Source organism: Ziziphus jujuba, chromosome 11 (assembly GCF_031755915.1).
Source record: "Ziziphus jujuba cultivar Dongzao chromosome 11, ASM3175591v1".
Lineage (NCBI taxonomy): Eukaryota > Viridiplantae > Streptophyta > Magnoliopsida > Rosales > Rhamnaceae > Ziziphus > Ziziphus jujuba.
Window position 1 is genome coordinate 3,405,125 of NC_083389.1, and position 72,089 is coordinate 3,477,213.

General features: G+C 33.0%; 1 non-coding gene and 7 pseudogenes across 1 annotated transcript; 6 read left to right on the forward strand and 2 right to left on the reverse strand.

Moving 5' to 3' along the window:
• Window positions 1-1,360: 1,360 nt before the first annotated feature.
• Window positions 1,361-2,801, reverse strand: LOC125419251 (large ribosomal subunit protein uL2c-like; annotated as a pseudogene).
• Window positions 2,802-2,858: 57 nt separating this feature from the next.
• On the forward strand, window positions 2,859-4,943 carry LOC132799929 (protein Ycf2-like; annotated as a pseudogene).
• A 1,997-nt stretch (window positions 4,944-6,940) lies between these two features.
• LOC125419291 (small ribosomal subunit protein uS4c-like) lies at window positions 6,941-7,525 on the forward strand (annotated as a pseudogene).
• Window positions 7,526-16,278: 8,753 nt separating this feature from the next.
• Window positions 16,279-20,884, forward strand: LOC132799289 (DNA-directed RNA polymerase subunit beta''-like; annotated as a pseudogene).
• A 1,791-nt stretch (window positions 20,885-22,675) lies between these two features.
• LOC125419378 (small ribosomal subunit protein uS2c-like) lies at window positions 22,676-23,220 on the forward strand (annotated as a pseudogene).
• A 16,301-nt stretch (window positions 23,221-39,521) lies between these two features.
• On the forward strand, window positions 39,522-39,593 carry TRNAR-UCU (transfer RNA arginine (anticodon UCU)). Its single transcript has one exon. It is a non-coding gene; the product is annotated as a tRNA-Arg (tRNA).
• A 14,772-nt stretch (window positions 39,594-54,365) lies between these two features.
• LOC125419377 (large ribosomal subunit protein uL2cz/uL2cy-like) lies at window positions 54,366-55,828 on the forward strand (annotated as a pseudogene).
• A 690-nt stretch (window positions 55,829-56,518) lies between these two features.
• LOC132799930 (photosystem II protein D1-like) lies at window positions 56,519-57,578 on the reverse strand (annotated as a pseudogene).
• Between the last annotated feature and the right edge of the window lie 14,511 nt (window positions 57,579-72,089).

Consider the following 72,089-nt stretch of genomic DNA (forward strand, 5'->3'; position numbering starts at 1 on the left):
TTTTAACTCACAGATCATAAAACAACTTCAGTATCAAGAATCAATCAAAAATTACAATTCCAACACCAAATAATCACCAAACCCATGACCTCTAACAAAATACAAAAGTGCAGTTTTTTTTTTTTTTATTCTGTTCGGTTGTTCTTTTTTTTTTCCTCAAACATGAAAAACATATATGATGATAGAAGCAACCTTAACCTAATGATAAAATTGCAGATTATCATAAAAACAAATAGAGCAAATAAGATAGATCAAACTTGAACAAAATTCGGTTCTGATACCAAATGATACGAACCTATGACGACTTGCTCCTAAACCCGTATTATATTAGCTCGGATCTAATTTTGTTCAAGTTCTAATGGTCACCTTCACCCCTAACCAACCTATGATTAGAAACCTTGGTATATAATGAAGATGCTACAATAGGTGATGGATATCCTATTGATAAGTCAAACTAAAATACTCATTCACTAATGGTGTTTTAGGTGTTCAAAAGAACAAAGAGAAATTCAATCTCACAAAATAAATTCTGAATATTATTAATGATGTATTCTTCCTCAAAAACGAGCCCTTTTATAGGCTAAAAAAAAAAACAAAATGAAACCCTAAAAACAAAAGGTAAAACCGGCCATGAGTTGTAGATTCCTATTATGGCCGAAAGTCTCCTCCTTTCCTAATGTAATCTGGATTAATTAATTTGTTTTTTTTTTTTTTTTTGAATTGGGAATTAATTAATTTACTATGAAAATAATAAAATAATAGCTTTCCTAAACTTATTTTTCCAGCAAATAAATAAATAAAAACCCAAAAAGTAATGGTAATTTCCTAAAACAAAAAGTAGAATCAAATTAGAAAACTTAAAATACTAGCTTTTTTACTAAGTTAACTTTAACCAATTTTTGACGAATTTAAGCTCCAAGTCAGCTTCAATATGGTTTGCACAATGTAGTCAAGTGGATCAAGGCAGTGGATTGGGAATCCACCATGCGCAGGTTCAATTCCCGTCATTCCCCCATATATATATATATATATATTTAAATTAGAAACAAAAAAATATTAAAAATAATAAAATAGTTAGCTATATATACTATATATATTAACTAAATATACTATAGATATTAACTAAATAAAGACTAAATAAAGAAAAAATTTAAAATTTAAATTGAAGTATCAACTAAACGAGACCAAGTGACTATTATTTCTTTTTCTGCATTTGTGTTAAGCGTATTTATTTTTCTTCATAAATATTTACTACAAAAGCATTTCTTTTTTGTGAACGTGTCACAATTAATTACTTCTATTTATTTATTTTTTTTGTAAAGACCAAGAAACAAATTCTATTTACTATGGTGACGAAGAATCAAACTATCACTATATTTATTCCTTTTTCTACTTGTTCTTCCAAGTGCAGGATAACCCCAAGGGGTTGCGGGTTTTTCTCAACCAATTGGGGCCCTCCCTTCATCACCCCCATGGAGATGGTCTACAGGGTTCATAACTACTCCTTTTACTACAGGTTGCTTACCTAGCCAATATTTCGATCTAGCTCTACCCAAACTCTTCTGGTTCACGCCCACATTCCCCACTTGTTTGACTGTTGCTGAGTAGTTTTTGGGTATCAAACGGACCTCCCCAGAAGGTAATTTTAATGTGGCCAATTTCCCCTCTTTTGTAATCAGTTTCGCTACAGCACCTGCTGCTCTAGCTAATTGTCCACCTTTCCAAGTGTGATTTTTATGTTATGTATAGCCGTGCCTAAGGGCATATCAGTTGAAGTAGATTCTTCTTTTTGATCAATCAAATTCCTTCCCCAAACTGTACAAGCTTCTTCCAAAGCATACAACTTTATGGATGTAGATGATGATATCTATACAGATGGATCTTATATATATCGTATAATTCTTGTAAGCACCACATGAATGGATATATAGGAATCAAAATCTGCCGAATCACTCATGTTATGGTCTTCTACATCCTAGGTCTTCTCGTTCCTTCATCTCACTTATGTTCTTCATGTAACATTCATACCGAATGACTCTATGAAATTGAGTCAATACTTCCACATATTACAGGTAATGTAGGAGACATCTCTATTTTTCTTAGCTTTCAATTCACCTCTGACCATTAAATGAAATGTGAATAACCTGTCCTCCTCTCTTGAAACAAAGGGTGCTTCCAATTCTATTGGTGCTTGAAACAATTTTGTCTTCTCCATATTACTATATCTCTAGAATCAATAATTTTATATGAGGAACTACTGAACTCAATGACTTGCTGCTGTTACTCTTTAGTTTTCTATTGAACTCTGTCCTATAAAGGTACTCCAATTGGATTAGTGATCGATTTCTAGGTTTCATCGTAAACCTAATTGGTTACTTCCAATTACGTAAATCAATAGTTCAAACTGCACTCAAAGGTAGGGGATTTCCCATTTTTATAGGAACTTCTGTACCAGAAACAATGGTATCTCCAATTATAGCCCCTTTGGAATGTAAAATATATCTTTTCTCACTATCCCCATAGTGTATGAGATAAATGTATGCATTTCAATTAGGATCGTATTGTAAAGTTATGATTCTCCCATATATGTCTTTTTCATTCCGTCGAAAATTGATTTTACAGTATAGACGCTTATGACCTCCCCCTCTATGCCCGGTTGTAATGATTCCTCTAGCATTACGACCTTTACCACAACGGTGTTGCCCATAGATCAAATTATTTCATGGATTGGATTTCACTTGACTGCTTACGGCTCCTTTGCATGTGCTCGGGGTAAAAGTTTTTTATAAATGTATCGGCATGCTATTAAGTATTTTGATTTAAATTCTTTTCTTTCTAACAGGTCTAATAGAATAACCATGTTGAAGGGTAATGACATTACATCTGTAATGCATTGTATGTCGATGACTATTCATAGCTATTACCTTGACACCAAAGAAGAGTTCAGCCCAATGCTTTATTTCTGTCCTAGTTGATCCTGATTCGACATTAAAAGTATATTGATTTTTCAACAATAACTGAATACTTTTGTCTGTAAATACTGTATATTAGATTCCATCCATAAATCTATTTTCTTCCCTATGAGTTATAGTCTCAATAAGAATGCTAGTTCTTACTGTTCATATGTTATGATATGAATTTACCACACCAATTTGTTATGTATGGATGATGAGATTCCATTGATACAGAGCCATTTCCAATAGACTTATTTTATTGGAGGGTCCCATTGGCATGCATCCAGTAGGAATTGAACCTACGAATTAGCCAATTATGATTTGGGCACTTTGACCATTCAGGCATGGTTGCTTAGCGGGGATCCTCGTACATGGTGAAAAACCAAATTCCAATTCAAATGAAATCTTTAGGAAAAATCAATGCAATTTAGGAGGACTCAATGAAAGAACATCAATTCAAATCCTAGATTTTTGAAGTAAGAGACACACTGAGAGAGATTAAGAATTCTCAATATTTCTTAGATTCATGGACCCAATTCAATTCTGTGGGATCTTTCATTCACATTTTTTTCCATCAAGAACATTTTATAAAACTCTTGGACTCCAAAATTTGGAGTATCCTACTTTCATGCAATTCACATTTACATGGTTCAACAAGTAATTGATATTTCACAATCAAGGGTGTAGTACTATTTGTAGCAGCCGTCCTTATATATCATATTAACAATTGAAAGATGGTCAAAAGAAAAAATCTTTATTTGGCGAGGCTTCTTCCTATACATATGAATTTCATTGGACCCATAAATGGTACATTGGAAGAATCTTTTGGGTCTTCCAATATCAATAGATTGATTGTTTCGCTCCTGTATCTTCCAAAAGTAAAAAAAGATCTCTGAGAGCTGTTTCCTGGATCCAAAAGAGAGTACTTGGCTTCTCCTAATAACTAAAAAGTGTATCATGCCTGAATCTAACGGGAGTTCGGGGTGGTGGAGGAACTGGATCAGAAAAAAGAAGGATTCTAGTTGTAAGATATTTAATGAAACTGTCGTTGGAATTAAGATCTCATTCAAAGAGAAAGATATCAAATATCTAGAGTTTCTTTTTGTATATTCTATGGATGATCTGATCTGCAAGGACCATGATTTGGAATTGTTTTATCGTCTTCCTCCGAGGAAGAGGCGAAACATAATCAACTTGAATTCGGGACAGCTATTCAAAATCTTAGTGAAAGACTAGATTTGTTATCTCATGGTTGCTTTTCGTGAGAAAATAACAATTAAAGCGGAGGGTTTCTTCAAACAACAAGGAGCTGGGTCAACTATTCAATGAAATGATATTGAGCATGATTCCCATCTCTTCTAGAGAAACAAGTGGGCTATTTCTTTGTAAAATTGTGCTCAATTTCATATGTGGCAATTCCGCCAAGATCTCTTCCTTAGTTGGGGGAAGAATCCGTACAAATCTGATTTTTTAAGGAACATATCGAGAAAGAATTGGATTTGGTTAGACAATATATGGTTGGTAAACAAGGACCAGTTTTTTAGCAAGGTACGGAATGTATCATCCAATATTCAATATGTTTCCACAAAATCCAGTTTTGTTCAAGTAACAGATTCTAGCCAATTGAAAGGATCTTCTGATCGATCTAGAGATCATTTTGATTCCATTAGTAATGAGGATTCAGAATATCACACATTGATCAATCAAAGAGAGATTCAACAACTAAAAGAAATATCAATTCTTTGGGACCCTTCCTTTCTTCAAACGGAACGAACAAAGATCAAATCAAACTGATTCCCTAAACGCCTCTTTGGATATTCCTCAATGTCTTGGATTTTCACGAAATGTAATCATCTGTTTCTGGAAGAAATCGAAGAATTTCTTAGGAATCCTACAAGATCCATTTGTTCTTTTTCTCTAATAGATGGTCAAAACATCATTTGGGTTCGAATCCTACTAAGAGGTCTACTAGAGATCAAAAATTGTTGAAGAAAGAACAAGATGCTCCTTTTATCCTTTCCAGGCGATTGGAAAATAAAGAAATAGTTAATATATTCAAGATAATTACATATTTATAAAATACCTTATCAATTCATCATATCGCAGATGTGATATGGTTCCGAAGGATGAACTGGATAGTTTTAATAAGATTTAATTCTTAAACAAAAATCCATTTTTCGATTTATTTCATCTATTCCGTGACCAGAATGGGGGGGATACATGTTACACCATGATTTTGAATCAAAAGTTTAAGATCCCCATAGTTTACTAAATTCCTATGCATGTATGATTTGTGTTATGTAAACCCACTTAGCTCAGAGGTTAGAGCATCACATTTGTAATGCGATGGTCATCAGTTCGATTCCGACATGATGTGATTCTGCCCGAGCCCGTACAACCCACAATCCGCTGGGGTGCTGATTCGATACGGATGAAGACCGGGCCAATCACTGGGGCTCAAGCTAAGATGTTTAGGGAAAAACTTGCCACTTTTATCCAAGGGTAATTCATTCTCAAGAACACTTGTCCATACCCGAAGATCCAAGACCTGTTTTGGGCAAACAAGTGGTGCAAGCCGATATGGACCCTGGTAGCGGTTTTGGTGCATTTATGGAGTCCGAGTAGCAAGGAATGGTTCTAACACTTTATGAACTCAAATAATATCACTAAAAGGACATGGAATCCAGCCAAGTTAGAATCAAAAGCATCTAAAAAGGACTTGTATGGACAACATATCAATTTGGCCGAAAATGTGCTGTTTTGGCTCTGACTTTGACTTTTCTTTTTGTTTGACTTATTCCAATCAAGGGGTAATGTGTGAGAATCATTATTAATCATATTTGGCATCCTAAATGATATTTGGAAGCTGATTTGGAGCCCAAAAAAGCTGGAGATTGGTCAAAGATACCTTAGTAGTCAAACTATTCAACTAGTTTCCTAATTTGATTTTGACTTTTTGTTTTAGGAAATTAGTCTTTTATTTTGATATTTATTTATTTATTTATTTTCTGGACAAATAAGTTTAGGAAATTGATTATTTTAGTATTTCAATTGTAAATTAATTAATTCCTAATTCAAAATAAAGAAATTAATTAATCCAAATTAGTTTAAGAAACTAGGAAAAATTAGGCACTTTCCTTTTCTCTACTTTCTTTTTCTCCACACTTTGAGTCCGGTTTTGAATTAATTTTTTTAGGGTTTTTGCTTGTAATCTTAGCCTATTTAAAAGCTTATTTTCAATGAGAAATCAAGCTTGAATTTTATACAGAAAATTATTTGTGAGATTGAATTCTCTTTGTTCTTTTGAACACCTAAAACACCATTAGTGAATGAGTGTTTTAGTTTGACTTATCAATAGGCCTTCCATCACCTATTGTGGCATCTTCATTATATACCAAGGTTTCGAATCACAGGTTGGTTAAGGGTCAAGGTGACCATTAGAACTTGAACATAATTAGATCCAGGCTTATATAATACGGGTTTAGGAGCAGGTCCTCCTAGGTTCGTATCACGATAGCTGGCTTTTCTCCATCTATTTGATTTTTTTTTTTAAATTGATAATAAAAATGTTGAGATAATAAGAATATTGAAAAGGCTTCTTACCATTTTACCTTACCAAGGGTCGCCGATCTATTATCTCTCTATTATCCCATAGAAACTCCCAATTATTTAAAAAAAAAAAATAGAAGTTCGATCTCTGTAAAACAAATCAATCAAGAAAATAACCTTTATTATTTATTTATATATTGCTTATTTATATTTTTTTATAAAATATATTATTGTATTGTATAAAAATTATACACAATAATAAATAATATTTATATATAAATATATTATGTATACAATACAATACAGTCTGGATATTGATACAATTCATTTAATATTCTTTGCAGTCCAAGACTTTAGTAAATTTCACTTCATTTATCATTTAGTTTAGTTTTAATTTCATTTAGGCTTATGAAATTTCAATAAAATAAGGAGTCTTTATGTCACATTACAGAGGACCTCGTTTCAAAAAAATACATCATCTGGGGGCTTTGCCGGGACTAATGGCTCAAAAACCTCGAGACGGAAGCCATCTTAGAATCCAATCATGCCTCGGTAAAAAATCCAAATATCGTATTCATTTAGAAGAAAAACAAAAATTTCACTTTATTATGGTCTTACAGAACAAAAATTAGTTAAATACATTCGTATCATGGCAAAAGCCAAAAGGTCAACGGGCCAGGTTTTACTATAGTTACTGGAAATGCATTTGGATAACATACTTTTTCAATTTGGTATGGCTTTGACTATTCCCCAAGCCTGCCAATTGGTTAACCATAGACATATTTTAGTTAATGGTTGTATAGTAGATATACCAAGTTATCGCTGCAAATCCCAAGATATTATTATAGTAAAGGATGAACAAAAGTCTAGAGCTCTGGTTCAAAATTATCTTGATTCAGCCTCCCCTAAGGAATTGCCAAAACATTTAATGCTTCACCCATTTCAATGTAAAGGATTGATCAATCAAATAACAGATAGTAAATGAATTCTTAGTTGTAGAATATTATTCTCGTCAGACTTAAACCGAAATAAAATAACAAGAACAGGGGTTTGGACACCCCCTTATTATGTAAAAAGACCCGAGGTAACGGTTTTGATACGGGGATTTTTCTCCCCTTCATGTATCATAGATTAGTAGGGTGATTTTCATTCTTTGTCCCTCCTTTACATTACAGTATTCTCCATACCATAGAAATTAGTATTAGGAATAGAGAATCTATATCAAAGAGAGGGTTAATTGTTGGAATAATGGTATCCATTGTTATTTGCTACACTGCAATCAGTAACATTGTGATACGAACCCAGGACGACCTGCTCCTAAACTCCTATTATATTAGCCCGGATCTAATTATGTTCAAGTTCTAATGGTCACCTTGACCCCTAACCAACCTGTGATTAGAAACCTTGGTATATAATAAAGACATCATAATAGGTGATAGAAGGCCTTTTGATAAGTCAAACTAAAACACTCATTCATTAATGGTGTTTTAGGTGTTCAAAAGAACAAAGAGAATTCAATCTCACAAATAATTTTCTGTATAAAATTCAAGCTTTATTCTTATTTAAAAATAAGCCTTTAAATAGGCTACAAAGTCATGAAATAAAACCCTAAAAACAAAGGGAAAACCGGCCATATAAAGTGGTTTCCTATGGTGGCCGAAATTCTCACTCCCTTCCTAATCTAATTTGGATTAATTAATTCCTTTATTTTAAATTAGAAATTATTTAATTTACAATGAAAATAATAAAATAATAACTTTCCTAAACTTATTTTCCAGAAAATAAATAAATAGAATCCAAAAAGTAATGATAATTTCCTAAAATAAAAAGTAGAATCAAATTAGGAAACTAAAATACTAGCTTTTTGACTAAGTTAATTTTGACCATTTTTTGACCAATTTAAGCTCCAAATCAGCTTCAATATGATTTTTAGGATGCCAAATAATCCAACCATAAAGTCCCACATGTTGCCCTTGCTTGGAAGAAAGAGAAAAAGCCAACTCAGCAAAATAAAATAAAGCCAGCACAAAATACAGTAAAAACAGGCCAAATTTGAAGCTGTCTGTACAACCCCTTTTTGAATGCCTTTAACTTGATTCCATATCCTATTAGACATACGTATTGACTCCATAAAGAGTTGGAACTATTTCATGCTGCTCGGTGTCCATATTTGCACCATAGTTGCTAACCAGGTCTGTATCGGCTTCCACCACTTGGATGCTTAGAATAGGCTTTGTATCTTCTATTATGGACAAGCTCTGTTGAGAATTGATTACCCCTATATAAATGCTCCCAGGTTGGCCATAAATCTCTTAATTTGAGCTTTTGTGATTGGTCCAGTCTTTATCCGTGTCGGATCAGCACCTCAACAGGTTATTGGTTGAGTGGGCTCGGGAAGAATCACATCATTCCCCTCCTCTTGAAAAGGATTTGTCCTCAAATCTAGATCATCACCTACAGTAAAAGGGAACAAATCAGCAACATTAAATGCAGCACTCATGTTATACTCACCCGGTAAATCAAGCTTGTAGGCATTCTTATTATTCGGCTCCAAAACTTGAAAAGATCCGTCCATATGCGGCATAGGCTTGGAGTTTTTTTTTTTTTTGTTTTTTTGTTCGGGGAACCTCTCCTTTGTTGAGTGCAAGAAAACAAAATCTCTTTGGTTAAACACTATCACAAAAAATACTAGAAATACAAATTCATCACACTTTTTAATATTAGCAAATAATATCTCCCAAATTCTCAATTTTCCACTAAGTAAAGCTTTTAATATTGCAGATAAAGTTCTATACAACAAAAGCATTTTTAAATTATCATCTTTATAATTCATAACCAAAAATGGTTTCTTACCCAAGGTAGCCTTATTAACATCCCCAAAACTCAATTAACAATTTTTACGTTTTCTTTCCTTCCTTTCTTTTCCTTTCTCTATCTCGGCCACCACACATTTTTCCTCCCTCTTGGTTTTCTCATCATTTCTCTCGGGTTTCTCCATTCTTCTCACCCCACTTTAAGCCTTCTCATGGGTTTTCCACTCAATTTGTGTTTTAAAATGCTTACCTTGGACAGCAAGCTCGGACTTACCTTATTGGATGGATGGTGAAGCCGTTAGTGCCATATTAGCCTTCTCCTTGAGTGTTTCGGCCTCCCTCCTTTGTTGGATTTGTAATTGGTTACTGTATACTTCCTTTGGAGTTAATGGCTCCAGCTTGACCTTTTTAGCTTTGAATCTAAAAATAATACAATTCTCTCGACCAAAATGAGTAGCATCTTTATCAAATTGCCATGGTCTACCAAATAGAATATGTCCGGCATGCATAGGCACAACATCACACAAAACAACATCCACATGTTTATCTATGTTAAATTCTACCTTGGCTTGTTTATTCGCTTTTGTATCACCACTATCATTAAGCCATTATAATCTATAAGGTTCTGGATGTTTAATAGTGGTTAAGCCTAATTTATCAACTACAAGATTACTAATTACATTTGTACAACTTCCACTATCAATAATCATACTACAAATCTTACCTTGAATTTCATATCAGGTGTGGAAGATGTTCTCTCTTTAAATTTCATCCTCATCTTTGTATGCAGCAAGGACTCTCCTAGAAACCAAGTTTAATTCGGCATTGGATGCTTGCAAGGTTTCGGGTTCATCCTCCAAGTCCTCCTCCTTTTGCTTGGCTTCATCCTCACTTTCCAATTCTAGATCACCATTGCCTTTCAACACCATGACCCTTGTATTCGGGCGTTGGCTAGCGATATGTCCTTGTCCCTGGCACTTAAAACAAATAATTTCTCTAGATCATGAAGGTTTAGGATCAGATTTTACCTCATGTTTAGGTGCTTGGACAGATTCGGGCTTGGACTCCCTTTTTGGACGAATGGAGCTTTCTTCTCCTAGATTCGGTTTTTGTTTTGCTTCAAATGTGGGATTATTTCTCCAAGCACTTGGATTTAATCTTCCACTGCTAGAAACTCCTCCAAACCATAAGCCTATACCCCTCCTCTTGAATTGATGCTCCAATTTAATAGCCAAATGCAACATCTCCTCCAATTCAACATATTGTTACAATTCTAGTTGATTGGCTATTTCATGATTCAAACCACTAAAAAACCTTGCCATGGTTGCTTCTCTATCCTCATTCATGTTTAACCTCATTATGAGCATCTCCATCTCCTTGTAACAATCCTCCACGGACCTAGTTCCTTGAGATAGGGATTGAAGTCTTTGATGCAGCAACCTATGATAGTGTGATGGTACAAATCGCTTCCATATGGCTCCTTTCATTTGTCGCGATGTCGTAATCAAGTCATCACCAACACTCCTTCGGGTGTTTTGCTCATTGGTCCACCATTGGAGTGCATAATGGCCAAACTCCATTGCTGCCAATTTCACCTTCTTAGCCTCCGAATAATTATGAGAATTAAAGGTCATCTCCATTCTCTCTTCCCATTTCAAATATGCTTCTGGATCACTTTACCCATGAATGGTGGGATGTTTACCTTGATGTTGCCAAGAGCATCATCTACATCCTCTCTCCTATGCCTCCCACGGCCTAGCCTCTCTTGGATAGCAAGTGTTTCATCCATTCCTTCTTCAAAGTCATCTCCAAAATTTTCCTCTTCTAACTCCTCTCTAGGTCACCCTCGGCCTCCTCGCCATCGACCTCGTCCTCCATGAGCATCCAATCTTATATTCGGCCCTCTTTGTGATGTTTCAATCATGTCCATCCCTTGATCTATATTGTCAAATTGGTCATTCATCCGCTCCGATTGCTCCAATATAACTTTCATGTCCATTTGCTCACCACTTCCCGTAGCTCAGGAATCACCTTTAAATCCTACGGACTCTTCTTCATTAATTCTCAAAGGTGGATCTCCTCTTCTCACCCTTGAATCTGCCATGTTAGTATGAATAATACAAAAATAAAATAAATTCTCACCAAATCCACTCCCTCACGTGTTTCACTCAAACAAGATCTCGACACTCATGTTTTCACACTAGTTTCGGCTTTTACCCTCTTTTAAGCTCACTCACTCTTGCCTTTTTCCTCTCTATGAATTATCTCAAAGTTCTAATTAAAAGACCCGCAAAGCAGCAATTAGATCACTAGTATGTCTTAATTAAACTTATCAACAACACAGTAGCAAAAAGTAGGCAATATCGAAATAATTTAACAAGAGCTAGTTTTCAGCTTTTCTAGGCAAAATAAAGCAAATTAAGGAGAAATCTTTGGAATTGTTAAGAATTAGACCAAATGGTAAGAGATTAAGGATTCAAGAATAAAATTTAGGAAACTAAAATACTAGCTTTTTAACTAAGTTGACTTTGATCATTCTTTGACCAATTTGAGCTCCAAATCAGCTTTAATATGCTTTTTAGGATGCCAAATAAGCTGACCATAAAGTCCCAGACATTGCCCTTGCTTGGAAGAAAGAGAAAAAGCTAGCTCAGCAAAATACAGTAAAGCCAGCACAAAATACAGTAAAAATAGGCTAAATTTGAAGCTGTCAGTACAACCCCTTTTTGAATGCCTTTGACTTGATTCCATATCCACTTAGATATATGTATTGACTCCATAAAGAGTTGGAACCATTTCATGCTGCTCGGTGTCCATATTTGCACCAAAATTGCTACCCGGGTCCGTATTGGCTTCCACCACTTGGATGCTTAGAATAGGCTTTGTATCTTCTAGTATGGACAAGCTCTGTTGAGAATTGATTCCCCCCTATATAAATGCTCCAAGGTTGTCCATAAATCTCTTAATTTGAACTCTTACGATTGGCCCGGTCTTTATCTGTGTCGGGTCAGCACCTCAACTGGTTCTTGGTTGAGTGGGCTCGGGCGGAATCACATCACATTGGTGAATTAGGTAAAGGGTACGGAAAGAGAGGTATTTGAACCCTTGGTAAACAAAAGCCTACATATCAGTTCCAATGCTATGCCTTCAACCACTCGGCCATCTCTCCTACATAACGATTATGGTTTAGAAACCAAGTGAATAGTGAGTTATTCATATTCGATTTTTGGATAGGTATGTACACTCTATTTTTTTTTTAATAGAAAATTTTTTATTAAATCAAAGATAAACCCTTCCTTCGATGTTGAGGAAAAATAATTTTTTTTGTGAAAAACAATAGATAAAGATTTATGTTTGCGAAGACAGCACCCAGCCTTTTATAATATTTATACCTGATTAAATCACTCAATTGGAACGAATACACCAAGCAATCTATTTTTTGAGACTATGTTTAAGGGATACTTTTAGATCATTATTATATTTAGGTTAGATTATTTGTCCATTTTCATAAAAATTCTAAAATGACTTTCCAGTTGTAGATGTTTCAACCTCTTATCCTAACTTCGGACCCATAGATTTATTCCAAATTTAGGAAACATCCTGGGGCTTTTATATTTGATTGTAGAGCGTATACCCATTATACACACAATACACACAACACAAAGTGGACGGTTAGTCTATTTTCATTCACCATAGAATGATTATTCGCTTCTTTTTCTTCTCTTTTTGGATCATAGTTCGATCAAAACTTCTCTAATTATCAAAATCTGAAGGAAAAATTCTTTGATTCTTCAACTTCGCTGAAAAAGGAATAGTTCCTTTCATTCTTTTACTACTACTATTATAGTACTACTATATTTTTATTAGTATATTTTACTATATTTACATTTGAATGAAATATAATTGGATTCAAATATTTCTTAGTTTTTATTGACTCTTATCAAAACGAAAAGAAAGAATTTGAGTAGGTCTTCTTTTTTAATGAGTCTGTTTTTATGTTATTTTGTATTGTCCAATTCCATTTGTTTGGGAATTATTTTCTCACAACACGAAGGGTAATTCAAAGATATTATAGAATGGATTCTTGCCTATGTCTAGATCTGGAACAAATGGAAATTTTATTGACAGGATCTTTTCAATTGTAGCCAATATCTTATTGTGAATAATTCTAACAACTTCAGGAGAGAAAATGGCATTCACCTATTATCAAGATGGTGCGATTTGATTCTTTGTTTTTTTTTATTATTTCTTTCTTATTTAGTTATTATATTGGTTATTATATTATAAAATATTATGTTATAATAAATTATAAAAATATATAATAAATTAATTAATTACATTATGATAAATTAGAATTAATAAATAATATATTTATTATATATATTTAATATATTTATTATATATATTTATTATAATTATAAATAATTATATAATTATAGTAAATTACAATTATCAATTATTAAGTTATAAATCAATTATATATATATATATTTTATATATTTTCTAATTTTTTCTTTTTTATACTTATACTTTTTTATTTTACCGTTGTCAATCTTAGGAGAAAGGCACTCAGAATAGAAAAAAAAATTTATTGAAATAAATCTATGCTTGTTAAAAGTGAAGTTTGTAAATAAAACAAGCCCTTCTGTCGTGTATCCCCGATTAATGCAGCTTCAGATGCTTCAATTGTCGATTTTAGTGTATTGAGCGAAAGTTTACCCTTCGGGTTAGGTCTAACCTACTCTACTAGTACCAATATGGGGCATAGGGGAAGAGGCACTACTCCTAGGAATCAACAACATGAAAACTGTGGTAAAAATTATACCTTTCCTTTATTAGGATCAGGAGTAACAAGAATGGTTGGGACAATAAACATCCATCTTGTTCGTATTTTAGGTACCCATATAACCATCGAATACTGTTGAAGTGATTAATTCCTAGAAATTAAGAGGCATTGAAAAACAAAGAAATTGTTGGAGTCACCCTTTTTTATTTTATCTAGTACCAACATGGTTGATGTTAAGGAAATGTTTTTTACAAGAAGGTTGGCTAGATATTTCTTGTAAAAACATTAGCCCCACTCAGTTAATAATGAGACTATTTCATTTCAATCTTGTGGATTCCATATATTATTCTCATTATGCACATAAAGGAGGAGCCGTATGAGATGAAAATCTCATGTACAGTTTTGAAATGGAGATTCTTTGAATCGAATGACGACCGTAATGGATGTCGACTAAATCCGAAGGAAATTATGCAAAACCTTTACAGAATTATTATGAACCTATACGGTTAGAAATCGATCCCTATGATCGAAGTTATATACTTTATAACTTAGGCCTTATCTAGACAAGGAACATAGAACATATGAAAGCTTTGGAATATTATTTTCGAGCACTAGAGCGGAGCCCATTCTTACCATAAGCTTTTAATAATATTGCCACGATCTTCATTACGTGTGACTATCTCCACTATAGAAAGGGAAAGAAAGAGCAAATCCATTAATAAATACTAGAAAAAATAGGCTTTCTATTATGTAGCATCCAAAACAACGATTTTTATCAGCTGTAGTAAAGAAATGCACTTTATAGAAGTGGAAATATGACTAAATTGGTATGCCTAGAGACTTCATGCTATGGATAAAGGGTCTAATTGAAAAGGAAGCACCGTAAAGATAAATTCATGAGATTTTGGGCTGATACAATAACAACTACTTACGTATGTCATGATATGAGATAAAAGTTAGGAATGTACTTATGTAATAGAGTTTATCCCATAATGTATTAAGCAGGGGTGTAGCATCAGATCCCAAAGATAGTAAGTCTTTTCCTTTTTATGAAGAAAGTATTTTTTAAAGATTCTATATAAGTTTATATATGAAACCGAGATAGTTACCCTTCAGAAGATTCTAATGATAGCGGAAATACCTATGCTTTATGAAGGTGGGAGAAAATATAGAACTACTTAAATCATTAAGCAAAATTAAAGTTTAAAACTCATAACCTCTTTTGGTTAACTTGAGAGAAAAAAATGGGATAGATCCATAAGAAATCTTATTCAATTATATATGGTAGATTAAAAAAATGAGATACTAAAAGAATATAACTAATGAGCCGTATGAGGTCAGGAACTCTCAAGTACGGTTCTAAGGGAAGGAATTTGCCCACCTATTCTGACTAGGGAGAACAAGCCATTCGACAAGGAGATTTTGAAATTATGGAGGCTTGGTTTTACCCAGCTGCCGAGTATTGGAAACAGGCTATAGTGCTTACTCTTGGGAATTATATTGAAGCACAAAATTGGTTGAAAATCACAAGGCATTTCGAATAAGAACACTGTTTTATTCCAACTATTTTTTTATTTGTTACAATGAATTGTTTGTTGTCTCTTTCAGTCAAATAAAATGGATCGTTTCTCTGGGAACAACCAATCGAAAAATTCATTACATCCTTTCTCCTTCTAAGATCATTCTATATCGTCTGTTATTTCGTAGGGATAAACGATATACAGATAAGTTAGAAAATATATTTATTTTCTGCAGTTAATAATAATAACTAATAAAAGTAAAAGAGACCCTCGAATGACCAAATAGAAATATTGGTATGTCTTTTAGTAATGACTAATGATTGTTCACACGGTTTGGAATAGAGTAATAGTAATATATTCTATATAAGACATAAAGTCTCTTCATTTAGGAACTTCTAAATGAGATATGAATACATTAGGTTGCACAAAAAAGAATTGAGTCAATTCAAAGCCCCCCAAAAAAATTTTATATGATTAAAAAGATCCGTTAAGCGCCCCCCGACTATGTCATAATAGATCTGAACACTTGCCTCGGATCGACTTCTAAATCATAATTGCTCTAGTGAATAACTAAAGAAAATAGATAGATGGGAGATAGAAGATAAAAAACTAAGTCTAAACATCTCTCATAGATTAACTAAAAAGAGGAGGACTCAATGGTTATTCATTCGTCGGAACCAGAAGTTAAAATTTTGGTAGATAGGGATCCCGTAAAAACTTCATTCGAGGAATGGGCTAGATTATGTCATTTCTCAAAAACAATAGCTAAAGGATCGGATACTACACTTGGATTTGGAACCTACATTGATGCTCACGATTTCGATAGCCATACCAATGATTTGGAGGAGATCTCTCGAAAAGTATTTAGTGCCCATTTTGGCCAACTCTCCATCATTTTTCTTTGGTTGAGTGGTAATATTTCCACGATGCTCGTTTTTCCAATTATGAAGCATGGCTAAGCGATCCTACTCACATTAGGCCTAGTGCCCATGTGGTTTGGCCAATAGTGGGTCAAGAAATATTAAACGGTGATACAGGCGGTGGTTTCCGAGGAATACAAATAACCTCCAGTTTTTTTAAGCTTTGGTGAGCATCTTGAATAACTAGTGAATTACAACTCTATTATACTGCAGTTGGTGCATTGGTTTTTACAGGCTTAATGCTTTTTGCTGGTTGGTACAAAGGTGCTCCAAAATTGGCTTGGTTCCAAGATGTAAAATCTATGTTGAATCATCATTTAACAGGGCTAGTAGGACTTGGGTCTCTTTTTTAAGGAGGGCATCGAGTACATGTATCTTTACCAATTAATCAATCTCTAAATGCTGGAGTAGATCCGAAAGAGAGTCCACTTGGATCTTTTGGCTCAACTTTATCCCAGTTTTTCCAAGGGAGCAACCCCTTTTTCACCATGAATTGGTCAAAAAGTGCGGAATTTCTTACCTTTCGTAGAGGATTAGATCCAGTAACCAGGGGTATATGGCTGACCGATATAGCACACCATCATTTAGCTATTGCAATTCTTTTCCTAATAGCAGGTCACATGTATAGGACCAACTAGGGCATTGGTTATGGCATAAAAGATATTTTAAAGGCTCATAAAGGCCCATTTACCAGCTAGGGTCGTAAAGGTCTCTATGAGATCCTAACAACATCATGGCATGCTCAATTATCTATTAACCTAGCTATGTTGGGCTCTTTAACTGTTGTGTAGCTCACCATATGTATTCGATGCCCCCTTATCCATATCTAGCTACTGACTATGGTATATAACTTTCATTGTTCACACATCACATGTGAATTGGTGGCTTTCTCATAGTTGGTGATGCTATGCACGCAGCCATTTTTATGGTAAGAGACTATGATCCAACTACTTGATACAAGGATCTATTAGATCGTGTGCTTAGATATGAAGAGCACTTCGGGGTATCTTTGCTCAATATTTCAAGTAAGAACACCAAGGAGGAGTGTTGAAATGTGGTGATCTTGCCACAATGTGCAAGGTAGTTCGGTTACACTTGCACTCTTTATTTTGCAACATCAAAGACCAAACACTATTTATGTTTATGCATTTTTATTTTATCTTGTAATGTTTAAGAACAATATCCTTTTTGTAATGCCCTGAGCTCATTAACTAAGCTTAGGGGCTTTTTGCCTAGTTGCTGGAATTGTATTTCCAGCAACATAAGTCCACTTCCTTGGATGCCGTTTGAAGAAGGTTTGGGATTTGGATCTGAATTTTGGATATAATAAACTAGAAACACAGAAGAAGCAGCAAAAAAATAATGGCCCAATTTGAAGCTGGGAAGGCTCAGTTAAGCCCCAAACAATCTGACCCTTGTGCAGTTTTGTTGTCCAGAAATCTGGATAAAACTGCCTCGGGTTTGATTATTTTTGAATGTGTAAATGGACTTTGTTTTATCTAATTTTTGGATAGAACATAGTTCAATATTCAGAAAGGATTCCCTCCAATTTTCAAGTCAAATGAAGCTGGTTTTCAAATTCAAATGCCTTAGACAAGCTAAACTGCCCATTAAAGAAGGTTTCTTGCATGCCCAGCACATTGATTAGAGTTAGTTGAGGTAGTTTGGCTTGGTTGGTTATTTTTAATGCTTTTGTATTTATTGCTCAATATGGTAGCATGTTTTATTGCCTTTTTTGATGTATTTAAGAGTATGAAAATTGTAATGAAAATGTGAGGAAGAAATATTCAAAAAATTTTGAAAAACAACATTTTTGGCTCTCTCTCTCTCTCTCTCAACTACTACATTTGTTTTCTTCTTCTTCCCAAAAGCTAACAACCTTCTCAAGAACCCTAAACCTCCATTAAAACCAGAAACAAAACCTTAACAAACCCAAAAAAAAAAAAAAACAAAATCAAGAACCAACAGCATTCATTATTGACTAACACCTTGAATGATTGTGCTCTAGGGTACAACAACATAAACCTACACCAAATTCCATCAACTTTCATCTCCAAGTTTCACTCAGATGTGGCTCGCTTCTTTTTGGGTGTTTAGATTTTGGAAAAACACCATCATTATGGGAATGTACACGTGGTAGAAAAATTATGACAATCTATTGAGATATGGTATGCTACAAGTGACTATTTGTGACAAGAAATGAATCCTAATTTTAGTATGACTAACCCTTTTAGTCCAGTCCATATCATGTCCTTTTCGAGAGCTAGAGGAAATGCATCTCAAGTACACCAATTAGCAGGTATGAGAGGGTTAATGTTAGATCCACAGGGACAAATGATTGATTTACCTATCAAAAGCAATTTACATGAATGACTGTCTTTAATAGAAATATCATTTCTTGTTACGGAGACCGCAAAGGAGTTATGGATACTGTTGCATGAACATCAACTGCTGGATATCTTACACGCAGACTTGTTAAAGTAGTTCAACACGTTGCTGTACGTATAATAGCGCCCAAGGTATTTCTATGAGTTCTCGCAATGGGATGATGCGGGAAAGAATTTTTATCCAAACATTGATTGGTCATGTATTAGTAGATGATATATGTATAGGCCCATGATGTATTGCCATCCAAAATTAAGATATTGGGATTGGACTTGTCAATCAATTCATTACCTTTCAAACACAACCAATATCTATCCAAACTCCCTTTACTTGTAAGAGCATGTCTTGGATCTGCCAATTACGTTATGGTTGGAGCCCTACTCATGGTGACTTGGTCAAATTGGGAGAAGCTATAGGTATTATTGCGGGTAAATATATTGGGGAACTGGGCACTCAACTAACATTAAGAACTTTTCATACCAGTGGAGTATTCACAGGGAGTACTGCAGAACATGTACGAGCCCCTTCTAATGGAAAAATAAAATTCAATGAGTATTTGGTTCATCCTACATGTACACATCATGGGCATCCCGCTTTGCTATGTTATATAGACGTGTATGTAACCAAAAAGTTCTATTTTAGTTCAAAATGATCAATATGTAGAATCCGAACAAGTTATTGTTAAAATTCACGTTGGAACATACACTTTAAATTTTAAAGAAAAGGTTCGAAAACATATTTATTATGACTCAGAGGGAGAAATGCAATGGAGTATCGATGTATACCATGCACCAAAATTTACATATAGTAATGTCCATTTCTTACCAAAAACAAGTCATTTATGGATATTCTCAAGAGGTTCGTGCCGATCCAGTGTCATCCCCCTTTCACTGCATAAAGATCAAGATCAAACGAATGTTCATTTTATTTCTGCCGAAGGAAAAATGTTTTGTAGCCTTTCAGGAAATCCAATAAATAATGGTCAAGTAAAACACAAATTCTTTAGTTTTGGGTCGTTCTGGTAAAAAAGAAAGTATCATTTTGGATTATTCAACATTTAATCTAATCATATATAAAGTTCATTGTAATTTCATATTTTTTTCTATTCTACATGAGAATTTTGATTTATTTTTATTGACAAAGAGACGATGAAATAGATTCATTATTCCATTCCAGTGGATTAAAAAATGAGAGAAAGAACTAATGCCTCGTCCCACTATTTCGATTGAAACATCGATAAATGGTATTTTTCGTAGAAATATTATTTTTACTTATTTTGATGATCCTCAATATAGAAGAAAAAGTTCAGGAATTACTAAATATGGGACAATAGGGTTGTATTCAATCTAAAAAAAAAAAAATGGATTTGCTTGAGTATCAAGGAGTCAAAGAATTTAAGCCAAAATACCAAATGAAAGTAGATCGAATTTTTTTTTCATTCCCGATAAAGTGCATATTTTACCTGAATCTTCTTCCAGAATGGTACAGAACAATAGTATCATTGGAGTAGATACACGAATCACTTTAAATATAAGAAGTTGAGCAAGCGAATTGGTGCAAGTGGAGAGAAAAAAAAAAGATTGAACTTAAAATCTTTTCTGGAGATATCCATTTTACTATAGAGATGGATAAGATATTTCGAGACAGCAGCATCTTGATACCATTGGGAATGGTAAAAAAAAGAATGTAAGGAATAAAAAAAATTGAAAATTTGGATCTATGTCCAATGGATCACACATACCAAGAAAAAATATTTTGTTTTGGTTCGACCTGTAATCATATATGAAATATCGGACGATATAATTTAGAAACACTTTTTCCCTGGGACCCATTGTAGGAAAGTGATAACCTAGAACTTAGAGTTGTAAATTATATTCTTTATGGAAATGACAAACCAATTCAGGGAATTTTTGGCACTAGGATTCAATTAGTTCGGACTTGTTTAGTTTTGAATTAGGACCAAAACAAAAAAACTTGTTCTATCGAAGAGGCCCACACTTCCTTTGTTGAACTATCGAAGAGACCCTGTCCTAAGAATCAACTTAATGAAATCCCATATTTCATATCTCAGAAAGAGGAACTATCTTTGATAATAGGTAAAACTGTACCAATCCATTTCATTATATTTATTCCAAGGAAAGGATTCAACAATCACTTAGCCAAAATCAAGGAACTATTTGTATGTTGTTGAATAGAAGTAAGGAATCTCAATCTTTGATAATTTTGTCATCGTTTAATTGTTTTCAAATGGGTCCATTTAATGATGTAAAATATTACAATGTAATAAAAGAATCAATTAAAAGAGATCCTCCAATTACGAATTTGTTAGGCCCTTTAGGAACAACCTCTCAAATTGATAATTACCTTTTAAATACTCATAATCAGATCTTGGTAACTAAATATTTAGAACTTGACAATTTAAAATATAGTTTTGAAGTACTTAAATATTGTTTAATGGATGAAAACGGGAGAATTTATAATTCCGCTCCATGCAATAACATCCATTCAACTTAAATTGGCATTTTCTCCATCATAATTATGATCATAATTATTGTGTAGAAATACCTACAATAATTATCCTAGGGCAGTTTATTTGTGAAAATGTATATATAGCTAAAAAAGAGCCATACCTAAAATCAGGCGAAGTTATAATTGTTCAAATTGACTCTGTAATAATAAGATCAGCAAAGCCTTATTTGGCCACTCCAGGAGCAACTGTTCATGGCCATTATGGAGAAATACTTTCCAAAGGAGATACATTAATTACATTTATATATGAAAAATTGAGATTCGGTGATATAACGCAGGGTCTTCCAAAAGGGGAACAAGTTTTAGAAGTGTGTTCGATTGATTCAATATCGATGAACCTAGAAAAGAGGGTTGAGAGCTGGAACGAACATATTACAAGAGTTCTTAGAATTCCTTAAGGATTCTTGATTGGTGCTGAGCTAACTATAGTGCAAACTTGTGTCTCTTTGGTTAGTAAGATCCAAAAGGTTTATCAATCACAGGGGGTGCATATCCATAATAGACGTATAGAAATTATTGTACGTCAAATAACATCAAAAGTGATGATTTCAGAAGATGGAATGTCCAATGTTTTTTCACAGGGAGAACCAATTCAATTGTTTGGAGCGGAATGAACGGGGCGTGCTTTGGAAGAAGCGATTTGTTACAAAGCCATATTATTGGGAATAACGAAAGCATCTTTAAATACTCAACATTTCATATCTGAAGCGAGTTTTCAAGAAACTGCTCGTGTTTTACCAAAGTTGCTCTACGTGGTCGTATCGATTGGTTGAAAAGCTTGAAAGAGAATGTTGTTCTAGGGGGATGATACTCATTAGGATCGGATTCAAAAGATTAGTGCACTGTTCAAGGCAACATCACAACATTCTTTTGGAAATAAAAACGAAGAATTTATTCAAGTGGGAAATGATAGACATTTTGTTAGACCACAAATAACTATTTGATTTTTGCGTTTCAAAGAATTTAAATGATATATCAGAACAATCATTTCTAGGATTTAATGATTCCTAAAAGCAAATTCATCCTTTTTTTATTTGTGTAGTGGTCCTTTAATTTGGTGATAGAAATAAAGATAATAATGAATAGAAATAAATGAATGGTTTGGATCGTGTATCAATGGCCAATCTTCGGTAGAAGAGAAGGTTATGTGGGAATAATTATTTATTTCTATTTTAGCTTCTCTTTTTTCTTTTCAATGAAAAAATAAAAAAGAGAAGAAATGTGGGGAGAAATTACAAGAAGATATTGGACCATCAATTTGGAAGAGATGATGGGAGCAGGAGTTCATTTTGGTCATGGTACTAGGAAATGGAATCTTCAAATGGCACCTTATATCTCTGCAAGGCATAAAGGTATTCATATTATAAATCTTACTAGAACTACTCAGTTTTTGGCATAAGCTTATGATTTAATTTTTGATGCAGCAAGTAGGGGAAAACAATTCTTAATTGTTGGTACCAAAAATAAAGCAGCGGATTGAATAGCACGGGCTACAACAAAGGCTCGGTGCAGTGAAGGCTCGGGCTGCAATATTGGGACTTGAGAATAGAACAAAAGACCGAGAGACTCAGTCGTCTTCCGAAAAGGGATGAGGCTGTGTTGAAAAGACAATTATCTCACTTGCAAACATATGTCTGTGGGATTAAATATATGGCTGGATTGCCCAATATTGTAATAATTGTTGATCAACAAGAATAATCTACAGCTCTTTATGAATGCATGACTTTGGGCATTCCAATGATACAAATTGTGATCCAGATCTAGTAGATATTTTGATTCCAGCAAATGATGAAGCTATAGCTTCAATTCGATTAATTCTTAACAAATTAGTATTTGCTATTTTTTAGGGCCGTTCTAGCTATATACGAAATTCTTGATTAATAACAAGATAAGTAAATTATTTTTGGAACTCCATAGAATAGATTTATTGAATCGGTTACTATTTCTAACTCACAGAAAATAGATAAAAATAACTGAGGATATTATTCGATTAGTAGGTATTTAAAATATCCAATGCAAGTATGCAAATTGAAAATGAGATGGTTGAATCACAATAATTCCTTTCAAAGTTCTATTTCTTTTTTAGGTTAATATGAATGATTTATTATGTTCCATCAACACACTAAAAGAGTTATACGATCTATTCGGTGAGGAAGTAGGCCAACATTTCTATTGGTAAATAGGAAGTTTCCAAGTCCATGGCCAAGTACTTATTACTTCTTGGGTTGTAATTGCTATCTTATTAGGTTCAGCCATTATAGCTGTTTGTAATCCACAAACCATTCCAACTGACAGTCAGATTTTCTTTGAATATGTCCTTGAATTCATTCGAGACGTGAGCAAAACGCAGATTGGAGAAAAATATGGTCCCTGGGTTCCATTTATTGGAACTATGTTTTTATTTATTTTTGTTTAGAAGTGGTCAAGGGCTCTTTTACCCTGGAAAATCATACAGTTACCTCATGGGGAGTTAGCCGCGCCCACAAATGATATAAATACTATTATTGCTTTAGCTTTACTCACGTCAGTAGCATATTGCTCTGCTGGCCTTTCAAAAAAAGGATTAGGTTATTTCAGTAAATACATTCAACCAACCTCAATCCTTTTGCCCATTAACATCTTAGAAGATTTGACAAAACCCTTATCGCTTAGTTTTCGATGTTTTTCAGAAATATATTAGCTGATGAATTAGTAGTTACTGTTCTTGTTTCTTTAGTACCTTTAGTGGTTCCTATACCTGTCATGTTCCTTGGATTATTTACAAGTGGCATTCAAGCTCTTATTTTTGCAACCTTAGCTGCGGCTTACATTGGTGAATCCATGGAAGGTCATCATTGATTAGTTTTTGACATAGTCTTTTTTTTAGCTTAGCCTGCAGCATGTCTACGTGTCTCAAAGTAATCCACTTAGACTTAGGAAGAAAAATATACAAATAAGATTGAAATAAAAATAAAGTATATACGATCTAGAGTAATAGTAAAAAGAATATTATGATATTAAGTAAAGGAATTGTAGAAAAAAAAAAAAGAAAAAGGATAGAGATCTAAAAGATCATTTCCCTTAAATTCCTGTTTGGTTTATTCATACCACCCTCCAATGAATACTCCCTTTCTATTGATATTGTTTTGTTCATTCAATTCACCGATTGTCCCAAAAAAATTAATAAATAATAAATTACATGAACTTCGATCAACTCAATCCTAATATTTCTATGCAATGATTATGTCTAATGAATTTTTCAGTTATATTAATTGTACTCATGGGGGATAATGATAAATAAAAATAGAAGATAAGGGTTTACAAAAAGGATATTTATAAAAAAAGGGGTTTGGTTAGAGGAGGAGGGGAGGGGGTCGAACTAGATGTATGTAATCTAACCGTTATAAGACAATTCTTATGTATGTTTCGAAGAATGATTCTATAATCTGAGTGAATCTAAGATATGAATAGTTGGTTTACATTATGGGGGAAAGACATGCATATGTGATACTCGTTATTAACTAGGTATATATGAATTAAAGATATATTAATTTGCCCTACTATTATGTTATGAATTTCGATAGGGATTCCAATATAAGTCCTTCCATTTTGATTGTCATTTTTTTTTTAATATTGAATGAATTTAAATCACGAAAAAGAACAAAGAATTCAAAGAATGGTTCAGAAGGAAAAAATAAAAAAGAAAGAACTGGCTGAACGAAATTCATACGAATTAACAAAAATTACGTGGATAGGAGAATATCGAAGCAATTCTGCTGCTTCAAGAATATTATTATTTCAATTTAGGGTTTTTAGTGACTTTGAATGGATAAATCTTAGCGATAGAATAAGTAAGCCATAATTCATTGGTTGATTGTATTATTAACTATTTCTTCATTTTCTTTATGTTTTGTGAGGAATTTATCATGAATCCACTAATTTCTGCCGCTTACGTTATTGCTACTGGATTGGCTGTCGGGCTTACTTTTATTGGACCTGGGGTTGGGCAAGGTACTGTCACGGGCCAAGCTATGGAGGGAATCGCCACACAACCAGAAGCAAAGCTAAAAACATGAGATACTTTATTGCTTAGTCTGGCTTTTATGGAAGCCTTAACAATTTATGGACTGGTTGTGGCGTTAGTGCTTTTATTTGTGAATCTCTTCTTTTAAACTTTTACCCTATCCCTATCTAATTTAGAAAAATAATAGAATAAAAAAATATAGATAATTAGTCTATCTATAAGAATAAGAAATAGGAGATCATATGAAAAATGTAACTGAGTCTTTCCTTTCCTTGGGGTATTGGCCATTCGCCAGGAGTTTCGAGTTTTATACTAATATTTTAGCAACAAATCTAGTAAATCTAAGTGCAGTCTTTGGTGTATTGATTTTTTTTGGAAAGGGAGTGTGTGCGAGTTGTTTATTTCAAGAATAGGCTGGATCCAACCAACCGCACTTTTTTTTCATAACTCGAACAGGTGCACGATTCTGTGAATTACTTATGAATAAATTAAGAAATCATATTTAAGAACCATAGCATTTCATGATTCATTGGTTAATCTACTTTGATTCTCTATCAACCAATAATGTGGGATTGTTAACAGGGTTAAAGCTAAATCATTTGAAGTCCAGATGCAGCATGGTACTCTTTCTACTACTATGTTAATATAGAATATGTTAATCCAAAAATGATTTCAAAGAGTTAGAATTTTTTTTTTCGATATAAAACACTCATGTCAATAAAAAAAATTATTTGAACCCGTTATTTGTATTTGATTTTTAAAAATTAGAAAAATGGATATTTCACCCCCCTTTTTTTTAACTTTTTTACCAATGCTGAATCGATGACTTGTGTATAAAGTAAAAAGAATTCTTTGGATTTGAAAAAAAAAAAAAAAAAAACTTTGCTGACAATTATTTGTTTGGTCAGAAGAGTCTTTCGAGTATTACGTTATTGGATTAGTGATTAGTTTCTACATTTCATAAATATGAATAGAGAAAAGAGGATGGACTCATTACATTTAAAAAAGCTAGGGAGCTTCCCCCATATATAAGTAACTAGGCATGAGAGCCAAATGAATCGAAAGATTCATGTTTGGTTCGAGAAGGGATTGTGGAAGTTTTGAAATGAATGGAAAGATAATCTACTTTCATTGAGTAATTTATTAGATAATTGAAAATAGCAAATCTTGAAGACTATTCAAAATTCAGAAGAACTACGCTACGGGGGGGAGTGGGGGGGGCGCCTGGGATGGCTGGAAAAAGCCCGATCCCACTTGAGGAAAGTAGAAATGGAAGCGTAGCAGTTCCGACGAATGGATACTCTGAAATAGAATGAGAAAAAATGAATTTGATTAATTCAACTTATAAAACATTGGAATAATTAGAAAATTACAAAAATGAAACCATTCATTATGAACAACAAAACGCTATTAATCAAGTTCAACAACGGGTTTTCCAAACAAGCCTTCCAAGGAGCTATAGGAACTCTAACTAGTTTTTTAAACACCGAGTTACATTTACGTACCATCAATACTAATATTGGCATGTTTGGAACGATGAAAGAAATAAAGGGTTAGTCTTTCTACTGTAGGCATTATTTTTCTTGCCAAAAAAAAAAAACAAATTAAAGAATTAAGAAATACTCATGGTAACTATTCGAGCATATGAAATTAGTAACATTATTTTTGAACGTATTGAGCAATACAATAGAGAAGTAAAGATTTTAAATATCGGTACTGTACTCCAAGTAGGCGATGGCATTGCTCATATTTATGGTCTTGATGAAGTAGGGTCCAGAGTAAGGTCCGCAGCACAAATTGAAGCCATGAAACAAGTAGCTGGCAAATCAAAATTGGAATTGGCGCAATTCACAGATTTAGAAACCTTTGCACAATTCACTTATGATCTTAATAAAGCTATTCAGAATCAATTGGCAAGTTGATACGAACCTAGGATGACCTGCTCCTAAACCCTTATTATATTAGCCCGGATCTTAATTAGGTTCAAGTTCTAATGGAATTGACCTCAACCCCTAACCAACCTGTGGTTAGAAACCTTGGTATAATGTGGACGCCACAATAGGGGATGGAAAACCTATTGATAAGTCAAGCTAAAACAACCAATTCTCTAATGGTGTTTTAGGTGTTCTCAAAGAACAAAGAGATAATTAATCTCACAAGTATTTTCTTAATCAAATCAAAGTTGTATTCATATTGAAAAATAAGCCTTTAAATAGGCTTTGAAGGAAACAAAGTAAACCCTAAAAACCCTAGGTAAAACAGGCCACACAATAAAGAGTTCTATGGTGGCCAAAATTCTCACTCCTTTCCTAATCTAATTTGGATTAATTAATTCCTTTATTTTGAATTAGGAATTAATTAATTTACAATGAAAATAATAAAATAATAACTTTCCTAAACTTATTTTTCCAGAAAATAAATAAATAAAAACTGAAAAGTAATGGTAATTTCCTAAAACAAAAAGTAGAATCAAATTAGGAAACTATAATACTAGCTTTTTGACTAAGTTGACTTTGACCAATCTTTGACCAAATTGAGCTCCAAATCAGCTTCTAGATGCTTTTTAGGATGCCAAATAAACTGAATATGAAGGCCCACACGTTGCCCATGCTTGGAAAAATAAGAAAAGGCCAATACAGTAAAATACAGTAAAGCCAGCAAGCAATACAGCAAATTCGGCCAAATTGTTGATGCTATCCGTACAAGCCCTTTTTCATTGCATTTGAGGCTGCTTTAACTTGATTCCATGACCTCTTAGGCATATGTATTGAAGCCATAAATCATTGGAACCATTTAATGCTTCCTGGACTCCAAAAATGTACCAAAACCGTCACCCGGGTCCATATCGACTTCCACCACTTGGATGCTTCGAATAGGCTTTGTATCTTCAAGTATGGACAAGCTCTGTTGAGATTGATTACCCTATGTACAAATACTCCTAGGTTTTCCTTAAATCTCTTAATTTGAGCTCTTTTGATTGGCCTAGTCTTCATCCATGTCGAGTCAGCATCCCAGTGGGTTATCGGTTGAGCGGCCTCGGGCGAAATCACTTCATTCCCCTCCTCTTGAAAAGGATTTGTCCTCAAATCGAGATCATCACCGGCAGCAAGAGGAGTTAAATCAGCAACAATAAATGCAGCACTCATGTTATACTCACCCGGTAAATCAAGCTTGTAGGCATTCTTGTTATTCGGCTCCAAAACTTGAAAAAGTCCATCGATATGCGGCATGAGCTTTGACTTTCTTTGTTTAGGAAACCTTTCCTTTCATAAGTGCAACCAAACCAATTCTCCCGGGTCAAACACTATTACAATAAAATCTAGAAACACATGCTCATTATGGTAAAAATTACACTTTTTAAAGTTAGCAAACAATATTTCCCAAATTTTCAAATTGCCACTAAGTAAAGCTCTCAACAATGAAGATAAAGTTCTATGCAATAAAGACATCTTTAAATAAGTATCTTTAAAATTCATGGTTAGCAATGATTTCTTATTCATAATTACTTTGTTAACATTACCAAAGCTAAGATAAAAATTTATATTTTTCCTTTCTCACTCACGGCCATCTCACCTTCCTCACTCTCGACTTTTGCACCAAAATTTTCACTCTTGGTTTTATTAAAATCTTTCCACACAACCTGAGTATTAGAAGACTTACCTTGGATAGCAAGCTCACCTTTTCCCTCTTGATTGGATGGTAGTCCACTTGGAATTTCATTTGGGAAGACATCTCCAAATTCCTTCAAAAGAGAAATCATTGAACTTGGCAATTCAAGTTCTTCAAAGTTAGTTTGATCATTAAAATAATTTTCTTTGTAAAGCATGACCAGCAAAGGTTTCTTACACTCAATAACCTTATTAATATCCCCTAAACTCAAATAAAAATTCTGGTTTTCCTCTCTTTTCTTTCTTTTCTTTTTCTTTCCTCGGTTTGGCTCTCATTGGCGGAAATTTCCAGATTTTTTGTGCTTTCGGGTTTGCTCTCTTTTCTCACCCCTCTCTCAGCTTTTTCTTGGTCTTTCCACTCAATATGAACCTTAGAAACCTTACCTTGGTCAGCAACCTCAATCTTACCTTCTTGAAAGGATGGTGAAGCCGTTGGTGCCATACTTGCTTTTTCCTTGAGCTTTTCGGCTTCTCTCCTTTGTTGCATTTGTAATTGGTCTTTGTAAACCTCTTTAGGAGATAATGGTTCCAGCTTGACCTTCTTCCCTTTAAACCTGAAAACAATACTATTTTCTCGACCAAAATGAGTGGCATCTTTATCAAATTGCCATGGTCTACCTAATAGTATATGTCCAGCAATCATGGGTACAATATCACATAAAACTACATCCTCATATCTACCTATATTAAATTTTACTTTGGCTTGTTTATTCACTTTTCTGGATGTTTAATAGTTATTAAGCCTAATTTATCAACTACAATGTTACTAATTACATTTGTACAACTTCCACTATCAATAATCATACTACAAATCTTACCTTGAATTTCACATCGGGTGTGGAAGATGTTCTCTCTTTGAATTTCATCCTCATCTTTGTATGCAGCAAGTACTCTCCTAGAAAGCAAGTTTAATTCAGCATTGGATGCTTGCAAGGTTTCGGGTTCATCCTCCAAGTCCTCCTCCTCTTGCTTGGCTTTATCCTCACTTTCTTCACTTTTCGATTCTAGCTCGTCATTGCCCTTTAACACCATGATTCTTCTATACGGGCATTGGCTATCAATGTGTCCTCCTCCCTGGCACTTAAAACACACAACATCATGAGTTCTAGAAGGTTTAGGATCTAATTTTACCTCATTCTTTGGTGCTTGGACAGATTTGGTTCTAGTCTCCTTCCTTGGCCAGTTTGAACTTTCTTCTTTGACTTTCGGCTTTAGCTTGCTTTCATAGATGGGATTGTTCCTCCGGCCACTTGAATTGGACCTTCCATTGTTGGAAACACCTCCAAACCATGATCTTACACCCCTCCTCTTGAATTGGTGCTCAAGCTTAATGGCAACATGCAACATCTCCTCCTACTCCAAGTATTGTTGCAAATCTAGTTGGTTGGCTATCTCACGATTCAAACCACCAAGAAATCTTGCCATGGTTGCTTCTCTATCCTCATTCATGCTTAACCTCATCATGAGCATCTCCATATCTTTGTAATAATCCTCCACGGACCTAGTTCCTTGAGATAAAGATTGAAGTCTTTGATGCAGCAACCTATGATAGTGTGATGGTACGAATCACTTCCGCATGGCTCCTTTCATTTGTCGCCATGTAGTAATCAAGTCATCACCAACTCTCCTTCGGGTGTTTTGCTCATTGGTCCACCATTGGAGTGCATAATGGCCAAACTCCATTGCTGCCAATTTCACTTTCTTAGCCTCTGAATAATTATGGCGGTCAAATATCATCTCCATTTTTTCTTCCCACTCCAAATATGCTTCGGGGTCACTTTTTCCCATGAATGGTGGGATGTTGATCTTGATATGGCTAAGATTGTCATCTGTTTCTTCCCTCCTATATCTTCCATGGCCAGCTCTATCTTGGACAGCAAAAGTTTCGTCCATACCTTCCTCAAAGTCTCCACCGAATGACTCCTCATCAAATTCCTCTCTTGGTCTCTCGCGACCTCCTCGTCCTCGGCCTCGTCCTCCATGGAATTCTTGCCTATTTCTTGTATTTGGCATTCCTTGTGAGGCTTCTAGTCTTCCCATTCTTTGATTCACATGCTCAACTTGAGCACTAACCCTCTGTATTGACTCCAAAACAGCACTCATGTCCACTTGGTCTCCACTCCCGGTAGCTCGGTCATCGCCATGGAATGCTACGGACTCTTCCTCATTGATCCTCAAGGGTGGATCCCCTCTTCTTATTCTAGAATCTGCCATGTTAGTAAAATACTGAAAAAATAAAATAAATCCTCACAATATTCACTCCCTCACGTGTTTCACTCAAACAAGGTCTCGACACTCATGTTTGCACACTAGTTTCGGCTTTTACCCTCTTTTAAGCTCACACACTCTTGCCTTTTTCCACTCAATGAATTATCTCAAAGTTCTAATTAAAACACCCACAAAACAGCAATTAGATCACTAGTATGTTTTAATTAAACTTACCAACAAAACAGTAACAAAAAGTAGGCAATACCGAAAGAATCCAACAAATCCTAATTTTTCGGCTTTCTAGACAAGAAAACACAAAATAATGGGAAAACGTTGGAATTTTTGAAAACTGCACCAGATGGTAATAGATTATGAGTTCAAGAATAAAATTCCAGAAAAAGAAATTCAAATATGAACAAGAATCAAAGAGAACAAAAATATAGAAAAGTTGTTGGTTGTTGTTCTTTGTAATTCAAGTTTTGTATCAATTCCTTTAACTAATTTTAATCCAAATAATTAAAGCACCCAAAATCCAAATATCGAGCAGCAAAAATAATTTTCCAGCAACTCAAATATTGAATAAATAATAAAAAACCAGCAGCTCCAACAAATTTCCAGCAAACAAATCAAACTCCAACAAACCGAAATATTTTTTTTTCTTCTTTTTTTTTTTTTTTTATTCGGCTTTAACTTCTTTTCTTTTTTTTTTTTCACTCACAGAACATAAACAACTGCAGTAGCAAGAATAATTACAAAAATTGCAATTCCAACTCCAAAACAAACACCAACCCGTGACCTCCAAATAAACAAAATGTGCAGTTTTTTTTTTTTAAATGTTGCCGCAAACTTCTTCTTTTTTTTTTTTCTTGTTTTCTTTTTTTTTTTTTTTGAATATATGAATGCAAATATTTAAGACTAAAACAGCAAAGGAAAATCAAAAAACCAAAATTATCAAGAACAATGATAAAAGACAACCAACAAATTAGGAAACAAAAATGTAATTAGTAACATTGTAGTTGATAAATTAGGCTTAATAACTATTAAACATCCAGAACCTTATATATTACAATGGCTTAATGATAGTGGTGAAATAAAAGTGAATAAACAAGCCAAAGTAAAATTTAATATAGGTAGATATGAGGATGTAGTTTTATGTGATATTGTACCCATGATTGCTGGACATATACTATTAGGTAGACCATGGCAATTTGATAAAGATGCTACTCATTTTGGTCAAGAAAATAGTATTGTTTTCAGGTTTAAAGGGAAGAAGGTCAAGCTGGAACCATTATCTCCTAAAGAGGTTTACAAAGACCAATTACAAATGCAACAAAGGAGAGAAGCCGAAAAGCTCAAGGAAAAAGCAAGTATGGCACCAACGGCCTCACCATCCTTTCAAGAAGGTAAGAATGAGGTTGCTGATCAAGGTAAGGTTTCTAAGACTCATATTGAGTGGAAAGATCAAGGAAAAGCCGAAAGAGAGGGGAAAGAAAGTGGCAAACCCGAGAGCTTGGAAAAGGAAGAGAAATCTGAAGGTTTACGCCAATCCAACGGGAAAAAAGAAAAAGAAAGAAAAGAAAGGTTAAGTAGCAACTTTTATTTGAGTTTAGGGGATATTAATAAGGTTATTGAGTGTAAGAAACCTTTGCTGGTCATAATTTATAAAGAAAATTATATTAATGATCAAACTAACTTTGAAGAACTTGAATTGCCAAGTTCAATGATTTCTCTTTTGAAGGAATTTGGAGATGTCTTCCCAAATGAAATTCCAATTGGACTACCATCCAATCAAGAGGGAAAAGGTGAGCTTGCTGTCCAAGGTAAGTCTTCTAATACTCAGGTTGTGTGGAAAAATTTTAAATTTGGTGTAAAAGCCGAGAGTGAGGAAGGTGAGATGCCCGTGAGTGGGAAAGGAAAAGGAAGACAAGAATGGAAAAATATAAATTTTTATCTTAGCTTTGGTGATGTTAACAAAGTAATTATGAATAAGAAATCATTGCTGACCATGAATTTTAAAGATACTTATTTAAAGATGTCTTTATTGCATAGAACTTTATCTGCATTGTTGAGAGCTTTATTTAGTGGCAATTTGAAAATTTGGGAAATATTGTTTGCTAACTTTAAAAAGTGTAATTTTTACCATAATGAGCATGTATTTCTAGATTTTGTTGTAATAGTGTTTGACCCAGGAAAATTGGTTTGGTTGCACTTACGAAAGGAAAGGTTTCCTAAACAAAGAAAGTCAAAGCTCATGCCGCCTATGGATGGACTTTTTCAAGTTTTGGAGCCGAATAACAAGAATGCCTACAAGCTTGATTTACCGGGTGAGTATAACATGAGTGCTGCATTTAATGTTACTGATTTAACTCCTTTTGCTGCAGGTGATGATCTTGATTTGAGGACAAATCCTTTTCAAGAGGAGGGGAATGATGTGATTCCGCCCGAGGTCGCTCAACGGATAACCCGCTGGGGTGCTGACTCGACACGAATGAAGACTAGGCCAATCACAAGAGCTCAAATTAAGAGATTTAAGGGCAAACTGGGAGTATTTATACAGAGGGTAATCAATCTCAACAGAGCTTGTCCATACTTGAAGATACAAAGCCTATTCGAAGCATCCAAGTGGTGGAAGCTGATACGGACCCGGGTGACAATTTTGGTACATTTTTGGAGTTCGGGAAGCATGAAATGGTTCCAATGCTTTATGGGTTCAATACATATGCCTAAGAGGTCATGGAATCAAGTTAAAGCAGCCTCAAATGCAATCAAAAAGGGCTTGTACGGACAGCATCTACAATTTGGCCGAATTTGCTGTATTGCTTGCTGGCTTTACTGTATTTTACTGTATTAGCCTTTTCTTATTTTTCCAAGCATGGGCAACGTGTGGGACTTCATATTCAGCTTATTTGGCATCCTAAAAAGCATCTAGAAGCTGATTTGAAGCTCAAAGAGGTCAAAGATTGATCAAAGTCAACTTGATCAAAAAGGCTAGCATTTTTAGTTTCCTAATTTGTTTTTACTTTTTGTTTTAGGAAACTACCATTACTTTTTGGCTTTTATTTATTTATTTTCTGGAAAAATAACTTTAGGAAGGTTTTTATTTTATTCTTTCCATTGTAAATTAATTAATTCCTAATTTAATATAAAGGAATTAATTAATCAAACTTATTAGGAAAGGAAGTATAGTTTCAGCCAACTAGGTTTCTTTATGTGTGGTGGCTGGTTTTCTTTATGTTCTAGGGTTTTATTTCGTGGCTTTGTAGCCTATTTAAAGGCTTAGTGATCAACTTTGATTTGATTAAAAAAAATACTTGTGAGATTAATTATCTCTTTGTTCTTTGAGAACACCTAAAACACCATTAGAGAATTGGTTGTTTTAGCTTGACTTATCAATAGGTTTTCCATCCCCTATTGTGGCGTCTACATTATACCAAGGTTTCTAACCGCAGGTTGGTTAGGGGTTGAGGTCAATTCCATTAGAACTTGAACTTAATTAAGATCCGGGCTAATATAATACGGGTTTAGGAGCAGGTCGTCCTAGGTTCGTATCAACTAGAAAAAAATAAAATATTGTAAATTTAAATAAAAAAATAAGGACTTGTGTTGGATTGGCACTACATAGCTAATCGATATATAGACAAATAAGGGATGTAGATGTAAGAAAAAAGTAATTAAGAAAAAAAAAGTAGAAAAAAGCTCGAATTTAGTCAATCAAACAATATAAGTAAAAGAAAAAAGCTCAATCCCTGTTTTTATTTGGTCATAGAAATCCAACTAACCCTCATTACCCTTAATGGTAATACCCAAAATCGATAGTAAGAATAACAAATTAAAAGAGAATATCAGATAAAAGACTTTACAGACCTCTCTACAAGTGGTCTCCACCTTCATTATTTATATATTTCTTATATATTTCATTTTGACATATTTCATTAATTTTTCATTAATTGACTACCATTTGGTATTAAGGGTAAGTTTTGTAAAAACCCTCGCTTTCTTTGAAGTATCATGAATTGTTCCTGTAGGCTGAGCGCCTTTTTCAAGGAAATATAGAATAGCAGGAACATTTAAATAAGTTTGATTCTTTATCGGGTCATAAAAACCCACTTTTTGAAGATCTCTTCCTTCTCTTATGGATCGAACATCAATTGCAATGATTCAATAAATGGCTCATTGGGATAGATGAACAATACCCCCCCAAGAAACATATACGAAGTTTTCTCCTAGTACAACTCAAGAAAATTGGAAATTATATCTATGTATAGAATGAGAAGGTCAAATATATCCATAAAATCATCAAATCAACTAGACTATGATTTAAATACTTATTCTTTCCCCCACCAAAAAAATTATTCATATTTACACTTTGCACTCTCATAACTCAGGTTGGATAACTCTCAAATAACTCAAGGAAACCTTTTAAGCATTTCATTTATTGAGTGGTCTCTAACCCCCCTTTTGTCTGTCTCTTTTAGAATCTCTTTTGATTCTGCACTTTGATCTAGTTGTTGAGACAATCGAAAATGGTATTTCCTTGTTCCAGGATCCTTTATCTTTGTGTTGAATCATTGGGTTTAGACATTACTCCAGTGATCTTGAATCATATCAAAATGGCAGCAACATACCATTTTTTTTATGATTTCTTTCTATCAAATAATCATACGACTAAGTGATTCTTGTGTAATACACTTTTGATTTGATCGAAAAGGTTTTGCCAATTCCAAAAAATTTGACTTTTGAATTTGAAACTTGCTTGACTTGGATCCTTTCGATTTATATATGGAAAACATATTTACAAATATATTTATGAAGTTGTCCCAATTTATTGATTCATACTAACCCTAGATTCTTGCCTTCGAGAAATAGATCAATGCTTTTTATTCAAGCTCCATCATGTACGATTTACATCACCCAAACAAAAAAAAAACTGAGAGTTCTATTGAAACAAAAGAAATGATGTCGAGTCAAGAGCACTTTCATTCCTCTATAATTCTTGTCTAATAAAAAATGGTGGATGTAAGAATCCATAATGGATCGTGTCCTTCAAGTCCCACGTTGCTTTCTACCACATCATTTTAAACAAAGTTTTACCATAACATTCCTTTAGTTTGGAACCAGTATGTAATTGATTCAATTATGGAATCATGAATAGTCATTGGCTCGGTCGGTACATAGTAATCTATACTTTTTCTTTCTATATGAAATATGAATGGCTACGTTCTAACGAATTCTCAGAACGAATTCAATTTAATCCCCAACACCCAATACATATATTTATTTTAACATATATTTTATTTCATTATTTATTTATTTAATATAATGAAATATAAATACCACGAATAGCACGAATCAAATAAAAAATTTCTTTTAGAATCTGCACCATCAAGTAACTTGATAGTGATAGGATAAATTTACCAATTCACACTTCTTAGAGTACTATGAACTCATAAGAAATCATCAAAAAGATTTTAGTGATTAAAAATTTTCCGAACTCGAGATCATTATTTGAATAACATTTAAAGTAAGGACCACATTTTAGCATCCTAAGAGAAATCCATATTTGAATTAAACCATCAACGATTAAAAAACTAGATAGCTAAAAAATCCAATTTATTTTTTTAGTGAACTAGTGGATAAAGACTAGTCTAAGGTAAGGTTGTTGTTTTTTCATACTGATTTCTAAAATTGGAATCAAAATAACAATAATACCCCTATACAGATAGACAAAAAAATTGTCACTGAAAGGAATTATAGATATTTTATGTTAAATATTTAACATTTAGGGACCATAAATGGATCCAATTATATCTACGTATAATTTGAACATGATTCAATTTGTGAAAAAGATATGATTCAGAGAAGAATTATTAAGAATACTAATAAAAATTTTACAATCCAATATTATACTCTTAAACATAAATGTATTTTATTTTAAAAGACAATCTTTTTTCTGATATATAGCATTATATATATTACAATGCTATAATGGGTTAGGCATGCTCTAGGATGGAAGGATTTGAACCTCTAAATAGTGGGACTAAAACCCGTTGCCTTACCACTTGGCCACGCCCCATTTCTATTCGAACCTAATGAACACTAATATTGATATTGGTTGTTCGTCAACTCCAGTACAAATATCTATAAAATATATAAATTGTTGCTAGAATTTTAATATGTGTTGATATAGAATTAAATTGAATTTATTGATCATTACATAGAGTTCAATTAAGATATTGTATGAAAGTATGATTTATTCTATTCTCTTTTGATTTGAGAATTTAAGGATTTCTCATTGGGGAAGTTCAAATCAAAGAAGGTTTTTGGGGTCTATCTTATTTAGTTTTATTCATTTTCCCTTCCATTAATAACTAAACTTATTAATAACTCAATCAAAATAATAAAATTATCTTCAATAACAAAAATAACAAAATATCTGCCCTTTATTCAAATGTTTTTTTCTTCGCTAAATTACCAGAGGCCTACACTTTTTTGAATCCAATCGTAAAAGTTATGCCAGTAATACCTGCGCTATTTTTTCTCTTAGCCTTTGTTTGGCATGCTGCTGTAAGTTTTCAATGAGATCTTTAATAACATCCTAGCCAAATTCATGATTGATTTGAAAAAAATAAAATGAAAATTCTAACATAATGCTTTGTAAGATTAGATAGGTTTTATAGTATGAACTCTTGATTCCAAGATTGAAATTTTTGTACAGCCACAAGAAATTTGGATCAACCCATTTCCTTATTATGACCTTTTTTCCATTGAAAGGCCTTATTGGAGTACTCACAATGTCAAATTGTGGGTATGAAAGAAAATTTTTGGTAATGAAAAACTCCACTTATCCACTTATATTATAAATATTACAAATTTCTATTTGAAAAAAAAACTTTATTTCTTGGTGTCAAAATACAAAATAAAGAGTAGGGTATGCGGTCTAAAATAAAATAGCAAATCTATTCTCTTTTTTCCCTAAAAAGAATTTTGGAGATTGTGTAATGCTTACTCTCAAACTATTTGTTTACATGGTAGTAATATTCTTTGTTTCGCTCTTTATCTTTGGATTCCCATCTAACGACCTAGGGTGTAATCTTGGTAGTAATATTCTTTGTTTCTTCCTTGATTTTAAAACGTTCTTAGCTTCGTAGGATATTATCTATTCCACACTGAACTCGCAAGAAATTTGAAAGAAAAGAACAAGACATCGATGAAAACAGAAAGAGAGGGATTCAAACCCTCGATAAGAAAAACCTATACAACGGATTAGCAATCTGATGCTTTCGTCCACTAAGCCATCTCTTCCCCAATTGAAAGGAGGTAATTACTATGTTACCTCACAAAAATAAGGCTTGAAAAAAGCCCTTCTTCTTTTTTTTTTAGTGTTTTTTATATTTTTTATTATTTATTATTTTATTATATATAATATATATGCAATAGTTTATATAATAGATACGGAATTATAATAATAAAGAATCAAATTCCATTTAGACCATTTAGATAAAATAAATGCATTTATATTATATAATTAGATTATACAAAATGTCTGCATATATGTTATATATAATTCTATAATCATATAACATATGTATAAAGATATAACATATATGTATAAAGAAAAGACTTTAAAGTGATATCAACAATCCAATCTACAATAGTCCAATATATAAATCCACTATAAATGAAATAAATATAAAAAATCCAATATAAATCAAATCTAAAAATGGAATCTATATTTGTTAATATGTTTAACATAGATTTTTTAGATTTTTTGAATAGATTTATATAATTAATATATGTTTAATAGATATATTCGGTATTTTATATAATATATAAGTAGAAAAAATAATATATAAAAAGAGAAAAGAAAAAATAGAAATAATGAGAAAAATATATATATATTAATAATAACAATAATAAAAAAACTTCTTTGAGTTCATCCGAAAGGGCCCTTTATTTCCATGGTTTGGCCTGGTCAGTACCTATATATCTAATATATATTTATATATTTTGATATGTATTAAAATATCAAATTTCTAAGAAATATGTTTTATAGAAATATAAAAAAAATGAATATAATTAACGTTGTGCATAGTTGAACAAGCAATTCCAAAATTCTTTCACATATTCGTTTCGTCCGAATAATAAATGTGAACAGAAGATAAGTATAAAAAAAATTGGAATGCAAAGTGTCCATGGTCTAATGGATAGGACAGAGGTCTTCTAAACCTTTGGTATTGGTTCAAATCCTATTGGACACAATTTATTTCCATATATTTTTAGATTTCCAAGTCAAGAAAGATCTTTTAAATAATTTGAATAAGAGGTGTTCTTATACACTTAGAACTTGTAATATAAGTATAATCTAGTTTATATATGATTTCCATTTATATATTATTTCCATATATTTTGCATGTACTATATATGTAAATATATTATATATTTAATCTATGTTAATATATGTATATAATTATTATGTATTTAATATTAATATTACAATATAGAAATGTAATATATTATTATTTCTATATTATTATAGAAAATAATTACAACGAAAAACAAAAACTTTTATATTTTATAATTTTTTTATATTTTATTTTAAAATAATTAAAATAATTATTAATTATACAATAGAAAAAGTATATAATTTAATTATTATTATTAAAATTAGTATTAAATTTTAAAATTAATATTAAATTAAGATTTAATTAATATTGAATTAAGAGTGATAAATATTAAAAGTGATCAATTTCTTTTCTTTGTACTTGTTCCTGAAGTAGAAAACATTCCAGCTGTTCCTAAATAGCTACTTTCAAAAAGGCTTCAGCTTCCTCAGTAAATGTCTTGGTAGAAGCTATGATTTCTTGGAATTGAGTTTTATTCATTTTTAAGTAAGTACGTAACTCAACGAGAAATTTCCTTACCTGCCCAATTTCTAGTAAATCTAGATAACCACTTGATACAAACCTAGGACGACCTGCTCCTAAACCTGTATTATATTAGCCCGGATCTTTAATTAAGTTCAAGTTCTAATTGAATGGACCTCAACCCCTAACCAACCTGTGGTTAGAAACCTTGGTATAATGTAGACGCCACAATAGGGGATGGAAAACCTATTGATAAGTCAAGCTAAAACAACCAATTCTCTAATGGTGTTTTAGGTGTTCTCAAAGAACAAAGAGATAATTAATCTCACAAGTATTTTCTTAGTCAACTCAAAGTTGTATTATTATTGAAAAATAAGCCTTTAAATAGGCTTGAAAGAAACAAAACAAACCCTAAAAAATTAATTCAAAATCGGACTCCTATAGGAATTAGGAAACTTGACCGAATTCTAATATGTCCTAAACTAAGTTTCCTAAACTAAAATTGATTAATTAATTCCTTTATTTTGAATTAGGAATTAATTAATTTACAATGAAAATAATAAAATAATAAATTTCCTAAACTTATTTGTCCAGAAAATAAATAAATAAAAACTAAAAAGTAATGGTAGTTTCCTAAAACAAAAAGTAGAATAAAATTAGGAAACTATAATACTAGCTTTTTGACTAGTTTGACTTTGACCAATTTTTGACCTCTTTGAGCTTCAAATCAGCTTCTAGATGCTTTTTAGGATGCCAAATAATCTGAATATGAAATCCCACACGTTGCCCATGCTTGGAAAAATAAGAAAAGGCTAATACAGTAAAATACAGTAAAGCCAGCAAGCAATACAGCAAATTCGGCCAAATTGTTGATGCTGTCCATACAAGCCCTTTTTGATTGCATTTGAGGCTGCTTTAACTTGATTCCATGACCTCTTAGGCATATGTATTGAATTCATAAAGCATTGGAACCATTTCAAGCTTCCCGGACTCAAAAAATGTACCAAAACCGTCATCCGGGTCCGTATCGGCTTCCACCATTTGGATGCTTAGAATAGGCTTTGTATCTTCAAGTATGGAAAAAGTCTGCTGAGATTGATTACCCCCTGTATAAATACTCCCAGGTTTTCCTTAAATCTCTTAATTTGAGCTTTTGTGATTGGCCTAGTCTTCATCCGTGTCGAGTCAGCACCCCAGCGGGTTATCGGTTGAGCGGGCTCGGGCGGAATCACATCATTCCCGTCATCTTGAAAAGGATTTGTCCTCAAATCAAGATCATCACCTGCATCATAATGAGTTAAATCAGCAACATTAAATGCAGCACTCATGTTATACTCACCCGATAAATCAAGCTTGTAGGCATTCTTGTTATTGGGCTCCAAAACTTGAAAAAGTCCATCCATAGGCGGCATGAGCTTTAACCTTATTTGTTCATGAAATCTTTCCTTTCGTAAGTGCAACCAAACCAATTCTCCTGGGTCAAACACTATTACAACAAAATCTAGAAATACATGCTCGTTATGGTAAAAATTACACTTTTTAAAGTTAGCAAACAATATTTCCCAAATTTTCAAATTACCACTATGTAAAGCTCTCAACAATGCAGATAAAGTTCTATTTACTACTTCGGTTCATCCATCAGTTTGTGGATGACAAGTAGTTGAAAATAAAAGCTTAGTACCTAATTTAGCCCACAATGTTTTCCAAAAATAACTTAAGAACTTAGCATCCCTATCCGACACAATAGTTCTTGGCATTCCATGCAATCTCACAATTTCCTTGAAAAATAAATTAGCAATATTGGATGCATCATCAGTTTTGTTACATGCAATAAAATGTGCCATCTTAGAAAACCTATCTACTACAACAAATATTGAATCGTTACCTGTCCTTGACCTAGGCAACCCAAGAATAAAATCCATAGACAAATCTACCCAAGGATAGGTAGGGATCGGCAAAGGCTTATACAATCCATGCGGTTTCAATGTTGATTTTGTTTTTCGGCACTTTAAACATCTTTCACAAATTCTGTCAACATCTCTCCTCATGTTAGGCTAATAAAAATGTTCTTGCAGCAAGGATAAAGTTTTTAAAACACCAAAATGACCCATTAAACCACCCCCATGTCCTTCCCGAACCAATAATTCCCTAATACTACAATTAGGCACACAAAGTTTGTTTTCCTTAAACAAATATCCCTCAAATATGTAAAATTTATTAAATCCATGTTTCAAACAGGTTTTAAAAATTTCTCCAAAGTCACTATCATGCTCATAAAGTTCTTTCAATTGTTCAAATCCAAGTAATCTAGCATCTAAGGTAGAAAAGAGCACATACCTTCGGGATAATGCATCCGCAACCACATTTTCCTTACCTTTTTTGTAGCGGATCACATATGGAAATGTTTCAATAAATTCAATCCACTTAGCATGCCTTTGGTTGAGCTTTCCTTGACCCTTGATATGCTTCAAAGACTCATGATCCGTATGAATCACAAACTCCTTTGGCATGAGATAATGCTGCCACATCTCCAAAGCCCTCACCAAAGCATACATCTCCTTGTCATAAGTCCGGTAGTTTAGGGCAGCTCCACTTAATTTTTCACTAAAGTAGGCTATGGGTCTTCCTTCTTGCATTAAGACAGCTCCAATACCTACACCTGAAGCATCACACTCAATTTCAAAAGTCTTAGAAAAATTTGGCAAAACTAACAAAGGTGCATTACATAATTTTTCTTTCAACAAATTAAAAGATTTTTCTTGTACTTCCCCCCATTTGAAACCAACATTCTTCCTGACAACTTCATTCAATGGTGCTGCTATGGTACTAAAATCCTTGACAAATCTTCTGTAAAAGCTTGCCAAGCCATGAAAACTCCTCACTTGGGTGATAGAAGTAGGAACCGGCCACTCTTGAATTGCTTTCACCTTAGCTTGGTCAACTTTGATTCCTGCAGCACTTACTACAAAACCTAGAAACACAAGCTCTTCTTTGGAAAATTCACATTTTTTAATGTTAGCAAACAATCTTTCCTTTCTATGAACTTGCAAAACTTGCCTAAGTTGATCCACATGGTCATCCAAATTTCGGCTATATATTAGAATGTCATCAAAATAAACAGCCACAAATTTTCCAATAAATGGACGCATTACATGATTCATAAGCTTCATGAAGGTACTAGGTGCATTGGATAATCCAAAAGGCATAACTAACCATTCATACAGCCCATATTTAGTTTTGAAAGCGGTTTTCCATTCATCACCTTCTTTCATCCTAATTTGGTGATAACCACTCCTAAGATCAATATTTGTGAACATGCAAGCACCATGCAACTCATCAAGCATATCATCTAATCTAGGAATGGGATGTCTATATTTGATGGTAATGTTATTTATAGCCCTGCAATCAACACACATTCTCCAAGAACCATCCTTTTTAGGTACCAACAAAACAGGAACAGCACATGGGCTTAAACTCTCACGAATGTATCCTTTATCAAGCAAATCACTTACCTGTTTTTGCAGCTCCTTTGTTTCTTCGGGATTGCTCCTATAACCTGGTCTATTTGGTATGGCAGCCCCTGGAACAAAGTCAATTTGATGTTCTATCCCTCGAATAGGTGGTAGTCCACTTGGAATCTCATTTGGGAAGACATCTCCAAATTCCTTCAAAAGAGAAATCATTGAACTTGGCAATTCAAGTTCTTCAAAGTTAGTTTGATCATTAAAATAATTTTCTTTGTAAAGCATGACCAGCAAAGGTTTCTTACATTGAATAACCTTATTAATATCTCCTAAACTCAAATAAAAATTGCTACTTAACCTTTCCTTTCTTTCTTTTTCTTTTTTTCCCTTGGATTGGAGCAAATCGTCGGATTTCTCTTCCTTCTCCAAGCTTGCGGGTTTGCCACTTCCTTTTCCCTCTCTTTCGGCTTTCCCTTGATCTTTCCACTCAATATGAACCTTAGAAACCTTACCTTGGTCAGCAACCTCAATCTTACCTTCTTGAAAGGATGGTGAAGCCGTTGGTGCCATACTTGCTTTTTCCTTGAGCTTTTCGGCTTCTCTCCTTTGTTGCATTTGTAATTGGTCTTTGTAAACCTCTTTGGGAGATAATGGTTCCAGCTTGACCTTCTTCCCTTTAAACCTGAAAACAATACTATTTTTCTTGACCAAAATGAGTAGCATCTTTATCAAATTGCCATGGTCTACCTAATAGTATATGTCCAGCAATCATGGGTACAATATCACATAAAACTACATCCTCATATCTACCTATATTAAATTTTACTTTGGCTTGTTTCTTTACTTTCATCTCACCACTATCATTAAGCCATTGTAATCTATAAGGTTCTGGATGTTTAATTGTTTTCAAGCCTAATTTATCAACTACAAGATTACTTATCACATTAGTACAACTCCCACTATCTATAATCATGCTACAAATTTTACCTTGTATTTCGCAGGGAGTGTGGAAGATGTTTTCTCTTTGTATCTGCTCTTCATCTTTGTAGACAGCAAGTACTCTCCTTGAAACCAAGCTCAACTCGGCATTAGATGTATCTACATGTTCGGCTTCATCTTCATTGCAATCCTCCTCTTGCTCGGTTTCAGCCCCGCTTTCTTCACTCGCAGATTCCAGCTCACCATCTCCCTTTAATACCATGATTCTTCTATTTGGGCATTGGCTGGCTATGTGTCCTCTTCCTTGGCACTTAAAACAAATTATTTCTCTGGATTTTTGAGGTTTAGGATCAGATTTTATCTCACCTTTAAGTGCTTGGACAGATTCGGTCTTGACCTCCCTTCTTGGCCGGTATGTAGTTTCTTCTCCTAATTTCGGCTTCAACTTGTTTTCATAAGTGGAATTGTTTTTCCAGCCACTTGAACTTGTCCTTCCACTGCTAGAAACTCCTCCTAACCATGTACTAACACCCCTCCTCTTGAATTGGTTCTCAAGCTTAATGGCTACATGCAACATCTCCTCCAATTCCAAGTATTGTTGTAATTCAAGTTGGTTGGCAATGTCTCGGTTTAACCCTCCAAGAAATCTTGCCATGGTTGCCTCCCTATCCTCATTCATATTCAGCCTCATCATTAACATCTCCATCTCTTTGTAATAATCCTCCACGGACCTACTTCCTTGAGACAAAGATTGAAGCCTTTGATGCAGCAACCTATGGTAATGGGATGGCACAAACCGCTTCCTCATGGCTCCTTTCATTTGTCGCCATGTTGTAATTAAGTCATCACCAACTCTCCTTCGGGTGCTTTGCTCATTTGTCCACCATTGGAGTGCATAATGGCCAAACTCCATTGCTGCCAACTTCACCTTCTTACCTTCCGAATAGTTGTGGCAGTCAAAGATCATCTCCATTTTTTCTTCCCACTCCAAATAAGCTTCGGGATCGCTTTTACCCATAAAAGGTGGGATATTAACCTTGATATTTCCCAAATCATCATCTGTATCTTCCCTCCTATATCTCCCATGGCCAGCTCTATCTTCGACAGCAAAGGTTTCGTCCATACCTTCCTCAAAGTCGCCGTCGAATGGCTCCTCATCAAATTCCTCCCTCGGCCTCTCGCGACCTCCTCGTCCTCGGACTCGTCCTCCATGGAATTCTTGCCTATTTCTTGTATTCGGCCTTCCTTGTGAGGCTTCTCGTCTTCCCACTCTTTGATTCACATGCTCAACTTGAGCACTAACCCGCTGTATTGATTCCAAGACAGCTCTCATATCCACTTGGTCTTCACTCCCGGTAGCTCGGTCATTGCCATGGAATGCTACGGACTCTTCCTCATTGATCCTCAAGGGTGGATCCCCTCTTCTTATTCTAGAATCTGCCATGTTAGTAAAATAATGCAAAAATAAAATAAATCCTCACAATATTCACTCCCTCACTTGTTTGCACACTAGTTTTGGCTTTTACCCTCTGTTAAGCTCTCACACTCTTGCCTTTTTCCACTCAATGAATTATCTCAAAGTTCTAATTAAAACACCCACAAAACAGCAATTAGATCACTAGTATGTTTTAATTAAACTTATCAACAAAGCAGTAGCAAAAAGTAGGCAATACCGAAAGAATCCAACAAATCCTAATTTTTCGGCTTTCTAGACAAGAAAACACAAAATAATGGGAAAACATTGGAATTTTTTAAAACTGCACCAGATGGTAGTAGATTATGAGTTCAAGAATAAAATTCCAGAAAAAGAAATTCAAATACGAACAAGAATCAAAGAGAACAAAATTATAGAAAAGTGTTGGTTGTTGTTCTTTGTAATTCAAGTTTTGTATCAATTCCTTTAACTAATTTTAATCCAAAAAATTTAAGCACCCAAAATCCAAATATCCAGCAGCAAAAATAATTTCCCAGCAACTCAAATATTGAATAAATAATCAAAAAACCAGCAGCTCCAACAAATTTCCAGCAAACAAATCAAACTCCAGCAAACCGAAATATTTTTCTTTTTTTCTTTTTTTTTTTTTTAATTTGGCTTTACCTCTTCTTTTTTTTTTTTCTTGTTTTTTTTACTCACAGAACATAAACAACTGCAGTAGCAAGAATAATTACCAAAATTGCAATTCCAACTCCAAAACAAACACCAAGCCCGCGACCTCCAAATAAACACAAATGTGCAGTTTTTTTTTTTTTTTTTTTTTAATGTTGCCGCAAACTCTTTTTTTTTTTTTTTTAATATATGAATGAAAATTTATAAGACTAAAACAGCAAAGGAAAATCAACAAAAACCAAAATTATCAAGAATAATGATAAAAGACAACCAACAAATTAGGAAACAAAAATACGATAAAACTAGGAAACCTAATTCAACTAGGAATGAATTTTTATTTTTTTTTAAATGCAGAACGTGTATAGGATGGATGCAACCTTAACCTAATGCTAAAATTGCAAAATAACACAAAAACAAATAAGGAAAATAAAGATAGATCAAACCTGAACAAAATTTAGCTCTGATACCAAATGATACGAACCTAGGACGACCTGCCCCTAAACCCGTATTATATTAGCCTGGATCTTTAATTAAGTTCAAGTTCTAATTGAATGGACCTCAACCCCTAACCAACCTATGGTTAGAAACCTTGGTATAATGTAGACGCCACAATAGGGGATGGAAAACCTATTGATAAGTCAAGCTAAAACAACCAATTCTCTAATGGTGTTTTAGGTGTTCTCAAAGAACAAAGAGATAATTAATCTCACAAGTATTTTCTTAATCAAATCAAAGTTGTATTATTATTGAAAAATAAGCCTTTAAATAGGCTTGAAAGAAACAAAACAAACCCTAAAAAATTAATTCAAAACCGGACTCCTATAGGAATTAGGAAACTTGACAGAATTCTAATATGTCCTAAACTAAGTTTCCTAAACTAAAATTGATTAATTAATTCCTTTATTTTGAATTAGGAATTAATTAATTTACAATGAAAATAATAAAATAATTACTTTCCTAAACGTATTTGTCCAGAAAAATAAATAAATAAAAACTAAAAAGTAATGGTAGTTTCCTAAAACAAAAAGTAGAATAAAATTAGCAAACTATAATACTAGCTTTTTGACTAATTTGACTTTGACCAATCTTTGACCTCTTTGAGCTTCAAATCAGCTTCTAGATGATTTTTAGGATGCCAAATAATCTGAATATGAAGTCCCACACGTTTCCCATGCTTGGAAAAATAAGAAAAGGCTAATACAGTAAAATATAATAAAGCCAGCAAGTAATACAGCAAATTCGGCCAAATTGTTGATGCTGTCCGTACAAGCCCTTTTTGATTGCATTTGAGGCTGCTTTAACTTGATTCCATGACCTCTTAGGCATATGTATTGAACTCATAAAGCATTGGAACCATTTCATGCTTCCCGGACTCAAAAAATGTACCAAAACCGTCACCCGGGTCCGTATCGGCTTCCACCATTTGGATGCTTAGAATAGGCTTTGTATATTCAAGTATGGACAAAGTATGCTGAGATTGATTACCCCCTGTATAAATACTCCCAGGTTTTCCTTAAATCTCTTAATTTGAGCTCTTGTGATTGGCCTAGTCTTCATCCGTGTCGAGTCAGCACCCCAGCGGGTTATCAGTTGAGCGGGCTCGGGCGGAATCGCATCACCACTGATTCCAGTATAAATAGTCATTATCTATTATTCCACCGTGAGAGAGGCTGATGGAGATTGTTTGAGCAACTCAAGTAATCGTTGACCACTTGTGATGTGATTTCGCCCGAGGCCGCTCAACCGATAACCCACTTGGGTGCTGACTTGACACGGATGAAGACTAGGCCAATCAAAAAAGCTCAAATTAAGAGATTTAAGGGAAACCTGGGAGTATTTATACAGAGGGTAATCAATCTCAACAGAGCTTGTCCATACTTGAAGATACAAAGCCTATTCGAAGCATCCAAGTGGTTGAAGTCGATATGGACCCGGGTGACGGTTTTGGTACATTTTTGGAGTCTGGGAAGCATGAAATGGTTCCAATGATTTATGGGTTCAGTACATATGCCTAAGAGGTCATGGATTCAAGTTAAAGCAGCCTCAAATGCAATGAAAAAGGGCTTGTACGGACAGCATTAACAATTTGGCCGAATTTGCTGTATTGCTTGCTGGCTTTACTGTATTTTACTGTATTGGCCTTTTCTTATTTTTCCAAGCATAGGCAACGTGTGGGCCTTCATATTCAGTTTATTTGGCATCCTAAAAAGCATCTAGAAGCTGATTTGGAGCTCAATTTGATCAAAGATTGGTCAAAGTCAACTTAGTCAAAAAGCTAGTATTATAGTTTCGTAATTTGATTCTACTTTTTGTTCTAGGAAATTACCATTACTTTTCAGTTTTTATTTATTTATTTTCTGAAAAAATAAGTTTAGGAAAGTTATTATTTTATTATTTTCATTGTAAATTAATTAATTCCTAATTCAAAATAAAGGAATTAATTAATTCAAATTAGATTAGGAAAGGAGTGAGAATTTTGGCCACCATAGAACTCTTTATTGTGTGGCCTGTTTTACCTAGGGTTTTTAGGGTTGACTTTGTTTCCTTCAAAGCCTATTTAAAGGCTTATTTTTCAATATGAATACAACTTTGATTTGATTAAGAAAATACTTGTGAGATTAATTATCTCTTTGTTCTTTGAGAACACCTAAAACACCATTAGAGAATTGGTTGTTTTAGCTTGACTTATCAATAGGTTTTCCATCCCCTATTGTGGCGTCCACATTATACCAAGGTTTCTAACCACAGGTTGGTTAGGGGTTGAGGTCAATTCCATTAGAACTTGAACTTAATTAAGATCCGGGCTAATATAATACGGGTTTAGGAGCAGGTCATCCTAGGTTCGTATCATTTGGTATCAGAGCTAAATTTTGTTCAGGTTTGATCTATCTTTATTTGCTTTATTTATTTTTGTGTTATTCTGCAATTTTAGCATTATCCATCCTATACACATTCAGCATCTTAAAAAAAAAAAAAAATAAAATTCATTCCTAGTTGAATTAGGTTTCCTAGTTTTATCGTATCAATAATCATACTACAAATCTTACCTTGAATTTCACATCGGGTGTGGAAGATGTTCTCTCTTTGAATTTCATCCTCATCTTTGTATGCAGCAAGTACTCTCCTAGAAAGCAAGTTTAATTCAGCATTGGATGCTTTCAAGGTTTTGGGTTCATCCTCCAAGTCCTCCTCCTCTTGCTTGGCTTTATCCTCACTTTCTTCACTTTCCGATTCTAGCTCGTCATTGCCCTTTAACACCATGATTCTTCTATTCGGGCATTGGCTATCAATGTATCCTCCTCCCTGGCACTTAAAACACACAACATCATGAGTTCTAGAAGGTTTAGGATCTAATTTTACCTCATTCTTTGGTGATTGGACAGATTTGGTTCTAGTCTCCTTCCTTGGCCAGTTTGAACTTTCTTCTTTGACTTTCGGCTTTAGCTTGCTTTCATAGATGGGATTGTTCCTCCAGCCACTTGAATTGGACCTTCCATTGTTGGAAACACCTCCAAACCATGATCTTACACCCCGCCTCTTGAATTGGTGCTCTAATTTAATAGCCACATGCAACATCTCCTCCAATTCCACATATTGTTGCAATTCTAGTCGATTGGCTATTTCACGATTCAAACCACCAAGAAACCTTGCCATGGTTGCTTCCCTATCTTCATTCAAGTTCAATCTCTTCATAAGCATCTCCATCTCCTTGTAATAATCCTCCACGGATCCATGTCCTTGAGATAAAGATTGAAGTCTTTGATGCAGCAACCTATGATAGTGTGATGGTACGAATCGCTTCTGCATGGCTCCTTTCATTTGTCGCCATGTAGTAATCAAGTCATCACCAACTCTCCTTCGGGTGTTTTGCTCATTGGTCCACCATTGGAGTGGGAAGAAAAGATGGAGATGATATTTGACCGCCATAATTATTCAGAGGCTAAGAAGGTGAAATTGGCAGCAATGGAGTTTGGCCATTAGCCTCTTAATTTGAGCTCTTGTGATTGGCCTAGTCTTCATTCGTGTCGAGTCAGCACCCCAGCGGGTTATCCGTTGAGCGACCTCGGGCGGAATCACATCACTAGTTCTCCATTGTATTCTTTTCTTAAATACTCATATTGACAATAGTGTATCGAATAAATATAATTTGATCATGGATAAATGGATCTATTTTTCTCCATGCCATAGATTTGATTTCATTCAAGGAATGGGTTCATTGGATTTTTTATAATACAAGAAGTTTTTTTTTTTTTTTTTTTGCATGATACAATTTGTTTTGCCGTTTCAAATTCAATGTTGTAATTACGCTGTGCAATTCAACCTCTTCAGTTATTTTATTGGGATTCTAATTGTATCTACACATTCTAATTGTTTTATCCGGGTTGCTAACTCAATGGTAGAGTACTCAGCTTTTGAGTATGGCTAGCATCTTTTACACAATTGAATGAAGCAACAGATTCGTCCATACCATAGGTAGAACTTGTAAGACGGTGACTGATCTTGAAAGGAATGAATGGAAAAAGTAGCATGTAGTATCAATGGAGAATTCTGAGAATATTTTATTCTTTCTAGATATGTCCAAAATCTTATTTAAATTGTTTTAATTCTATATGTGGCGGAAAAAAAGAAATTAGAAAATCAGTTTCAAGTCGGATTGAGTGAATAAATGGACAGAGCCCAACTGTGGCCCTAGTTATAGGAAACAAATTGTAATGAGCTTTTGGTCTTCATTTTTGAATGATTATCCGAATGATTACCCAAACTAATTAGACATTAAAAATATATTAGTGCTTGACGTGGGAAAGGCTTTTCCATGAGGGATTATCCATTTTATGAGTCCTACCTATTAGGTATTCTCTATTATGAAGTGGAGATAAATGTGTAGAAGAAGGTAGTATATTGATAAAGAGTTTTTTTTTTTTTTTTCCAAAATCAAAAGAGTGATTGGATTGTAAAAATAAAGGATTTCTAAACATCTTGTTATCTTAGACTGAACATAAATGACTTAGATGGAAAAAGAGAGGATAGAAAGTTTGCCGATGGTCTTACCTTTTTTCCGAGGTATCTATTTTTTTTGTACTATAATACCTTGTTTTGACTGTATCATACTATGTATCATTTGATAACCCAATAAACCCTTTATCTCCAGTTCAAATCAAATTTCAAATGGAAGAATTTCAAGGATATTTCAAACTAGATAGATCTCAACAACACGATCTCCTATATCCACTTATCTTTGGGGAGTATATTTATGCATTTGCTCATGATCATGGTTTAAATGGATCGAGTTTGCTAGAAAATGTAGGTTATGACCATAAATCTAGTTTACTAACTATAAAATGTTTAATTACTCGAATGTATCATCAGAATCATTTGATTATGTCTGCTAATAATTCTGACCAAAATAAATGTTTTGGGTGCAACAAGAATTTGTACTCTCAAATGATATCCGAGGGATTTGCAGTCACTGTGGAAATTCCATTTTCCTTATGCTTCCTACGATTAGTTTTTTTGAGGCCAAAAATCATAAAATATTCTAATTTATGATCAATTCATGCAATATTTCCATTTTTAGAGGACAAATTCCCACATTTAAATTATGTATTTGATGTACTTATACCCTACTTGATGCGAATCCGCCCAAGCCCACACAACCGACAACCCGTTGAGGTGCTGACCAAATACAGATGAAGACCGGGCCAATCATTAGGGTTCAAGCTAAGACGTTTAGGGACAACATTGCTACCTTTATCTATGGGATAATTCATTCTCAAGAGGGCTTGTCCATATCCAAAGATCCAAGACCTGTTTTGGGCATACAAGTGGTGGAAGCCAATACGGACCCGGGTAGCAGTTTTTGTGCATTTATGGATTTCGGGCAGCGGGAAATAGAGTCAAATCTTCTTGAATTCACTTGATATCACTAAGAAGTCGTTGAAACTATATATATATATAAAAATGGTGGAATTCCCACATATGAAATTAAGCACAATTTTGTAAAGAAATAGCCCACTTGTTTCTTGAGAAGAGATAGGAAACATGCTCAATATCATTTGATTGAATAGTTAACCCATGTTTTTGTTGTTTGAATAAACCTTCCACTTTAGCTAGTATTTTTTTTTAACGAAAAGCAAACATGAGATAACAAATCCAGCCTTTCATTAATATTCGAATAGCTGTCCCGAATTCAAGTTGATTATGCTTCTCCTCTTCCTCAGAGAAAGATGATCAAACAATTCCCAATGATGGTTCTTACGGATCGGATCATCCATAGAATATACAAAAAGAAACTCTAAATATTTGATATCTTTCTATTTAAATGAGATCTCAATTCCAGTGACAGTTTCATTAGATATCTTACAACTAGAAGCCTTTTTTTTTTTTGATCCAGTTCCTCCACCACCATGAACCCCAGTTAGATTCAAGCATGATACACATTTTAGTTATTGGGAGAAGCCAAGTACTTTCTTTCAAATCCAGGAAATAGCTCTCAGAGATCTTTTTTCCTTTTGGAAGATACAGGAATTCAAGCATGATACACTTTTTAGTTATTGGGAGAAGCCAAGTACTTTCTTTCAAATCCAGGAAATAGCTCTCAGAGATCTTTTTTCCTTTTGGAAGATACAGGAGCGAAATAATAAACCTATTGATATTGGAAGGCCCAAAAGATTCTTCCAATGTATAATTTCTAGGTCCAATGAAATTCATAGGTATAGGAAGAAGCCCTGTCAAATAGAGATTTTTTCTTTTGACCATCGTTCAATTGTTTATACAATATATAAGGACCGCTACTACAAATAGTACTGCACCCTTGATCGTGAAAAATCGATTGCTTGTTGAATCCTGTAAATGTGAACTGTGTGAGAGTAGGATACTCCAAATTTGGGAGTCCAATAGTTTTATAAAATGTTTTTGATGGAAAAAATGTGAACGAAAGATCCCACTGAATTGAATTGGGTCCATGAATCTAAGAAATAATGAGAATTCTTGATCTTTCTCAATATCTCTCTTAATTCGAATATCCAGGATTTAAATTGATGTCCTTTCATTGAGTCCTCCTAAATTGCATTGATTTATCCTAAAGATTTCATTTGAATTGGAATTTGGTTATTCATCATGTATGAGGATCCCTGCTAAGCATCCATGGCTGAATGGTTAAAGCGCCCAACTCAATTCCTATTGGATTCATGCTAATGGGACCCTCCAATAAAATAAATCTATTGAATTGACTCTATATCAATGGAATTTCATCATCCATACATAACAAATTGGTGTGGTATATTCATATCATAGCATATGAATAGCAAGAACTAGCATTCTTATTGAGACTAGAACTCATAGGGAAGAAAATAGATTTATGGATGGAATCAAGTATGCAGTATTTATAGACACAAGTATTCGGTTATTGTTGAAAATCAATATACTTCTAATGTTGAATCACGATCAACTAGGATAGAAATAAAGCATTGGGTTGAACTCTTCTTTGGTGTCAAGGTAATAGCTATGAAGACTCACTGACTACCGAGAAAGGGTAGAAGAGTGGGACCTATTACGGGACATACAATGCATTATAGACTAATGATCATTACACTTCAGCCGGGTTACTTTATTCCACCTGTTAGAAAGAAAAGAACTTAAATCAAAATACTTAATAGCATGGTGATACATTTATACAAAACTTCTACCCCGAGCATATGCAAAGGAGCCGTAGACAGCATCATTATGGTAAAGGTCGTAATGCCAGAGGAATCATTACCGCAGGGCATAGAAGGGGTGGTCATAAGCATCTACATCGTAAAATCGATTTTTGATGAAATTAAAAAGACATATATGGTAGAATCGTAACTCTAGAATACGATCCTAATTGAAATGCATACATTTGTCTCATACACTTTGGGGATCATAAGAAAAGATATATTTACATCCCAGAGGGGCTATAATTAGAGATACCATTGTTTTCGGTACAGAAGTTCCTATAAAAATGGGAAATGCCCTACCTTTGAGTGCGGTTTGAACTATTGATTTACGTAATTGGAAGTAACCAATTAGGTTTCCGATGAAACCTATAAATCGATCACTGATCCAATTTGAGTACATCTATAGGATAGACCTCAACCAAAAACTGAAGAGTCATGGTAGCAAGTGATTAAGTTCAGTAGTTCCTCGTTTAAAATTATTGATTCTAGAGATATAGTAATATGGAGAAGATAAAACTGTTTCAAGCACCAACAAAACCAGAAGCGCCCTTTGTTTCAAAGAGAGGAGGATGGGTTATTCACATTTCATTTTATGGTCAGAGGCGAATTGAAAGCTAAGCAGTGGTAATTCTAAGGATTATCGAGGGGAAAAATAGAGAATTCTCCTACGTTACCTGTAATATGTGGAAGTATCGACATAATTTCATAGAGTCATTTGGTCTGAATGCTTACATGAAGAACATGAGCCAAATGAAGGAATGGGAAGACCTAGGATAACATGAGTGATTCGATAGATTTTCATCCCTATATATCCACTCATGTGATACTTCATTATATGATATATATAAGAATTATACAATATATATAAGATCCATCTATATAGATATCATCATCTACATCTAGAAAGCCGTATACTTTGGAAGAAGCTTGTACAGTTTGGGAAGGGGTTTTGATTGATCAAAAAGAAGAATTTACTTCAACCGATATGCCCTTAGGCGCAGCCATACATAACATAGAAATCACACTTGGAAAGGTTGGACAATTAGCTAGAACAGCAAGTACTGTAGTGAAACTGATTGCGAAAAAGGGGAAATCGGCCACATTAAAATTACCTTCTAGGGATGTCTATTTGATACGCAAAAACTACTTAGCAAGAATCGGACAAGTGGGGAATTTTAGGGTGAACAAAAAAGTTTGGGTAGAGCCAGATCGAAATGTTGGTTAGGTAAGCATCCCGTAGTTATGAACCCGTTAGACCATCCCCATAGGGGTGGTGAAGGGAGGGCCCCAGTTGGTAGAAAAAAACGTGCAACCCCTTGGGGTTATCCTACACTTGGAAGAAGAAGTGAAAAAAGGAATAAATATAGTAATAATTTGATTCTTCATCGCCATAGTAAACAGAATTTGTTTCTTTGTCTTTAGAAAAAAGAAAAAGAAAAATAGGAGTAATTAATTGTGACACGTTCACTGAAAAAAAAAATCATTTTGTAGTGAATCATTTACTAAGAAAAATAAATATGCTTAACACAAAAGCAGAAAAAGAAATAATAGCCACTTGGTCCCGTTTAGTTGATACTTCAATTTAAATTTTTAAAATTTTTCTTTATTTAGTTAATATCTATATTATATTTAGTTAATATATATAGTATATATAGTTAACTATTTTACTATTTTTAATATTTTTCTATTTTTAGTTTAAATATATATATATATATATATATGAGTGAACAACGGGAACTAAACTCGCGCATGATGGATTCACAATCCACTGCCTTGATCCACTTGGCTACATCCCACCCTATTACAAATTACAAGCAAATAGGTCAATTTACACCATTTATCATATTTTTTTTCATTCTCCAAACTAAAAGAAGAAAAAATGGAATTGAAACCTTTAAATTGAAATGTAAAATAAAAAAAATGGAAAGAGGATATCGAAAATAAAAATTTATACATAACGAAAGTATGGGTATGTTTAAGTAAAGATGAAGTAAAGAAAAAAATTTAAGTAAAAAAACTCCTAAAGAAGCAATACCAAACTTCTTGCTAGAATAAGAAATTGATTATTGCTCCTTTATGTTCAATCACTCAGTATACACTAATACCAATGTCTCATCTGTTTATAGACAAAACTTCGACCGCAGCTAGATCTACAAGGAAGTTATGAGCATTACGCTCATGCATAACTTCCATACCCAAGTTAGCACGGCTGATAATATCAGCCCAGGTATTAATTACACGACCTTGACTATCAACTATAGATTGGTTGAAATTGAAGCCATTTAAGTTAAAAGCCATAGTACTAATACCTAAAGCAGTGAACCAAATACCGACTACAGGTCAAGCATCTAGGAAGAAGTACAAAGAATGAGAGTTGTTGAAACTAGCATATTGGAAGATCAATCGTCTAAAATAACCACGAGCAGCTATGATATTGTAGGTTTCTTCTTCTTGACCGAATCTGTAACCTTCATTAGCAGATTCATTTTCTGTGGTTTCCCTTATCAAACCAGAAGTTACCAAGGAACAATGCATAGCACTGAATTGGGAGCCCTGAATACACCAGCTACGCCTAACATGTGAAATGGGTGCATAAGGATGTTGTGCTCAGCTTGAAATACAATCATGAAGTAGAAAGTACCAGAGATTCCTAGAGGCATACCGTCGATAAAGCTTCCTTGACCAATTGGATGGATCAAGAAAACAACAGTAGCAGTTGCAACAGGAGTTGAATATGCACTAGCAATCCAAGGGCGCAGACCTAGACGGAAACTAAGTTCCCACTCATGACCCATATAACAAGCTACACCAAGTGAAAAGTGTAGAAGAATTAGCTCATAAGGACCACCATTGTATAACCATTCATCAATGGAAGTTGCTTCCCATATCAGGTAAAAATGCAAACCTATCACTGAAGAAGTAGGAATAATGGCACTGGAAATAATATTGTTTCCATAAGTAGAGATTCAAAAATAGTTTCACGAATACAGTCAATATCTACTGGAAGGGCAGCAATGAAAGCGATAATAAATATAGAAGTTGCGGTCAATAAGGTAAGGATCATCAAAACACCAAACCATCCAATGTAAAGACGGTTTTCAGTGCTGGTTATCCAATTACAGCAGCGATCCCATAGGCTTCTGCTTTCGTATCTCTCTAAAATTGCAGTCATGGTAAAATCTTGGTTTATTTGATTATAAATCATCAGGGACTCCCAAGCACATGAATTTTCTATAAATAGATAATCGAGGGCTTGTTATTCAACAATATAACATGACTTACATACCCATGTCAACCAATATTCAACATCCATAGATATATTGAGGTTTTTATCTATCTAGATTCATCCATGTTTTTTAGTAAACTGAATAAATAAATTGAATAAAAATAAATAAATTACAAAATTTGGATTAAAATTCAGATTTAATTTACTTCATAGAATTAGAAAATAAAAAATAGGTAAAAATCTCTCCCCAAACCGTGGTTGCATTTTTCATTGCACACGGCTTTCCCTATGTATACATCTAAATCCAGCTCCTTCCCTAGACAAGCCTCTAAGAAAGTTGAATATTCAGTTGGTCAACCTTTACTCTTACTGCATGAACATTTCATAATAGACGACTAAATAAATTTTTTGTTATCTCTTCAGCATTTAAGGATAATTTCCACTTCCATGGTCGAACAGCCAATCATTCATGATTGACTAGATCATTGATGCAAACAAAATCCAAATATGAAATTCGCCCTCTATATAACCTTCAAAATGTTGAATAAGTTCTTGGAAAAATCAGAGAAAGAACCTTTTCTTTCAGCGTAAAGAACTTTTCCAATAATTCTGAGCCTAATCTTTAAAAAAAAAAACCTCGTGTAGTACTTTTGTGTTTACGAGTCAAAGTTTTAAGACAAGAAAGTCGAAGTATATATTTTATTCGATACAAACTCTTTTTTTTTTTTTTGGGGGATCCACTGAAATAATGAGAAAGATGTTTGCATATACGAGCAAATCGGTCGATAATCTCAAAATCTGACAAATCAACCCAGGTCGACTTACTAACAGGATGTCGTAATGCGTTACAAAATTTCATTTTAGCCAATGGTACAATCATTGGGCTAATTGGAACTAATGCATCAAGCTTCTTTATAGCATTATCCATTATAAATGAATTTTCTAGCATTTGACTCTGTACCACTGAAAGATTTAGTCTCACACTTAAAAGACAGCCTAAAAAGCTGAAAGAATGGTTGGCCGATTGGTTTATATAGATCCTTCCACATTGAGCCCACGCATAAAAATGATAATGCCATAAAAAGACAAGAAAATATTTCCATTTATTCATTAGAAAAGGCGTATCTTTTGAAACCAAAATCGATTTTCCTTGATATCTAACATAATGCATGAAAGGCTCCATGAAGAACATAAGACCACCGAAAAATCATTAGAAAAGACTTTTTGTACAGGATGTTTTATTTTTTTGTAGAAATAAATTCACTCAAAAGATACCCAAAAGATGTTAATCGTAAATGAGAAGATCGGTAATGGAGAAAACATGAGAATTATATAGGAACAAGAAAAATCTTAAATTACTTTTCAAAACAAAAAAAGAAATAGATTTTTTGGAGTAATAAAACTATTCCAATTATAATACTCATGAAGAAAAAGTCGCAATAAATGCAAAGAAGGGGCATCTTTCACCCAATAACAAAGGGTTTGAATTAAGATTTCCAGATAAATGGGATAGGGTATTCGTACATCTGATACATAATTCAAATGTGGGAATTTGTCCTCTAAAAATGGAAATATTGAATGAATTGATCGTAAATTAAAATGTTTTATGATTCTGCCCTCGAACATACCAATCATAGGAATCGTAAGGAAAATGGAATTTCCACAATGACTGCAAATCCCTCAGATATCATGAAACCCTCATATATCATTTGAGAATACAAATTCTTGTTGTACCCAAAACATTTATTTTGATCAAAATCATTAGCTGAAATAATCAAATGATTCTGGTGATACATTAAAGTAATTAAATGTTTTACAAATAGTAAACTAGATTTATTGTCATAACCTACATTTTCCAGCAAACTCAATCCATTTAAACCATGATCATGAGCAAATGCATAAATATACTCCCGAAAGATAAGTGGGTATAGCAAATCATGTTGCTGAGATCTATCTAGTTCAAAATATCCTTGAAATTCTTCCATTTGAAATTCAATTTGAACCAGAGATTACGGGTTTATTACGTTATCAAATGATGCATAGTACGATACAGTCAAAACAAGGTATTATAGTACAAAAAAAATAGATACCTCGGAAAAAAGGTAAAACCATCGGCAAACTCTCTATCCTCTCTTTTTTCATCTAAGTGGTTTATGTTCAATCTAAGATAACAAGATTGTTAGAAATCCTTTATTTTTGCAATTCAATCGCTCTTTTGATTTTGGAAAAAAAAAAAAAAAAAAAAACCTCTTTATCAATACACTGCCTTCTTTTACTCATTTATCTCCACCTCATAATGGAGAATACCTAATAGGTAGGACTCATAAAACATGGATAATCCCTCATGGAAAAACCTTTCTTGTGTCAAGCACTAATATATTTTTAGTGTCTAATTATTCGGATAATCATTCAAAAATTAAGACCAAAAGCTCGTTACTCTTTGTTTCCCTATAATTTAATTGGGGCCACAGTTGGGCTCTGTCCGACTTGAAATTGATTTTCCAATTTCTTTTTTTTTTTGCCACACTACGAATTCAAACAATACAAACAAGGTTTTGGACATATCCAGAAACAATGAAATATTCTCAAAATTCTCCATTGATACAACATGCTACTTTTTCCATTCATTCCTTTCAGGATCAATCGCGGTCTTACAAACTCTACTGGTGGTATGGATGAATCTATTGCTTCATGCAAATGTGTAAAAGATGCTAGCCGCACTTAAAAGCCGAATACTTCACCATTGAGTCAGCAACTCGAATAAAAGAATTAGAATGTGTAGATACAATCAGAATCCCAATAAAATAAATAAAGAGGTTGAATTGCACAGCATAATCACAACATTAAATTTGAAACGGCAAAACAAATTGTATCATACAAAAACAAAAACTTCTTGTATTACAAAAAATCCAATGAACCCATTCCTTGAATGAAATCAAATCTATGGCATGGAGAAAAATAGATCCATTTATCCACAATCAAATTATATTTATTCGATGCACTGTTGTCAATATGAGTATTTGAGAAAAGAATACAATGGAGAACTAGGAAAAAATAAAATATTGTAAATTTAAATAATAAAAAAGGACTTCTGTTGGATTGGCACTACATAGCTAATTGATATATAGACTAATAAGGGATGTAGACGTAAGGAAAAAGTAATAAAGAAAAAAAAAAGAAGAAGAAGTAGAAAAAAGCTTGAATTTAGTCAATCAATCAATATAACTAAAAGAAAAAAGCTTAACTACCCCCATCATCATTAATGGTAATACCCAAAATCAAAAGTAGGAATGACAAATTAAAAGAGAATAGCAGAGAAAATACTATAAAAAGCTCTCTATGAGTGATCTCCACCTTCTTTATTTATATATTTCTTATATATTTCAGTTTGATATATTTCATTAATTTTTCATTAATTGACTGTCGTTTGGTGATTAAGGGTAAGTTCCGTAAAAACTGCCACTTTCTTTGAAATATCATGAACAGTTCCTGTAGGCTAAGTGCCTTTTTCAAGGAAATATAGAATAGCAGGAACATTCAAATAGGTTTGATTCTTTATCGGGTGATAAAAACCCACTTTGCGGAGATCTTTTCTTGATCGAACATCAATTGCAATGATTCGATAAATGGCTCATTGGGATAGATGAACAATAACCCCCCCTAGAAACGTATAAGAAGTTTTCTCCTTATATGGCTCAAGAAAATTGGAAATTATATCTATGTATAGAATGATAAGGTCAAATATATCCATAAAATCATAAAATCAACTAGACTATGATTTAAATACTTATTCTTTCCCCCACCAAAAAAAATTATTCTTATTTACACTTTGCACCCTCATAACTCAGGTTGGATAACTCTTAAATAACTTAAGGAAACCTTTTAAGCATTTCATTTATTGAGTGGTCTCTAACGCCCCTTTTGTCTGTCTCTTTTATAATCTCTTTTGATTCTGTATTCTGATCTAGTTGTGGAGACAATCGAAAATGGTATTTCCTTGTTCCAGGATCCTTTATCTTTGCCTTGAATCATTGGGTTTAGACATTACTTCAATGATTTTGAATCGTTTCAAAATGGCAGCAACATACCCTTTTTTATGATTTCTTTCCATCAAAGAATCATATGACTAAATGATTCTTGTGTAATACACTTTTGATTTGATCGAAAAAGTTTTACCAATTCCAAAAAATTTGACTTTTGAATTTGAAACTTGCTTGAATTGGATCCGTTTGATTTATATATGGAAAATATATTTACAAATACATTTACGAAATTGTCCCAATTTATTGATTAATACTAACCCTAGATTCTTGCCTCCAAGAAATGAATCAATACTTTTTACTCGAGCTCCATCATGTACGATTTACATTACCCAAAAAAAAAAATGAAAGTTCTATTGAAACAGAAGAAACGATGTCGAGTCAAGAGCATTTTCATTCCTCTATAATTCTTGTATAATAATAAATGGCAGATGTAAGAATCCATAACGGATCGTGTCCTTCAAGTCGCACGTTGCTTTCTACCACATTGTTTTAAGCGAAGTTTTACTATAACATTCGTTTAGTTTGGAACCAGTATGTAATTGATTCAATTATGGAATCATGAATAGTCATTGGTTCGGTCGATACATAGTAATCTATAATTTTTCTTTCTATATGAAATATGAATGGCTATATTCTAACAAAGTCTTAGAACGAATTCAATTTAATCCCCAACACCCAATACATATATTTATTTTAACATATATTTTATTTCATTTTTTATTTATTTAATATAATAAAATATAAATACCATGAATACCACGAATAAAATAAAAATTTCTTTTTGAATCTGCACCTTCAAGTAACTTGATACTGATAGGATAAATGTACCAATTTCACACTTCTTCGAGTATTACGAACCCATAAGAAATCATCATAAAGATTTAAGTAATTGAAAAATTTTCGAACTCGAGAACATTATTTGAATAACATTTTAAAGTAAGGACCATATTTTAGCATCCATATTGTATGAAAGTATGATTTATTCTATTTTCTTTTGATTTGGGAATTGAAGGATTTTTGATTGGGGGAGTTCAAATTAAAGAAGGTCTTTTGATTTGGTAATTGAAGGATTTTTTATTGGGGGAGTTCAAATCAAAGAAGGTTTTTGGGGTCTATCTTACCTAGTTTTATTCATTTTCCCTTCTATCAATAACTCAACTTATTAATAACTCAATCAAAATAATATAATTATCTTCAATAGCAAAAATAACAAAATATTTGTTATGCTTAATATATTTAGTTTGATATGGATCTGTCTTAATTCTACCCTTTATTCAAACGGCTTTTTGGTCACCAAATTACTAGAGGCCTACACTTTTTTGAATCCAATCGTAGATGTTATGTTAGTAATACCCGTGTTATTTTTTCTCTTAGCTTTTGTTTGGCAGCTGCTATAAGTTTTCGATGAGATCTTTAATAATGTCCTAGCCAAATTCATGATTGATTTGAAAAAAAAAAAAATTCTAACATAACACTTAATAAGATTAGATAGGTTTTAGAGTATGAACTCTCGATTCTAATATTGAAATTTTTGTACAGCCGCGAGAAATTTGGATCAACCCATTTCCTTGTTATGATCTTTTTTCCATTGAAAGGCCTTATTGGAGTACTCACAATGTCAAATTGTGGGTATGAAAAAAAAAAATTGGTAATGAAAAACTCCACTTATCCACTTATATTTTAAATATTACAAATGCATTTTTTGAAAATTTCATTTTCTATTTCTAAAAAAAAAACCTTTATTTCTTGATGTCAAAATACAAAATAAAAAGAGTAGGGTATGCAGTCTAAAATAAAATAGCAAATCTATTATCTTTTTACCTAAAAAATAATTTTGGAGATTGTATAATGCTTACTCTCAAACTATTTGTTTACACAGTAGTAATATTCTCTGTTTCACTCTTTATCTTTGAATTCCTATGTAACGACCCAGGATGTAATCCTGGATGTGAAGAATTAAAAAAAGAAAAAAAGGAAATAAGGTTTTTCTTCCTTGATTTTAAAACGTTCTTAGCTTAGTAGAATTTTATCTATTCCACACTGAACTCATGAGAAATTTGAAAGAAAAGAACAATATATCGATGAAAATGGAAAGAGAGGGATTCGACACTTTCATCCACTCAGCCATCTCTCCCCCAATTGAAAGGAGGTAATTACTATGTTGCATCACAAAAATAAGGCTTGAAAAAAGCCCTTATTTTTTTTAGTGTTTTTTATTATTTTATTATATATTATATATATATACAATAGTTTATATAATAGATACGGAATGATGATGATATAGAATCAAATTCCATTTAGACCATTTAGATAAAATAAAAGCATTTATATTATATAATTAGATTGTATAAAATGTACATAAAACGTATACATATATGTTATTTATAATTCTATAATCATATAACATATATGTATAAAGAAAAGACTTGAAAGAGATATCAACAATCCAATATATAAACCCAATATAAATGAAATAAATATAAAAAATCCAATATAAATCAAATCTAAAATCCAATATAAATCAAATCTAAAAATGGAATCTATATTTGTTAATATGTTTAACATAGTTTTTTTAGATTTTTTGAATAGATTTACATAATTAATACATGTTTAGTAGATATATTCTGTATTTTATGTAATATATAAGTAGAAAAAAATAATATATAAATAGAAAAAAGAAATAGAAAAAAGGCAAAATAAAAATAATGAGAAAAAATAATATTTATTAATAATAATAAATAAATAAAACCTCTTTGAGTTCGTCCGAAATGGCCCTTTCTTTCCACGGCTTCGCTTGGTAGTACGTAGCAGGCCGGGCCTCTTTTGTTTTGTTCAATCGTAATAAGATAAAATGAATTATTTAATTTGAAACCAAAACAAAAAGGCTTATTATTGAAACAACAAAAGTCATAAAAAGACCTATTTTGATATAGAATCAAAGCGAGATTTCTTATCTTCGTTATTTATTTTATCTTTTTTGTTTAATGATATTTTACTGAAATAAAAAATAAATAATAATATGTATATAATAAAAAACGGAACTATGGATTCGTGCACAATGCATTTTTTTCTGATCCTATCTTTTGATTGCGCCCGAGTTTCTTATTCGACGAAAAGTCCTTTTATATACAATAATCAAATTTGAGTAGGTATAGTTTAGTGGTAAAAGTGCGATTCGTTCAATTAACCACCGAATAGTTAAGGGGTCTCTTGGTTTGATTAATATTCCATTTGGAGCAAAAACTTTATGTCTTAAAAGGATTAAATCCTTTACCATTCAATGAAAAATTCGAGGAAGAGTATACATTCTCGTGATTTGTATCCAATAATCAATTAGAAATTGAAAATTTTGATTATAAAATTACGAAACATAATTTTTTTTTTTTAATTGGATCAATTGATATTTCCAATTGAATAAGTATGAGTAAAGGATCCATGGATAAAGACAGAAAGTGTATTTCTAATCGTAACTAAATCTTCAATTTTGCTTTTTTGTATAGGGACAATTGAAACAAAATAACTAATTAAACAATGACTTTGGTTTACTAGAGACATCAAAAAATTGTTTTAGCTCGGTGGAAACAAATCATTTTCCTAAGGATTCTTTCAAATAGAAATAGAGAATGAAGTAACTAGAAAGATTGTTATAATCCCCTCTTTTCTACAAGGATCATCTAAAAAGTGGGTCATTTTGAATGCATTGAGACTGAAAAGCTGACATAGATGTTATGGGTCGAATTTTTTTTAATTTCATTGATATTTGGAAATTTATTTATCTTTCATAAAGGAGCCGAATGAAACCAAAGTTTCATGTTTGGTTTTGAATTGGAGACGTTAACAATGATGAATCAATGTTGACTATAACCCCTAGCCTTTCAAGCTAACGATGCGGTTTCGATTCCCTGCTACCTGCTTATGCTTACTTTCTCTTATCTCTATCGAATATTTTTCAATATTTCTTTTTTATAGTCAAAACTTATAAATCTATATATCTAATATATATTTATATATTTTGATATTTATCAAAATATCAAATTTCTAACAAGTATGTCAAGCAAAAGCAACTGGATTGAGGAGCTAGATGGGGAAGAAGCTGGATATGATGAGCTGAGAGGGAAAAGGTTCTTCATGACCTAAGGAATGCATTCTTGGCAAGAGACATTTTCTTTCTGATTTTGTGGTGTCTTTCTATAAATGACAGAGTTATAGTACTGTAAATATTGAAAAATATATCAGATTTTTGTTTTTGGGTTCATACCAAACTACATGATGAGTCACTAGGAAAACAAATATATGTAACCTGCATTCTTTGTTGGAACAACTTATAGCTTATTGCAGCATATATAGGATTATGTGAATACTTTTTGTTACTATGACTTATACAAATTACATTTTCAAATCCTATTTGATTTTCATAATCTCTAAGCTTATATGTAATTTCCTGGAATTATAGTTTGGTTGTTCATGGATGAGGTGGTTTTTTCCTTTTGACTTACCATCCAATAAGATTGAAAAAACTAATTTATTATTATGGCAAAAACCATAAAAATAGTGCATCTACACGAACTTTAGCCCAAAAATCATGTGGCAGAGCAATTGAAATAACCAAATGCAGGGATATTGTCCACATTCTATTTAAAATAATAGGTTGCAAGATAACTCTATATCACAAAGTTTAGCCATAATTTAATGCCTAGTAAGCTGGAAATTGCTATCCTTATTCTTTTTAAAGTATATGTACATACATGTAATTTTTATATGATACAAAAATATATATTAGCAGCTCTTGACATTGGCCTTTCACTACCTTGCTATCACCTACCTAAAGGATCATGCTATAAGAAAACACACTGGATACAAGGTCATTGTAGTTTTATGTTTATTATGATAAAGTGAACTTGACGATCAATGTTAATTCTAGATGGCTATGAATATATTCCAAAAACAAATATTAGTGGAATAAATAATGCTTAGTATAAGTTAGCTCGGACAGACATAAGTTATCTCGGACATTAGGCAGACATAAATTAGCTCGGACATCAAACATAAGTTAGCTTAGTTGCCAAACTAGTCAACTCGTTTTCTGATTTGCGTTTGACTTTTCTTTTTGGGTTTTCCTTTATTTGCTGGAAAAATAAGTTTAGGAAAGTTTTTATTTTATTATTTTGTTTGTAAATTAATTAATTCCTAATTGAAAATAAGGGAATTAATTAATTAGATTAGGAAAAGGAAAGATTCGATCAAGCTAGAACTCTTCATTGTGTGGCTGGTTTTTCCTAGGGTTTTTAGGGTTTATTTTGTATCTTTCAAAGCCTATTTAAAGGCTTATTTTTCAATAAGAATAAAACTTTGATTTTATTAAGAAAATACTTGTGACATTAATTATCTCTTTGTTCTTTGAGAACACCTAAAACACCATTAGAGAATTGGTTGTTTTATCTTGACTTATCAATAGGATCTCCATCCCCTATTATGGCGTCTACATTATACCAAGGTTTCTAACCACAGGTTGGTTAGGGTTTGAGGTCAATTCCATTAGAACTTAAACTTAATTAAGATCTGGGCTAATATAATACGGGTTTAGGAGGAGGTCGTCCTAGGTTCGTATCATTTAGGGCTAGACCAACTGCTCGAGGAGCACTCATCCATAAACTAGTTATAGGTACAAATAACATAAAGAAATGTAACCAACGTGTATTGGAAAAAGCAACCCCAAAGATTTAGGACCAAAAGCAGTTAGTCGTGACTATTGAATAAGTTTGTTCAGCTTAAGTTGGGTTAAAAGCCCGGAATGTATTTGCACCATCACCATCTTCAAATAAAGTAGCACCATGAATAGCGCATAGCAGAGTAACACCCAATACCCCAGCAACCCCCATCATATGAAATGGGTTCAATGTCCAATTATGAATCCCTTGGAAAAAAAAAGATGAATCGAAATATAGACACTACACCAAATCTTGGTGCAAAGAACCAATGAGACTAACCTAGCGGATAAATGAGAAATATAGAAACAAAAATCGCAATTGGACCGGAGAATGTGATTGCATTATAAGGTTGTAATTGAACAGATCGAGCAAGTTCAAATTGACGTAACATTAAACCTAATGGTCCAAAAGCACCATGAAGAGCAACAAAAGTCCACAGACCACCTAATTGACACCAACATGTCAAATCTTCTTATGCTTCAGGGCCCTATAGTAACAACAAAGAGTGTGCTAAACTATTAGCAGGAGTAGAAACTGCGGCGGTTACGAAGTTGCAGCCTTCAAAATAAGAACTTGCTAATCCATGGGTATACCATGAAATTACAAAGTTGTACTTGTAAACCAACCCCCTAAGGTGAAATAGGCACAAAGAAAGAGCAATAGACCAAACCAACCTACAAAAACAAAACGGTCCCTCCGTGACCAGTCACCCATAATATCAAATAAATCATTTTCATATTTGGTAAATTTACCAAGGGCTATTGTCATAGTGATCCTCCTATTCAACTACTTCAACCTTTTTTGAGCACCTTGTAGCATTTTTAGAACATTGGAGATTCTATCATTTATGTATGATTTGATTTCTCATCTACGACCCCTTTTTTTGAAAAGGTTTCGAATATAAAAAAATTTATTGGTTTCTAACTCGACCTAGTAAAGTAAAATCCCTGAACTTAATTTGGCTATCCTTTCCTATTCTTAATAACCACTTGAACCATGAATTGTCTTATGACTCATCAATCATATAGATGCATTTTTTATTTGATTTGAAAAGAACTATTCAAGAAACAAGTGATCCCTTTTCTTGCTACTGATAGATCCCCAGATATATTCCTCCCGTTCCATATACTAATCTTATTTTTGAGTCCCATTGGGAAAATTAATAAAAATAAGAATTTGTATGTCTTAAACTACTACAATATCATATATTTTATTACTTTCTATTTTAGTCTTTCATTTTCTTTTAATAAAATTCCTGTTCTATTTATTTTATTCTATTATTTATCTTTGATGAAATTAATAGGGTATTGAATTTAATAATAGGAGATTATAGATAAAAGTTTCTTTCTTGCATCATTTTCCATTTGATTATTGGAATAAAAATATTGTTTGTATCCATATGGATGGAAATATTTGTTACATGAAACCATGATCTGATAGATATCTATCTAAGTATCTAAAATAGATACTTATAACTTATGAAATATATATAATAAAATAGAAAGTGATCTTGTCTTGTGTGCTGGAATCAAAGAAATGTATTTTAAACGCCTTTCATGTATGTTGTGCTTGGAATAAATCTTTTAATATCATAATAGTGGATATAGTTATGATTCAATGGGTTAGGTCCACTTACTTTTTTTTTGGGTTGATTTCTAATTGATTTTATTGGAATAATAGACTAAAGTAATAGGAATATTTGGAGATTCAAGTAGACAACTTAGCATTATTCATTATAAACTTAGCATTATAATATTTATAACAATATAATAAACATAATAACAAATGTTCAACTTTATAACTATAATTACTAGAAATTACTACACTTCATTAGTATTTAATAGAATTTCAATATAAAAATTACTTATATTACAATTACATTTTATGGTTTGTTACTTTTTTATTACAAATGGCAACAATATCTCTATAAATATGAATACTGCCATTAGATTTTTATGGAAAAACCAAAGCCGCTTATCGGATTTAAGCCGATGACTTACGCCTTACCACGACGTTACTCTACCACTGAGTTAAAAGGGCTCGTTTACTCAAACTCCTGAATAAGCCTCTAGTTACGATGAGTCTATTGTATATACTTATTATATGTTATATGTCTGCAGACATATCTTATACATGTATACATTATAGTCTATCTAATAGATATATCTTAGACGCATAGTGGGTCATTGAGGAATGCTCAATTTGATTTACATAGTGAGTATAGTATATACTAGTAAGTGTATGTAACAAAAGGTTTATTGATATTGGATTTGATACATATCAATGCAAGAATTGGTTTTAACCGGCTGACCTTAATTTCTTTTCACTATTTTCCATTATAATGAAATTCATTTGATTGATACATGTACCTACCAATTCAACATAGCTCCGAAATATTTTATTGAAGCAATTGTTGATAAAGAGATTCGACCTATCCTCTTAACCAAAAAAAAGAAATTTAGAGAAAAAAATTCAAAAAATTCAATAACTTATCATTTTTTTTATTTGAATTTCCTGTCTTAGTTTGAGGTAGAGATATGCCCGCCTAATCTTAACAATGAGTCAATCGATGAATGAAAGCGTAAGAATCGGGTTTAGTCCCCTTTTTGGTAGAACAACTACTCACTGAAAAGTGTTATCCTTTGTATTGAGTCATACCATTCCCATTCTATTATATTGTATATTGACAATTTCAAAAAACTATTCATCCTATGAGCATAGTATGATGGCGCTCGAGCAAGTATGTCCCCATCGTCTAGTGGTTCAGGACATCTCCCTTTCATGGAGGCAGCGGGGATTCGACTTCCCATGGGGGTAGGTACTATAAAAGGAAGTTGATCAATAGATGAGTTCTTCTAATCTTCATAAATAACAGATTTAGATGATATAAATTTATATGTTAAAAGATCATATCTATAGTGTTTTTAAAAATTCTCTGTTTCCTTTTGTAATGAGGTGGCTTCCAAATTCTTTTGTTTTACATAGTGAATTAATGGGTTTTTTTCCTTTTCATATGAATTGCATTTCTTTAAATGGTTATTTTAAGCTATAGAGCACTGATTGACTCTATTTCGCCACCTTTGTGGTACTAAGCTAGACCATTTAATCGGAGATAAATCATATTGATCATGACCTTTTCACCGATTTTTCCATTGATTCATTCCCAAATTTCGAAGAGAATAATGTCTTCATTTGAAATGAAATAGTTTTTGTGTTCCACCAAAATAATTCTTTATTTCATACTCAAGAAAAAAAGCTATTCCATTATATTGAAAAATGGATCTTAACTTATATATGTTAAGGGCTAAGGCTTATGATAATTTTTAAAATACGTATACTTGTGACACGTAAGATAAGTAAAAAAAAGGTTTGTGCGCTTTTATTACTAATAGTCGAAAGGGACTTTTTTATAGTCGAAATAAAGTGAATTAGACTTTTATTTTTTCTATAAATTATTTTTTGATTTGTTTCATTATTAGAATTAGAAATATCTTTATCATTGTAAATATATTTATTAAGAATTTTTTTTTTTTGTTGATTCCTGAAAAATTTGTGCATTAATATTCCGAATATCAATGATACCTAAAAGGATACCTATGTATATCTTTTCAATGAAATTTTTTTTTTATAAAATAATGTGATTTACAGATTAGTCGAGCATTTATTCTTTTTAATACCTGCCCAATATTTTTAGGCGATTCTAATCTTTTATCATTATAACTCATTTTGTTTTTGTTAGAACTCATTTTGTATTATTTCTTATTGAATCTTTTTCTTTTTTAGTTTCACTTAATTGATATATTTCTAGTTCTCTCAAGCCAAATAATACAATTGGATTTATTTTTTCGAGTTCTTTTACTATTTCTTTTAGAAATAGAATGATTTCACTAAACTGGTTTTTTATGTCTTTTGAAATATTTAGAAAATTTTTTGTTTTTTCTTGTAAAATTATTAGAACTAGAAAATGCTGCTTTTTCCATTTTCTAGTTTTTTTGTTGAGTTCTTTAAAAATAGGTTCAACAACTCAAAGGTGGTTTTAGGGAGAGCTAAAAGGCAGTTCAATTTCCATTCCCCAAACTGTTAAAAAACAGAAATCATTTTTTTATCCTTTCTTCTTCATTATAGCATGTTAAGTTTTGTATAGCTTAGATTTGTGACAAGGTTTCAGACAAAAGGAAATAGGATCTTTATTCGAATATCGTCTATTAGCTAGTGTTTCAGAAATTCTGTTTCTGATAATTGGAAACCATTATAAGTGCATTTAATATGCATTTATCTATTCCAATCCTTTAAATCCTTAGACCATTTGGGAAATTGAAACAGCAGTATACGTATAATATTTTTAACTATTTTCAACAAGGGTAATAGAATATATTTTCTAAAAATAGATTGGGTTATTAACACAAGACCTCTTAGTATTTGAGCAAATATAATATTATCCCATGCTTATGCTATTTCTATACATGCTTTTTCTCGTCTTTTGTCTTCTTCTATTTTATCTTTTTCTTTGTTTTTCTCAGTGCCTTTTGGCTTTTCTCTGTATAATCTGAAATTGTTAATTTTGTGTTTTTCCACATTCAATTTTTAAAAAACATATTCATCGGCTTAAAGATATCAAAAGAAAAAAAATATATCATTTTTCGATTCTATCCAAAAAAAAGGGTGAATGTATATTTGCTTGAAAGAGTTTCCAAATAACTGTTTTG